General features: G+C 48.4%; 3 protein-coding genes across 6 annotated transcripts; 1 reads left to right on the top strand and 2 right to left on the bottom strand.

Moving 5' to 3' along the window:
- Window positions 1-14774: 14774 nt before the first annotated feature.
- Window positions 14775-24635, bottom strand: THNSL2 (threonine synthase like 2). Of its 4 annotated transcripts, none has more exons than XM_065661721.1 (9): window positions 24519-24635; window positions 23631-23860; window positions 22764-22958; window positions 22376-22528; window positions 21449-21679; window positions 20125-20273; window positions 17367-17492; window positions 15382-15521; window positions 14775-15266 (listed from the first exon to the last, which is right to left on the bottom strand). In XM_065661721.1, exons 2-9 carry the CDS (start codon window positions 23851-23853, stop codon window positions 14999-15001), a joined length of 1485 nt encoding a protein of 494 aa, XP_065517793.1. In that variant the 5' UTR covers window positions 23854-23860; window positions 24519-24635; the 3' UTR covers window positions 14775-14998. The 4 variants fall into 4 exon arrangements, with proteins under 4 accessions (XP_065517793.1, XP_065517784.1, XP_065517801.1 ...); XM_065661712.1 differs by lacking the exon at window positions 24519-24635 and adding an exon at window positions 24063-24223; XM_065661729.1 differs by lacking the exon at window positions 24519-24635 and adding an exon at window positions 24119-24133.
- A 10522-nt stretch (window positions 24636-35157) lies between these two features.
- FABP1 (fatty acid binding protein 1) lies at window positions 35158-39360 on the top strand. Its single transcript, XM_065665318.1, has 4 exons — window positions 35158-35226; window positions 36659-36831; window positions 38665-38757; window positions 39303-39360. The coding sequence occupies exons 1-4, from the start codon at window positions 35160-35162 to the stop codon at window positions 39351-39353; spliced, it is 384 nt and encodes a 127-aa protein (XP_065521390.1). The 5' UTR covers window positions 35158-35159; the 3' UTR covers window positions 39354-39360.
- Window positions 39361-41429: 2069 nt separating this feature from the next.
- On the bottom strand, window positions 41430-69601 carry SMYD1 (SET and MYND domain containing 1). The gene is made up of 10 exons (XM_065661699.1): window positions 69421-69601; window positions 58435-58613; window positions 57582-57795; window positions 55705-55835; window positions 53860-53898; window positions 50908-51100; window positions 46258-46350; window positions 45185-45348; window positions 43525-43693; window positions 41430-42079 (listed from the first exon to the last, which is right to left on the bottom strand). The coding sequence occupies exons 1-10, from the start codon at window positions 69538-69540 to the stop codon at window positions 41921-41923; spliced, it is 1461 nt and encodes a 486-aa protein (XP_065517771.1). The 5' UTR covers window positions 69541-69601; the 3' UTR covers window positions 41430-41920.
- Window positions 69602-70168: the final 567 nt, after the last annotated feature.

Here is a 70168-nt window from a genome sequence, read left to right as displayed (position 1 = left end):
TGCATTTAGTCATATAGTTCCCACCGCTAGTGACTGAAGCTGGGTGAGATAAGGATTTTCATTAATGGAGAAGAAACCAAAGTAGGTGAAGGCCCCGTGGCTGGAACAAGGAGAAAGATCAGCAAAATGGGCTTTGGGGTGAAAAAGTTGATCTGGTCCACAGGGATGTCCCTGCTTGGATGGGATCTGTGCTGATGACTGCTCGGGACAGAGAGGACTACCATGACACTTGCTGGAGAAGTATCTTTGTGAGTGGCTTGGTCATCCAACCTGGCATCGCTGTGTCACAGATACATGATGCTCAATGCAAAGCAGAGCAGCAAACCTTCCCTTCCAGTACTGAACAGGATGCTCTTGCTGTCAGCTGTGTGTTTAACGGTAATTGGGAGTTGTATTACCCCCTCCATTACCCTGTTCATACAATTTCCTTGTGATAAAATGACAGTTTAGACATTCTATCATTTATGTTTGGTTGTCAGTTAGGTGAGGTGACTGCAGAGGAGGTTGATCTTTATACTGCACCTCCTAAACAGACTGGGGCCTCCAAATCTCAGGAAGTGTTCAAGCCCAGGTTGGATAGAGATTGGAGCAAGCTGCTCTAGTGGAAGGTGTCCCTGCTGTGACCAGGGCTTGGAACTGAACGAGCTTTAAGCTCGCTTCTAACCCAAATCAGTTTGGGATTCTATAATAATCTGATACCAGTAGGAGCAGATCTACCTCCATCAGTCCCTTTTTCCCCCTCCCATGAGCTGGCTGACACTGAAAAGGAGCCCCTCAGAACTCCTGTTTCTATTGTAGCACTTCTAAACACACTACTTGGTCCCTTCAAAGGATATCACCTTAGCTTGGGCCTTGAGGAGGTTGTGTGCTCAACCCAAGTCCATCTGTCCCCTGCCTTATCCATGCTCCCTTGTCCCCTTCCTTGTGACCATGCAGAGGCTCCTCCAGCTGAGATCTTAACCTGGCAGGGCTTGGTCCCAGCTGAGCTGGAAAATGTTGTTTCTACAAGGCTGGGATCCTGGGGGGCTGCAAACATGACCCCTGAGCCCATACAATGAGCCACCAGTGCCAGATAATGGGAGAGAGCCGCACCACGTTGCCGTCCCCCCGTCACCTACCTCGTGCCAGCATGGACCTTCCGAGCTAGACCTAGCTCACACCAGCAGGAAGGGAAAGGAGTCCTGCAGGTGTAGCTTGTACCAGCTTGCCAGGCAGAAGATCAGTGCGAAAGAATGTACCTACAAGTCTAACTTCATGGGTTTACCTTGGGGCCTCTGTCATTGCAGAACGATCGCCCCGGCTCACACCCCAGTCAGATGTTGCCACACAGCAGAGGTTTCGGGTGAAGTCACCCTCAGAAGAGGAGAAGAAAACCTCTGGCCTGGCTGTGCACCATACACATGGCATACAAGGGACAGCCTGGGCTAACCACCCAGCAGAGACCATCCACCCTTCCCCGGAGCATCCACTGGTCACCATTCTGCTGCAGGAATCTACTGGGGACCTTTTCCTCTTTCCATGGTTTTCCTTTGAGGAGCAAAGCTATGGAGCTGGCCAGACAGAAGCCTGAGAAGGGCATAGCTTACACCCGCTGCTTGGTTTGGGTTCCTTCAAGGAGGATAAGTTGAAATTGATGTCCTATCAGCAGCAAGTCTTGCACAGACATCCCCTTTTCTTCAGCAAACAGAGGAATGGTCATCCCTAGCGGTCCCCATCTCTTGTGTGGCATCTAAGCAGTCTTATGGACATGCCCACAAGGCCCAGTGTGCACCAGGACATGGCAAAAAGGTGATGTAGGATCCTGACACAAGGGGCTCAATGTAAGAGAAGCAGCCCCAGGTTTGTCTCTGCCACCCACTGGTGCAGCATCACCAGGTACCCCACCACGAGTCTTCTCCTCACAGCGCCTTTGCTCCTCAATGAGATCAAAAGGCATCCAACCCACTGATCGCTCGGGTTTGTGTCGAAAGGCTCCCTGATTACCTCACCATTAGCTGCTCCCATTAAACAAAATCCTGAAGGTTTTAGACAAAGCTGAGGTTTCAGATGAGAGGGCGAAGGAATGACTCAGTGCCTTTAAACGCCAAAGCCTTCTCCTCCGTCCTGTTTGTACAGCACCTAGCACGAGGGGTCCAGGTGCATGCCTAGGGCTCTGAAACACCGCCACAATTAAATAATAGGTGTAATAGCAGCTGTACTCCCACCAGCAGGGTTTCGTTTTAGTATTCAGATATTCAGTTGTGCTCTGTAGCACCTCTTTGAGATACAGTTCACTTCAGTGAGGTGGAGAATGACCCCTGAATGGCCAATGGTTGCAACACGGATATGGGCAAGAGCCCTCTGGCACCCATGGGAGCCGCTCTGATGCTGATGGATGAGGCAGGAGTTAGCAGCCCTATGGTTCAGCTGATATTAGAAGCTTATAGGGACTATAAAGGTGGTGGCACCCTTTAGAGACTTGTTTGAATGAGACCCCTGGCTGAATGGGACAGCTCCAGGTGAGAGCATCCAGGGATGGTGATCACAATGGTGTCACCTGGAGCAGGGAGAGATGCAGAAGCTGTTGTCTCCTCTCTCTCCACCTGGCAAATCAGCAGCAAATACTGCATTTCAGTCCTAAAAACAGAGCCCATACAAAACAAGCAGCACCGTGGTTTGGCAGCACTGCCTGAGGTTTGGGCTGATGATCATCGACTGGCTGTTGGGTACCAAACCCAATGGGAAGGCGACCTCCAGGAGGGCAGATCTCTGCAGGGACCTCGGAGACTTTGCCCGCTTCCCAGCATCATCCAGCTATAGCCCCCTATGGAGCCCACCTCTGGCTCCTGGGGCTCTTAGGAAGCAGCTTGCCCTCAGCCTGGTACTTCTGCTGGCAGGTCCAGCTCCCGGCTCAGTGCAGCGGTGGGAACCACCTCCGTTCATCGCAGAAGAAATAGTGCCATCTACTGACATTAATAACTCTGTTCCTAGAAAGCCTGGGGCCAGTGCTTATCTCCCTGGTGCTCATGGGCGTTCAGGGTCATGCCAGCTCAGGAAGCACTCACAAAGGGTGAGTGGTGGGGCAACCCCATGAGTGACCACAGACAGGGCTGGGGCATGCAGTACCCTGAGACCCCTGCAGACATCCATGGTGGGTAATGCAGACCTTGAGCACCCCTGACGGAGGAGCTGGTGGGGAAGGTGGTGGTCACTGCCACCCAACAGGGCTGTCCCCTTCACTATAATTAACGAACAAAGATAAGCCCCTCCAACAGGCTGCTCTTTGAGAGTCATCTCCCATCCTATACAACTCTTTAGTGCAGCTTTTTCCTCCCTGATCTCTGGTCCTTCCTCTTCTGATCCTGTGGGGTGATGCTCCTGGAAGAGCTGTTGGAGCAAGTCCCTTGGATAGTATAGTAAGGGCTGAGATGTATTTTACTGGTCTTCCCCAGCCTCATGAAAGCCTCAGCTCCCATACAAGTCCTTGGGAGGTAACTACAGCCAGCATTATGTTTCCTATAGGAGTCGCAAACGTTTTATGATGGGCATGGTGAAACACTGGAACAGATTGTCCAGAGAGGTGGTGGATGCACCAGGTTGTATGAAGGTCAGGTTGGACGAGGCTCTAAGCAGCCTGGTCTAGTTGAAGATGTCCTTGCTCATTGTAAGGGGGATGGACTATGTGACCTGTAAAGGCCCTTTCCAACCTTAACTATTCCATGATTCTATTATATATGTATTTATATATATACTATGTAAATAGTGTATGTTATTCAGGAACTATGGCAGGACATGCTACCAGCATCAGACACTGGAAAAGCAGAAGTCCAAAACTGCAGGGAAAAACCCTTCCCTGAGAGTATCCTTTCCCATTCAGGGAAGCACCAAGACCCCAGTTGGGAAGACCCCAGTGACAGGAGCTGATCCCACCCTACCACCTCCTTAGGGACATGCAAGTCACAGGAGAACGGGTCAAACCGAGATGGCACCAGCTGCAATGAGTGGCCAAATCCTGGTGGAGCTGGACTTGGGAACTGCCCATGGAAAGCAAAGCTGCTGATTTTCTGACTCTCCGAGCTGACCTTCCAATGGCAAAACCATCAAAGCAGGAGGCGCATTCCTGAGGTCTGACCCAGCACGGCAAAGTCAAGGAAAGGTTCCCACTGAACTCAACACACACTGGACTGTGGCCACAACACTTACATAGAGCCAAGATTTATGTGTTATTTCCCCCCCCTCCCGGTTTTATCCAAGGCTTCATCCTGCCAGGGCTCTGTCTCATCCTGCAACAAGGAAGTCAAATTTATCCTACAGGGTCATTTTAACACAATAGATAACCAAATATATATAGCTAGGAACATTACTGTGTATGTATATATATAGAAAACACACATATATACATACAAATAACCTCTTAAGTGAGAGGCCAGCATAAAAAACAAAGTGAACACTGTAATAATTCCAATTATGCAACATATTCTGCCTTACATATTTATTTTTAATGATAGTTCATTTTAATAGCTCTAAGGCCCTGAATTAGCCCAATATGTTCTTAACTACCTTCACTTTACATACAAATGTTAATGACTTTTCCAGAGGGTCCAGCGCCCTGGATGAGCTTGCTGCACACCAGTATATTCCCCTTTACATGTTTACTTTTAATAACAGGTTTAATGATGCACTTGGGGCCTAATAACCACGTTTAGTCACAAAGAGAAAAACCAGCTACAAAATACTTTCTCTAAAAACTAGGCTACAGGGGATTGCCGCTCCGTTTCAAACCCTCACTGCCCATCCTTTAATGTGCCTCTATGCGTTTTGGCTCTGCCTGCATCTGAGATGGAGACCCTGGTCACGGATGAGCATCCCGGTTTTTTGGAGGCTGTTTTAGGGTGACTCAGTGCAGCAGCAGAGCCGTTTGGGGTGATGGATGGCCACCGAATGTGGCCTCGCCTCCTCCCACCAGCAATTCCCGGTGGTTGGATGTGGGTAGACACACAGGGCGGATTTCAAAGGAAGGTGTTCCTGGGTTTTGGCGGAGGCATCCCGGGGCTTTCACTGACGTCGCCGGTAGAGATGTGCCAAAGAGGAGCGCGTTTGAAAAATCACACCCACCATCAACCCGAAAACCCCAACAACAACAGCAGCAAAACCCCAACTCCTACCTGCAGCTTTCCAGCAGCTAGGAATACACCCAAACCAAGAGGCAGCAGGCAGCTGCTCTCTGCTTTTGCGCCCACAGCCCATCCAGCCACCCTTGTGTCTCTTGGGACTGGGGTTGGGAGCAGGCAGGACCCTTTGGGCACTTCCAATCTGGCAGAGAGCTGCTTTTGGCTCCCCAAAAGAGAGGTTCTCATTGTGGTGCATCTGGCAGGGCTTCATTCTCCCCAGCCATGTCCAGACCTGTCCAAACCCAGACCTGTGTCCAGACCTGTGAGATCTCACACGCCAGGGAAGATGCTCGGAGCCACCTCCGTGACCTGCAGGAGTAGGAGCAGCCCAACCCATCCCTTTCCATGCACAGTTTGAAGGGTCACCCCATAGGGTTTCACCAATGTCCCTAATGGATGGCAGCTTTGCAGCAGCATGTGCTGGTGGGGCTGAAGCTACCCCAGCAGCAACGCCTTTCCCCCTGCATTGGAGCATCCTTAGACACGTATCTTACACCAAAAAGCCTTATGGATGGTCCTAAATATAACTGCGGCAGACCTCGCCTAACTTCAGCTCTGCCTGCATGAAAAACAAGGCTTGAACCAGCTCTAATTTGTATACCTTCTGCCCCAGGGCCCGAGCGAAAGGGGAGGGTGGAATCCAGTAGCATGTTGTGCATAAAAAGATGATGCCAAAGATAACCTTATTGCTAATAATAACCCTGGAATCCGATCCTGTGAATAGGCCCTATTGAATGCTTGAACACAGGCATTCCTCGGTTAGGTTTTTTTTCTGCCTCCAAATATTTCGCTCGAGTCTTTAAATACTAATCACAGAATTCAGGCGAAGGCTTTTTATCTTCAAAGTGCTGCAGAAAAAAAAAATAAAAATACATTAATTCATTAATCAAAGATAATTAAAGGGCACAAAAAAATGCCTTTTTCAAGCGCAGGGAGCCAACCAACGCAGCATGAAGCCATCACGGGGACTCCGAGCATCATTCCCACCGCGAACGTGATTCCCCCGGAGCGGCGCCCAGGCAGTAGCTTTGCTTGTTCCCAGCAGCTCCGCTCAAGCTGTCTTCCTGACATGTGTTAGGCTGTATGTCTGCCACGCAGGAAATAGGGTTTGAAGCTCACAGCCAGGAGCAAAAGCTGAGATTGAGGCTTTAATGAAGCTGGGATTGAGTGGCTAGGGTGGTTCAGTGAAGCAGTAAATGCAAACACATTATCACCTGAGAACTTGCTCCAATTTCACACCAATTAACTAGGAATGAGAGAGGAGGGCTGGGGCTGGCTGCAGAGATGGTTGATAATCCTGTGAATGGGCAGAAATGGCTCGTAGCAGCCGTGCTTGTGCCAAAAGGAGTTTGTTAGATAACGCCGGTCCCGGCAATTTTGTCTTGGGAAGAGAGCATGTCATTACTGGAGCTGCTTTTATTAGCAAATATTAAAAACATTTGCAGAAATACAGATGCCCGTGAGGGAAGTAGGGGTGGAAAGTAATAATGCAATAGCTGATTGTTCTATTTCGCTGGCAATGCATCATATCACGGCGGGGGGAAGGGGCAAGGGAAGAGGGAGAAGAGGGTTGGAATGTGAGGAACTGCTGGTGCAAAGCCAGCAGCTCATGGAGGGGAATATCCCATCCTCGAAGAGCCCCTTGGGATGCTCATCTCTGGGTATGGGGTGGGTTTGACATATGAGCAGAATGGGGGCAGAATGCATCCCCATAACTCACCTTGGCAGAAGAAATGGGGACCCATCCATCCCCTCTGTCTGCACCCAGAAGCCAGCTCACACTCACTGCATTTTCATGTTTGAGCTATTTCCCTTCTTTCCTGCTGGGACCATTTCCAGGTTAGGAGTTAGGGTGGAAAAGGATCAGCAATTTAGAAGTGCTATTAAATGGGTTTCTATGGGTTAGATACTAAACTAAATCCTACCTTCAGTGTGTTGAGCCTCACATTACCCCTTCATTAACTGCTGGTTTCAATGTATGTGAGTGACCAGCCTGATCCTGCAAACCACACCGGCCATGAGACATCCTGCAGGTTGAACTAGAGCAACTTCTTGTGTTTAGATGAAATCTTGTCTTCATTTTAAAATGCATCAGTGACAAAGAGATTACTACAAATGCAAGGACAAGGACACCTTGCTGGGTTTCATGATGAGGCATTGGGCTGTGCTTGAGAAAAAATGGGATTTGGGCTGTTTTCCCACTTGTATTTGAGAGGTGGGAAGTTTCCCATGTCCTGCTGGAGAACGTGCCAGGACAAGGCAGAGAGTGCTCCTCATCCTCTTCAACACAAAGCCAGACGGATGCACATCATGCACCACCATTGCTGCTCAACTACCAGGCTCATCCCATTCATCAAAGGGATGTGAATGAACCATTAATGAGCAGTAGCACCTTAAACCATGGCAAAGCAACAGCCTGGCTAGCAAAACACAGTGATGCCCTTGGGCATGCGAGTCTATATGGATTGGTTTGGATGCTCTGAGGGGTGTCAGTGTCCTGGCAGCACCCGGGAAGTCGCGTTATCCCTGAGAACCGGCCTATCCTGCTCCCTGGTGGGGAGCTCCAACAAAACAATTGCAAGGAAGTTGCATACAGGGGAAAAGCAGTCACCATGCTCCTCTCATTCAGTACTGAATTACTCCAGGCTACAGGAGAGACTGAGACATCTCCCTTTAAAATCAACAGGATGTTGTCTCTGGCAATGGATAATGGCCAGTGATGGACAAGGACAAACCACAGCATCCTAAAGAAACCCCAGCTATGGTCCACCTCACTAACAGCCAAGGAGAGTGCTGGGGCTGGGTGAAGTTGATGCCTCATTTCTGGACAAGGGGTGCTCCTTGCCTCTCTGTGAGTCTGGTTTTGGCATCCTGCTTGCTTCAGGTGTACATTCCCTTCTGAATGGGCTTGGGAAGGAGGAAAGAGCTGTGGATTAAATGAGCAAGAGTCAGTATCTACTGAGCCGGGTGCTAGGGGATGCTCTCCCAGTGGGATGCAGGAGGATTGCTTGCTCCAGTTGTTCCAACCATGGGGAGTGGAGTGCTGTGGTCCTTCCTCCTTGTGGTCTGAAAACTGCCCTCACAAGGAGGAAAGCCACTGCTAAGAGGCATATCTCCCATGTGTACCATACACAACAGTGCGCCCAAGCCCCGGTGCAAATCCACAGGGCTCTTCCTGGCCGCTCTCTCCAGCCTGTAATTATCTTAAAGGCAACAATTAAAACTATTGAAACGCATGCGATGGGTTTAGGGAGCATAGCCTGGTTAATCCCCACAAGCATCCCGCAGGAGCGGAAGCGAGGAGATCCCAGGGGCTGGATGCTGGTGCTTTGCTCGGCAGGTAAGGACCAGCTGGATCTGCAGACGTCCAAGCTTGGGGTTAGGAGGTGGCAGCAGCCTGGTCCACAGACAGTGCTGGACCAGAGGAGATGCCCATTGGCAGCACACAGGCTGATGCCAAGGGCTGGGTGGGCTGCGGGAGGGTTCCCCTGGTGTTCACCCCACCTTGTTGCTCTCCAGGGTCATGCAGAGTCAGCAACAGAGAAGACCCATCCTCAAAAGCTACTCTTTTGCTTAAAGCTCTGATTGCAAACTTCAGTGGCAAAAGCATCATCCTTCTGTTTCCATGTTGGTCCAGCACTGCGAGTCCTGCTCTATTCCATATGTCAGATACCAAAAGAATGCTGTCTGCATACACTGCCCCTTCTGCCTTCCCCACCCTTTCCTGCAGCATCCCACTGTTATATCACAGTCATGTGCAAAAGATGCAAACATCCACCCTGCTTTCTGCTCAAGAAGTCCCAAAGCAAGAGCAAGGAGAAAAATAGCAAAGAACTGCATCAAAATCACTGTCCTCCTGTGCTCATCACTTATTAATTACCTCTTTTTTCCCCAGAAATAGTTATTTTTGCTGTTTATCTGATAACATCACACTGTATGTGATTTTCCACGCAGCTTTCTTTAGGAAGCAGTTTCTAACCTGCCCTAAAAATGCTGAAAAGCTTTGGGAGCCCCCAAAGTGTGAAATTAAAGAGCAAAAAAGAGAACAGAAACTCTTTGTTCTCAGTATCTCATGATCTTAAAGTGCTCGGGGTGATCGCAGGGGTGTCAGGACAAGGACAGAGCCATGCAGGGCAGCCACTGGCTCTCTTCTTGCTTAGCAAGGCAGCACTTCTCCTTTCCCCTATATCACTGGTTTTGAGCTATGGCGTTTTAAAGATTTCAAAAATTTCCAAAATTTCTAAATGTCTTTCCCAAAGCTCAAACACAATTTTAAGTATTTGGGCAAAAAATGATTCAATTTGGCTTCAAAATATCCTCCTTTTTTTTAGCTTAAAATAGTTTTTTTTAAGTTTCTGCTCGAAATCAGCTCATTTTTGGTGGAATAAAGTTTTTTCTTATAATCCAAAGAAATTCAAATTCCTTTTCAACTCAATATTTAATTTTTGAATACAAGCTTTGTTTTATCCTTTTATTTCCCCCTTTTCCCTTCTCATTTGTCTCCCCCATTTCTAAACCACAAATAATCAGGAAAAATCCTCTTCTGAGCTAATTCTGCTGCTGCTAACATCAACAGCCCCAAGGATGCTCCCAGCCCTGTGCTACCTTCAGCAGGGAGGGAGTCTGCAGAGGATCCAGGACACCCTTCCCTGTTCCCCATTCCCTGTGGGTACCCATTGGTCTGCACCAAAACCACAGGACAGACCCAGACGTGGGCCTGGGAGGACAGGAAAAGCCAATGGCACATCCAGCCTTGAGCTGATCGGAGCCTCAGGGATCTCCAAGGCAGAAAAGCATCACTCAGGGTGCCTTAAGGGCTGCACTGCCCCAGATTGAGGACCCCTTGCAGGCAGGCAATGCATGTCTTATATTCTCCATATATATACTCCATGTACTCCACAGATCTCAGGTTATAAAATGCACAAATGCATCCTTAAATCTTTCCATTCAAAATAACGCGTATGTGTAGCTACTCAACACGGTCCCTGCTGCCTTTGCCATGGTGAAGCTCTTCATTGTCACCATCTATTTGACAGGCTGATGTGTGGACTTGGGGTGACCAGCAGGAGCTGGCTCTGCTTCCCCTACACCTCCTCTTATGCTCTCCAGGCTCCCTGCAGTGATTGTGCGACAGAAACATGTCTCTCATGGTCCAGCTCTGAAATGGGCATCCTTAGAACGAACTGCCTCTTCACCTACCACTCTTATAAGTTGTACAGCAGCTAGCCAGTGTCTCTTCATGTACTTATTGATTAGAAGGAGCACTGTAGATAAGTGAAACCCTGTTGCCTTTGAGAACAGGAATAATAGTGCGTATAGGTGTCATTCAGCATTGCAGGCATGTAATAAATTTCATTTGGGGGTGTTTTCCATCACATGAGCATCTGACTTCTTTATTTGCATAGGGGGCTTTAGTGCTGAGGTTTTATTTGAAATCAGAGAGAAGAGAGGGCAGCAAGGGTGGTGGGAGCTCAGGTCTACCCTGTAGGAAGCGCATCCTACACTGGGATATTGCTATTGACCACAGGAGCAGCATGGGGATGGGGATTTACAGCAATGTATGTTTTTTCACAGCAAGGGTGAGAAAAACTGAGGATGCCAGGAAGCAAGTGAGAGGGATGGACTCCTATCTCCAGATCTTCAGACTGACGTGTTCATAAGCCAACAAGTTACTGGGCTCGATGAACACGGCAAAGTGATGTTCAACAGCCTGTGTCGCACGGGAGATCAAACAAAATGATCTCCTCTGCCTTTCAAATGTATGAAGCTGGAAGGACTTAAGGGCATATAAACTTACTTTGATTGCAGGGCTGGGATCTTGGGAGTCGCATTCCTTTAATTTCCTTGAGCTGGTTGCTTTCCCCGGGAAGGACATGCACAGAGAGGTGAGTTTCCAATGGAAACTGGTTTTGCTTCATTTTCCACTTCTCTCCTGTTACAAGGAAAGGAGTGCAGAGCTCCGGAGGCCTGCCTGCCTGCCTCTTTCTATGCAGACAGAAAGGGCTGGGTGTCTGTGTTTAATTACAGCCTGAAAGAACTGCATTTAAAAGACAACAGCAAGCTATTTAATTAATACTTATCATTAGCACACATAGGAGTGCCCAGCAGCAAATTGCAACAACAAAGCAAGTCCTGGGCTTTTTTCCTTGCACTTGGGATAAATTAATTTAAAGAAAAAAGAGTAAACAGATGATTTACACCAGATTTAAGATGACTTTATACGGAGCAAGAGCATTGGGGTAGCAGGTATTACCCTAGGAGAGCAGAGGTCTATAAGAGCAGGCTTTTCAATCTCCAGTTTTCCTGGCCAAGAAGCTTATCTTCATCTATCCATCTATCTTTCTATCTCGGCATTTACACTGGGCTCATCCCCACGTCTGAGCGCCTACTTGTCTTCATACCTGTCCATAAATTACACAGTGCCCCCAGGGCATTATAAATAATAATTCAACTCCCAAAGCTCCTGTTTAAAACACTGTTTTAAAGCATTGGCTTATAATTCACCATGTTACGGGCTTCTCCTCCTTCCTATAAAGGCAAGGCTGGAGCAGGACATGACACCTTGGTCAGTGGAGTAAATGCTTCCAAATCAGCTCTTTAGGTTGGAGGTCTGGGGTGGGTGGAAGCTGGAAGCTGGGGATGGACGTCATGGCAAAGCATGGGGGAAGGCTGGACTGTTCTGCTCATGGGAAATAGCATCCTCATCCATAGGACTGGGGATTTCTATATCCCTCTGGATTTTAGCTCAGCCAGTGCTGCAGCCAGCCAGCCATGTCCCCCTTTAATTAATAGCACTCTTAATGGCACTATTAATTGTTGGGGTGATGAACCACATCAAGGTTCTGCTGCTGATGTCTCCAAGGGCTGCAATGCTGGAAAGTGGTCACTGGCTCATGGGCATCACTGTCTCCTGGACCATGTGGGTTGGATCTGCCTGGGGTGAATGCCCTGAAATCGGACTTTTTGCTGGAGAAAAGCCTAAGCAGGGGTGTATGAGATGAATTATTCCACAAGTCTGTCCCAGGTTTGTGATCAGCTCTGGAAGGTGCAGGGCTAACACATCATTAGCAGCACATTAGGAGCACATCAAGCTGACAGGGCCCGCAGCCACCCATCAAAGTGCCAGGTGAGGAGGTACCGCCTTTCTGCACGACTTTCCCTTCCGTGTTTTCCATCTTTCCATCAGACAAAGCAGTTTCAGTCTCAGCTGGAGACCTGAGGAGCAGCAAGAAGAGCCCTGAGCACCTCAGGCCTGCAACATAAGACAGATGTGGAGCTGCTGAAGTGAGACTGGAGGAGGCTGAGACAATGCTCAAAGGGCTGGGGCAGCTCTGCTCTGGAGACAGACTGGGAGGGCTGGAGTTGTTCAGCCTGGAGAAGTCTCTGGGGAGACCTTAGAGCAGCTTCAGTGCCTAAAGGGGCTGCAGGAAACCTGGAGAGGGGCTTTGGACAAGGGATGCAGGGACAGGCCAAGGGGAATGGCTTTAACCTGCCCGAGGGGAGACTGAGATGAGCTCTTAGGCAGAAGCTCTTCCCTGGGAGGGTGCTGAGGCGCTGGCACAGGGTGCCCAGAGAAGCTGTGGCTGCCCCATCCCTGGCAGTGCTCAAGGCCAGGTTGGACACAGGGGCTTGGAGCAAGCTGCTCCAGTGGAAGGGGTCCCTGCCCATGGCAGGGGTTGGAGCTGGGTGAACCATTCCCATGCTCATCCCGGAGCACCCAGGCTGCCACGTGTGGCCGTGCATTGCCCTCTGCGGGAGCACGGCCGCCCTGCAAGCCGAGCCTGTCTGTGCTCCCTCTGCCTCCGCTCCAGGCAGGGAACAGGCTTTTCCTGCTGTTCTTCTGCCCCAGTAATCACAGAGAGAGCTTTTGTAGCGTCCTGCCCAGAGAACATCTGGTTTGGAGAAGCAGCACGTTCACTCCTTAAGGATAGCTGAGAGTTAAACCCCTTTTCACTTCATATGGGCATCATCTGCAGTAAGTCTGGACCCTTTACCCATCCTACTGCTTCAGGGCACTGGGATGGGAGAGTGGGAGGCATTCACTATGCTTTCTGCTTGCAAAACACACCAGGGCTCTGGTGGGCTGCAGGTCCAGCACCCTTACCCCATCCTTCCCAGTGCTTCCCAGCCAGGGGGTCTGGGTCTGGCTCCTCACCACCCCTTTCTACTCTGGTCCCAGCCAACAAGCTGGATTTGCAACCTCTCACTTGGATGCCGAGCTGGGTGCAATTTCAGGCCTCTCCGCCTTCACAGGGTGTCTAAAGCTATGATTAAGAGCTAAATTACAACTGGGCAGCCATCCCTGACCAAGAACCGCAAGGTCTGGGGAGGCAGCTATTAAAGGTAATTGAGTCCAACGAGTATAACGTGTGTATCAACCAAAGGGGCGGCCCATGGTGGGGGTTATATGGGATCAGGGGGATTTCTTACGGGCATCACCACTGACTTCCTGCACTGCTCCCAGTGCAAAGCTATCCTTTGGGACGAGGTTTTTCCTGAGGATGAGGCTGTGTTGCTGCTTAAAGGTATTTTGCTTCATGGTCTGGCTCTTAAAAAGAGGTGAACAATGGCCTTGTGAAGCATCAGACCACGGACATCATCAGCATTTTCTTCCCAACTGCTCAACCTATGCTGATAGCATTAAAAACATCCAGCATCCAAGTGCTGTGGGTTTTCGCATCACTTTCAACTAAGCTGTTTCCATCATCCCTGTTAATCCTGATGGAGCCACCTTGGAGGAGGCACAGGACCCTCCTCTCCTGCAGGGTTTTGGTGGGATGGAAGGAGGTGGAGCGGGGACACTGCACTGGGGGGAACTGAGGAAAAGGCTGCCAAGGTGCCAGCAAGGTGGCTGGAAGCCCAGGCAAAGCTTCCCACTCTTCCCACGCATTCTGCAGCATCCCATGCTGATTCACCTCACATTTACCCTGCTGAATGCCACTAAACCTTCAAATTAATCCTCCCATTACAGGACTTCCTTTGATGTCAAAGGGGGAATTTTATTTGATGGCAAAGGGGGATTTTTTTCCCGCTATGTAATTATTCCTTTTTTTAATTCCCCCCTTTTCAGGCACAAGAGATCCCTGCCAGATGCATGACTTGTGGAGGCAGCTCCCACACAAGGTATTTATATACTTGCATGTATATGATGCAAACGTGGTACTGAAAGACCTGCAGTTTCAGGCAGAAGATAAGGGGAATTTCCCATTTCCTATTTGTTTCAGTGGAAACTGCCCAGGAAGAGTCTGCAGCAGGATTAGGACCAAAAGCTGCGAGGTATGGCACTCAGAAGTAGCTCTTTAATATATAATATACGTATATATATAATATACATATAATATATAATATATAATATAATAACAATGTAATAACATTCAGGGAAAACATCTTGTATTTAAGACTGAGCAAGTATTGATGCCTGGGAATGATTCCTGCCACTACTTAAATTACAGGGATGGATAAACCAGATCCACTCCAATTCTGCATGCATTTCCCATTGAGCATCCCTGCTGTTGCTGGGATTGGTGGGCTTGAATATCCCAGCACGGATGGGATCACTGGATAATGTTCAAGAAGCTGTCAATTGCAGGCAGCGCTGAAGAAGCTTTCTGTAGTAGCTAGTAATGATGGAATAGGTGAGTTTATTCAGTTTCGATCAGTTTTTATGAATTACTAGGAAAAAGGGGATACAACTGCAGAGCTCTACTGAAAATGTTATGAAATAGTCTATATAAGCCAATAATTGTGTCCTTGCTAATAATTCCTTGCATAGAGAGTGGGCTCCACTCAGTATAAAACATGGCTCTCCTGGGAATGGAAAATGAGCCCATTGGCCTTGCCCTGGTATCTCAGGCCTGTGTGACCCCCTGCCTGGTGATCTCCTGCTGTCCTGGGGATCCCAACCGACTGCTCTGTGCCTCCCACCGCTTTGCTGCAGCTTCAATCTGCTCCCTGAGAGCCTGTGTCCAGTCCTGTCCCCGCTGCAGGGAGGTAGACCTGGTCTCCATCGTTGTTAAGGCAGTGATTTCAGGGGGGATCTGGGGAACCAGGCCGGCTCGGAGCAGGGCATCCTGGAATTTGACTGTGGAGGCTGGAGCTAAGCAACACCGGGGTGTGCTGAAAGGGAAAAGAAAGCAAGAAAATGATTGATGTGAATGAGTCCTGAGCTGGAGAAGCTGCAGGAGCAAGCGGTGCTTCTGCTCCCAGTGCTCCCAATCACTGCTGTTCTTACCTGTCTGGGTGTGAGTAGTGATAGTGAGCAGCCACAGCAGAGTGAGGACACAGCAGGTACTGATTCTCCTCCCAGCAGCGCCGCATGGCTCGCACGATGTCCTCATCTGAGGCTGAGCATGAGCGCAAGGTCTCAGAGAGCTGTGGACCCAAGGGAAATGGGGAGGTTGGCACAGGGCAGCAGCATCCCAAGTGTTCCCAGTGGGGCTGGAGGTGGGGTTCCCCAGGGACTGAAGGAAAAGGGGTTGCTGCTGGAGCTGGGGGATGAGGCACTGTTGGAAATGACTGCATGGATGGGGTGCAAGCAGGGGCTTTCCACCCGCAGCTGTTGAGAGCATGGACTAAGCTCCTCAGCTCTGCTTTCTGTTTACATGCTCAGAGAGAGCCTCTGAGGGTTTGTAAAACCCACCTCAGTTGATAGGCTCTTATTTCTTTTAACAGTGCAGGTTTTTAGCATCTATTTTGCTGCTGCACAAGCAGGAGTGGGCACCGGGCAAAGGATGCTCAGGGTGAACAATGTGTGTTGGATGGGAAGAGGCAGAGCTCTGCATCTGGCCCAAAAGCCTCCCAATTTAAATGCTTGGTTTTCACCTCTAAGTCTGCTTTCTGTTTGTGCTCCCTTGTGCTATAACACCGAGGCTGAATTGCAGCACCAAACCCATCACTTAAACCATTACACAGGCCCACTCCCAAACACCGCACTCAGTTTGTGCTGGCTCCTGATGCATGATGCCTTAGTGCTGGCACTGCAGTGGCCAAGGACAGGGAGGTTTCATATCTTTCTTACTTACATAATTGTAGGTCTTTCTAATTAGTTTTTCAAAGAGGAAAGATGTTTTTCTTTTGAAAAATACAAATAAATGGGTTTTTAACACCTCCATGCACGTACATAGATAGAAAACTTCTGCTCTGGTCTCACACTTAAATTTTGGGTTGGAAACTCTCTGCTATTTTTTAATCCAAAAATGAGTTGAGAACAAGTGGTGGCAGTGAGTCTCATACACACACATAGAGTGCTGCGTGCATCTAGAGTTTTTAGTCTAGAGAAGAGCAGACTGAGAGGAGATCCCATCAATGCAGATCAATAGCTCAAAGGTGGGTGTCAAGAGGATGGTGCCAGACTCTTTCCAGTGGTGCCCAATGACAGGATGAGGAGCAATGGCCATAAACCAAAACACAAGTTCGACTTCAACATGAGGTGGACCAGCAGGTCGAAGGAGGTGATCCTGCCCCTCTACTCTGCTCTTGGGAGACCTCACCTGGAGCATTGTGTGCAGTTCTGGTGTCCTCAACATAAAAAGGACATGGAACTGTTGGAACAAGTCCAGAGGAGGCCACGAGGATGATCAGGGGACTGGAGCACCTCCTGTATGAAGACAGGCTGAGGAAGTTGGGGCTGTTCAGCCTGGAGAAGAGAAGGCTGCGTGGAGACCTCATAGCAGCCTTCCAGTATCTGAAGGGGGCCTATAGGGATGCTGGGGAGGGACTCTTCGTCAGGGACTGTAGTGACAGGACAAGGGGTAACGGGTTAAAACTTAAACAGGGGAAGTTTAGATTGGATATAAGGAGGAAGTTCTTTCCTGTTAGGGTGGTGAGGCACTGGAATGGGTTGCCCAGGGAAGTTGTGAATGCTCCATCCCTGGCAGTGTTCAAGGCCAGGTTGGACAGAGCCTTGGGTGAGATGGTTTAGTGTGAGGTGTCCCTGCCCATGGCAGGGGGGTCGGAACTGGCTGATCTTAAGGTCCTTTCCAACCCAAACTGTTCTATGATTCTATGAGGAAGAGCTTCTTTGTGTTGAGGGTATCAGAGCACTGGAACAGGCTGCCTGCGGGGGTGTGCAGTCTCCCTCTCTGAAGCCATCCCAAACCCTCCTGGACAGGTTCCTGTGTGACCCTCTCCGCCTTGGCAGAGAGGTTGGACTGGATGATCTCCAGGGTCATTTCCAACCCCAATGCTTCTGTGTGATTCTGTGTGTGAGGAACTGACCTTCCTGTGCAAATCCTCCGGCAGCTTAAGGCTTTTCGATGCGATGAATTGCTCCATCAGCGTTTTTATCAGGCGGCTGTCGGAGCCTGAGAGCAGCCAGAGGACCCTCTCCATGTTGTAAGGCTCCTGGGGCAACAAGGCAAGAGGTGAGCAGTGGAAATCCAAGCGTTTGTCTCAATGGGAGAGCGCTCGTGTGGATTCTCTGATGTCTAATGAGGGTTGAGGTCCTGCTGATGCATTTGTCTTGGTGGAAGCTGGGGTGGGCTTTGTGTCTTTCCCCCTGCACTCTTATATCCCAAGACAAGTCTTTGGGAACACAATGTCTTTCAGACCTCTGACCTGTCAGAGTAGTCTGGCAGTGACCATCAGATTAAGAATAAAACTAATAAAGGGACTACTGATAAATCAAAGGAGTGACCACATCAGTGCAATCACCTTGAGGAACGCAGTCTAATAACACGCTCTGTATTTGGGAACCCGAAATATCCAGCTGTTTACTCAATGCTGCAGCTCCCGTGTGACTTAATGAGGCACCCAACTCCCTGCAGGGCTGACCCATGATCTTTATGAACACAAGAGGCACATATAGGGCCTGACTGGCCTGTATGGAGCAATGGGTGTTGCAACACTGCAACAAAACTCGGTGCAAGACCATACAAGAGGGTCCCAATTCACTGCTCACTGTCTCATTCTTACATGCTCACACGCATGTAAGAACGCATTCACCCAGGTGAATGTTCACCTTGGACAGGATACCTTGTAAGGATAGACAGGACAAGGGGTACCAATACCAAGTCCTCATCACATCTCCTGGGTCCAAGCATTGGTCTTGGTTCAGTTCTTCACACCTCTTAGCATCTGGCAATGCCTATGACCTTTTGTCTCTTCATCCTGACCTACCCTAGTGAGTCATCAGGACTTACTCAGCCTTTCGTGTCCTTATCTGAATGGCTTATGGCCCCAGTCCTGTTCTTCATCTTCCCATCATCATCTCCCAGAGCCTCCAGCCTGTAATCTTCAGTCTAGTCTGGCTGAGCCCTCTGCTTTAGGCTGTCCCCTGGTTTAGGCTGTCCTGAGAAGCTACGTGTCAGAGTGCTTGGACTCCAATGAACTGCTACTGGAGGTGCCTCCAGCACCCTCCTGACACCCTTCCTCCCATCCTTCCTTCTGCTGCTCCCACATCCAGACGTGTCCCTTTCACCTCCATTCATACCAGCCTTATGGTTTCCACTGCAGAGCATCACATAGACATAGACACCAGTAACTTGAACTGGTACAAGCATTGGCCTTGCCATTTAAGTTATTAACCAGCTCTCTGGCTGACTTTGTCCTATGCCTCTGGAGTTGCCTAGGGGCCCAGTCTGGAGGGCAGGTCATGGTGGGGACTGTTCCCAAGGAATGTTTTGGCATGTACATGTAAGCTGTGTGGTGCTTCCTGACCTCGAGGCCAGAGAATAGCCCTTGGTTAGCTTTAAGTAACGCAAAGAAACAGCATCCGCTCTGATTCTCCCGGGATAGCTCCTTACAAGGCTCATTCACACTGGACTTTCTGCTTCACCTTCAACTCTTCAGCTAGGGTCTAATTGGAAAGTTTTCTCTGCTTTAGCTTAGTCTGCAGAAGAGACAACCTAAAGAGGTTGTGCACTCTCCATCCTTGAAGGTTTCCAACACCCAACTGGCCAAAGCCCTGAGCAATCCAGTCTGACCTCAGGCCTGACCCTGCTTTGAACAGGTCCCAGCTAGAAATGTCCTGAATTCCAGCATGAATGAACTGTTGAACTGTGGAAATATTTGCATGGATGCTTCAGGTGGGAGCTGAACCATAATGGGTGGAGAGCGATGTGCAGACTGGTCCACCCATCCAGCTCCTCAGGAATCTCTGGGCATCACCCCACTCAGCTGCCTTCCCTCATGATCCCAAAGTCTGGCATATGGTTAGTGCCTCAGGGACATGGTCGAGAGGAGCCCAGCTACCCTTTGAGCTTTGAAGAGCTCCATAAATCCTTGCCTCAGGAGGAAAGTCAAGCTGCAGACTACAGCAGCCTGGTGATAGGGGCGTAACGACTTATTGACTGCAAAGCATGGCAGTTCCTCCCGGCTCCCAGGTCCTCCCAGGTTGTTTGAGCAGCTCTTGGAAAATCCAGGTAGCTTAAGGCCACAGTGATATACCACCAAGTCTTCCACACTTTGATCACTTGTTTGGAAGCAGATCCAATCCCTGTGGATCACAGGGTAGGTATGAAAAGGGAGGTATTCGCTTCCAGGTGTTTGGTTTCTGTACCTCCATGACTTTTCATTTCTGAGGCCTTTGCCTGCCTGCTCAGACTTGTTTTGCTCTGAGCAAGCTGCACATGGCCATAGAGGAGGCACTTCTGGGCTTCCTTACCTTCTTCCTGGTCTCTTCCTTTCAAAAGCATCAACAAAGCCCTTGAGACATAATGGGATTTACAGCTTTCCAAGTGCTACATTTTGAGGAACATCCCTCTCTTGCTAACCTTGCACCAATGAAACCCCAGAACCAGCATTCCAGAATGAAGACTACAAAGGCAAGCATCAAGAAGTGAGGAAGAAGGCGTTTGATCAATCTCAGCTCAGCAGTCCGCAGCATAAATGCTCATACGAGTCACACCTCTTCATGCATCACTGAGAGGCACTGCCAGTGGCAGAATTCTGCTCTCATAAACCAGGTAGAACAGAGTACAAGGGGAAACACATATCATCTTGGGTATCTTTCCATTTTGGCCAGTTCATTCCATACCTGAATATCCATGGCTGATGCTAAGGTAGGCTTCACGCTCTCTGACAGTGAGAAATCTCCATGTTGGACAGTCCTGTGAATGATGTCATTGCTGTTCACCACAGCAACAAGGCGAACTGGGAGACCCATTTTCTGGGCAATACATCCAGCTTGGGGAAAAAGAAGTGAAAACAAACACTTGATGAAGAAACATTCAAAGGAGATTTAGCAAAGAAATTATTGTACAGGTTCATTGAGCATATAGCTCACAAGCAAATGCAAATGGCATTCCCTAGTGCAGGGGGTTGGAACTGGATGATCTTAAGGTCCTTTCCAACCCAAACCATTCTATGATTCTATGACTCTGAAATCGGTTGCCCAGGGAGGTTGTGAGTGCTCCATCCCTGGCAGTGTTCAAGGCCAGGCTGGATGAAGCCTTGGGTGGGATGGTTTAGTGTGAGGTGTCCCTGTCCATGGCAGGGGGGTTGGAACTGGATGATCTTAAGGTCCTTTCCAACCCAAACCATTCTATGATTCTATGACTCTGAGATATCTGTTTTTAATGTTTTGGTAGAGCACCAGATTATAAAGCCCAGGGGTGCAATGCTTCACCTGCCATTGAACACTGACCCTTGGGCATCTCCACCTTTGAAAGTGGATGGAAAGAGGACTGAGAGGTCAGGGAGTTGCTGTTCAAACAAGAGAGATGAAGCTTTTGGGCTCTTGCAGCTTATTAATGGTGCCTCTGATGGGCAGCCTGGAAGCGCAGTGAATGCACTTGGGTGCATCAAATACTTTATTGCTCTCATAAGACACTTGTAGGTCTATTTTCTAGCGTGAGGTGTCCCTGCCCATGGCAGGAGGGTTGGAACTGACTGATCTTAAGGTCCTTTCCAACCCAAACCATTCTGTGATTCTATGATTTTGGGATTGAGGTAATCAAGGACTCACATTTAGAAGGTCAGATTATGCAATAAAGAGTGGTCCTCTTGACTGTACTCTATGCAAACCAGAGCAGGACTAGGCAGGACCCTACACAGAGCAGAGCTACAGTATTTTCCCTCTTTTCTGGATCAGACACATTCTGTCCTTTTCCAATGTGCCCATCTTCAAGATGGCTACAGTCATCAAAGGGTGGTGTGGCTTTTTCTGCACCTTCCAAATCCTCAGTGACCCCTGCATGACTAATAACCATCCATGAGTAATAAAACAGAAGTGGTGCTGAAGAAACCCTACCAGAGAGTGGGTGTTTCAATAAACAGCAACACACAGCATCTGCAATGTGCTTTTAGTCCATAGGTCAAGCACTCTCTTCCTTATCTACCCTATCTTTTTCCCCCTTTACCTGTGATATTTCCTCCTCCTCCTGTTGGCACAACAATTTCCACCACTGGCAGCGGGGTGGTATCCAGGGATGGGGCGCATTGGAAGTAAGCATAGAAGTGGTGAGCAATCTGCACCATGATCCTGGACCAATTGACTGAATTCAAGCTCATCAGATTGTATTTTCTGGCAAAATCAACATCGGCGAACAGTTCCTTGATGGGCACATCAATTTCATCGCTGTTCCCATGAGCTGGCAAAGGGAGAAAGGGAAGATTAGATCTGCCAACATCAGTGCATCAGGCACAAGGTGTTTCTGCTCAGAAATGGGGTCAGCCTCAAGCCCTGGAGTGTGCTGCAGCTAAGGATGTCCTGAGATGCCCACCCGCCTTGGGAGCCAGCGGCTGAGCCATCCACTGTGTGGATGCTGCATGGTTTCTGCAGACATTGAACTCTAGGCTCTTGCTTATCCCAAGTATGTCCTAGCCAAGAAGGCAAATACCTGCATCCCCTATGAGATGATAAGGTGAGACCTGGCTGAGCAGAGGCATCCATGGGACAGCAAAGAGCCCAGAGGTAATTCCTAACCATGGGGACAGCACAGTGGTAAGGGATGAGCCACCATGAAGATGAGCGGATGGGAGAAGGGGTGACCTTCAATCCTTTTAGTACCAAGAAATGGTCCTAATTCAGTGCAGCTAAACACCAATCACCTGCACGGAAGCAGCTCGGATCTATGGCCAGGAGAAAAGGAAGCCTTGAACCACTTGGTGATCGAACTGAGGATATGTGCTATAGGCTCCTGTTAGCCAGATGTCTGGGCATAGTGACCACGGTGGCAATGACTTGGATGGCTGCAGCTACTAAAGCTGCAACTCCCTGAGACTTCTAGAGTCATGGTTTTGACACAGAAGAGCCATAAACCGGGCAGTCCAACAGCAACACCAACCAGCAAAGATGTGGATGTTGTCTTCAATGACGGTGGTCATCTGCAGCTCTTGTATCTGTGTGCACAACCCCTTGGGCAGCAGAACAAAGATGTCCATGTTCTTCTGTCCTCTCACGCTCTCAACGGCTGAGCTCCCGGTGTCCCCTGAAGTCCCTGTTTCGAGTGAGGGAGAACCGAGAAGAACAAAAAGAATTGATATGTCAGTCAAACCTGCACCACTGCACTTGAAGAATAAGATGCAGAGATGTTCCATCAGATGCTTTTGGCTGGAGCAGCCACCCTGCCATTGCCACCTATGAGGCAACACTACAAAGGGCTTCTATGGGAAGGGTCATGGGGTAATGGCAATGAAGGTAAAGACCTCCCCTACACAAAGAGACATACTCACCCACCACAACAGTGATGTGCTTCTGCCTTTTCTCCAAGAAGTACTGTAAAAGCTGCCCTGTACAGGACAAGGACAGGTCCTTAAATGCGTAAGTAACCCCGTGCCAGAGCTCCAAAACGTTCAGCCCATCCTTCAGCCTGGACACATGGACGACATCCTTGTGTCTGAACCTGCTGAAGGCCCTGTCGACCAGGTCTATAGGGAAGATGGTTAAAGGAGCTGTTAGATTGGGTAGAGGAGCGTTTTTCTGACCCATGCCTTCCTGCACCATTCACACACAACTAAAGACTCTCAGTTGCTGGAGAGGTGATAGATACCCAGCAACTTATTCCCAGCTATTGGGAGTAAACCAGTCCAGGTTCACTGTGTTGGACAGCGCTACACAAGTAACCCCAGCCGATACCTGACACAATCAGAGCAAGCTGTGTTACAATATAAAACACAGGAAACCAGGGTCTGCCATAAGGTGCTGTTGCAGCAGAGGTTGTAGCTGCCCTCTGGTGCAGTGATGGCTGTTAAATGCTAAAACCACCAAAAATCAGTCTCAATAAGAGTGTGGAACAGCAGAAAGCCTTGGTGGAGGGCAGGTCTGGAGCACCCAGCAGCAAGCAGGGCCACCGCACCAGCTATCACTGTTGTAGTCACCAGAATCCCTATTTGCACAGAGAGGACACCTTTTCCAAAGGTAGCAATTCCCAGCAAGGGGAAATTCTCTTCCCAGAGAATAGGGTACAGAAAGCAGCAGGGAGTGATGCAGCAGGCTCCATCCTCTAGTGGCTGTGAAGAGGATGGAGCGAAGGTGGGCAATGCACTGAACACCCCAAAACTCCTGCTGCACATCCCTGCGAGCAGCAGGTTGAGGCTCACCACTGAGTGTGCTCCGTGGGACCAGGTCAGCAGTGATGAAGAGGGAGCACAGCTCCTTCACCAGCTCCGGGTAGGAGAGGCTGCTCCACCTCCGCAGGGTGTCCCGGTCCAGCAAGGGGATGTGCTTGGGCATGAAGAGGCCCCCATCGGATGCGAAGCCGGAGAAGAGGGTCCTCTCGAAGTCGACTGTCCCTGCGCCTCCCCGTGTGCTGATGTACTCCATGGTGATGCTGCGGAGACACCGCAATCACTGCCAGGGCCCTGAGCACCCCTAACTGGGAACAGTCCCGCACCCCAAGCTATGGGATGCTGTGAGGTGTCCCTGCCCATGGCAGGGGGGTGGAACTGGGTGGTCCTTTCCATCCCAACCCATCCTATGATTCTATAGAACTTCCCATGTGGACAGACAGATATCCTCAGGGAGGAAACCACCTCCTCCCCCAAAAGCCACAGGCTGCTGGGGTAGCCGGGGCCGGCAGAGGACACACATCGTTCTGCAGGCAGTGGAGACGCTGCCTGAGATTTGCACGGAGCCTCCGCATCCCGCTTTCCCTGCCCCATTCCCAAAATGCCCCCCGGACACACTTCCCGGTTTAAGCAAAGCCCTGATGGCGCAGCAGTCGCTGTGCAAGCACGTCATGTCCCCTGCAGGCTACTTGCAAAACCCGGAGCTTAAAAAGTAGATAAATAAAGGGAAGGGAATAACTTGGGGGTTTGGGGCTGATTTTTGCCAAAGGGGTTGAACTAAAGATGGGATTTAACTCGGTGTAGGAAGGGCCGAGCTAAACCCTCTGGATTCATGCAAATCCCACCGCGCAGCCTGCGGCGCTGCTGCTAGAAGCCCCCTTTAACCCCATGGATCCCATGAATCTCCATCGCTATTCCCACCTCGGACACTCCAGCAGCCCCTCGGCACGGCCGCAGGCTGACCCCAACGCAGAGGCAGGAATGCAGCCGAGAAACTCAGCCCCAGCGCCTGTAACCGGGCACCCTTCGCACTTGTGCTCACGGGAATCCTCTCCCCGTTGCAACAGGTCAATGTTCCCCTCGGCGCCCTCGGGCCTCCTGCACCGCGCCTGGGAATGGGAATATGTGGGAAAGATGGGGCTGAGCTGCTCCTGGTGCGGCCGGGCAGGAGGCACAGGCTGCAGCAGGGGAGAAAGCTGGTTCAGTGTTAGGAGATAGGTTTTAGCCGTGGTCAAAGAGGGCACGGAGAGCTTGTGGTCAGTGTAACCCCGTTAGAGCTCAAAGCTCAGCTGGAGAAGCGCTGAGACACCTGATTTAACCGTGAGGTTGGGCTTGAAGCTGAGATTGAGCCTGCCTAAAGCAGGGTTTGGGTGGGAAACCTCCAGAGGTCCCTTCCAACCAAAACCAGTCTGTATTTAGCTGAGATGGTGAGGCTGGGATGTGATAACAGCTCTATCCCACCACTGGGGAAACTGAGGCACGGGACAAAGAGAGGGCATACGCAGGGCTGTGTAAAAAACTCACTTCTCCTTTGCAGGGAAGGGCTGTGTATCCCTTTTCTTACATTTTAGCTTAATAAAGAAGTGCTGTTTGAAGGAGAAGGACCACAGGACTGGTGACTGCATGGACCCAGGGTGCAGGAAGGCAAGATGCTGAGGTACAAAGCATGGCTGATAACAGCCAAATGTGGGTCAGGAAGCCCACATCTGCAGTGAAGGATACATGGCTACCAAAGCATCAAAGTCCAACCCAACACACAATCCTTCTCTTACTCCCATGAGTAACTGGAGCCTTGAGATAAGTCTCTGGTAGAGAGTGGTCCAGTCATTTCCCTGGGCACCAATATGGAAACTGGTTTTTCTAAGCACAACATATAAAAAGCTTGCTCATTTTCTGATCACCTCCAAGAAATAAACTAGAAATGGAGCTACTTACCCATACTTCTATGTATTCTATCTCCCAGCCAGCCTGTATCTCCCCATTGCAGGGAGATCTCTGTGCTCAGTGTTTCTCATCACATTGCAAAGATGAAGCCTGAGCCACCCAAACCTGCTGTAACCCCAGGGTCCTCTCTGCACCCACAGCCACCAGGTCCTCATGGCACATTGGCATGTAGTGGGATGCTGCCCCTGTAACGGGGGTCCCTTCCCATTCCAGATGTGCATCCAAGTCCTTTCACAGGGCACTAGAAAGCACAGGCAGCAGAGCTGGACCTTGTTCTTCACAGATGATGTTTAGGTCAATGGTGAAACCTCCCCAGATCCATCTTTGGAGTCATGAAAAGCCTCCAGGGTCACTGAGCAGTGTCCCCAGGGTGGAGCCTTAGCTCCACATCGTGCTCCAGCAGCAGCTGACACAATACTCTTCAAGTAGCATCTCTAGAAAAGAAACAGTGAAATACAAGAAAATACTACATAGAAATGAATAGACTCGACTAGAAATATACTAGAAGCTGCAGGATACAGCACTTCGCCTCCTCTAACCTCTCCCATGACAGCGTGCCAAGGTGAAGTCAGGATCTTCTTCCCTTGCAGCAGTCTCTGCCCATGCAGAGGCAAAGCAGGCTTTGAACCCAGCTCAAATTTAGGCTCAAACAAGGCAAGGATCAAATCCATGGGGAAAGCTGCACAAGCTGATAGCTTTTGTTATTAATGTAATGATTTAGTATCACCAATGAGCATCTGATTGTCTCCACAAGGGTTACACGGTGCATCCCACCTACTCCCACCACCATGAGACTTTATGCCTCTGGGTATTCATTTACCATACATCTAACAGTTTCAATGTGTACATTACCTGTGTGAGACGGCTTCACTGAATCATCTAATGTATGTATTTATTTCATGTGAAGAGCTTATAATGAAACTTAGGAACCCTTTAATATTAGAACCCTACGGGGTAGCATATGGGAGCCCTGCAATAAGAAAGGGGGTTAAATCAGGTCACTTGTTGCTTGGCATTGGCAGAAGGAAATGGTAGCAGGGCTGTTGCCCCAGCTTTATCTATGTCCTGGGCCTATCAGCAGTGATAGCCCTTGCTAATGAGGTCATTGACTGGTGCTTTGATGCTAGGGATTGCTTATGTGGCAGCTGTGGGTGAGTGTAGAACACCGGGGGAGCACGTAGGACATGTACTGGGATGACAGCGCTATTCACTGGGAGGGCTTTTCCCATGTTTAGCCCTGCAGTTTCCATGCATTCGAGTTTAAAGGGCTGTTGCTTTAATATTATCTGGATCTGTAAAAGGAAGGAGGGGAATAGAGGCCCTGTGCTGCTGCTGCACACCAGCCTGTCAGGGCTCATCCACTGCAGCAACAGATCCAGAGCTGGAAAATGTAATAGCCTTTAATTAACCTGGTCTTACTCAATGCCTCCATATTCCTGCTGGGATTTGCACTTCCACTTTGGACCTTGCCTCTTCCTGAGCAGTTCTGACTCTTTGGACTCGCATGTCAGGAATCGGCTGTATTTGCAAACCGCAGCTAAGGCTGCTCTCAGACTTTGCCGACTCTTTTTGTTGTACTGCATCGGTTTTCATCCCTCCAGGTGGAATTTCCTCAGCCTCTCCCCATACAAAAGGCATGGTAAGGACCAAGGAAGCAGAAGGGCACATACAGCAGTGAGAAGCCTTTATTCCTGCACAACTTACTTACTCCCATATTTCAAGTCTCCCCCAGAGCATCGCAGCACTCACAGGAGGGCACTGAAACACTCAGCTCCGTGTTTGCTGAGCAGCCTTCTCTCCTCTCTAGCAATGGCCCCCTCTGGCACAAGCAGTGCATTGGGTTTGGGTTCCCTCTGCACGCACCCAACACAGCATCCCCAGGGATGGGTCCAGAGAAGGGCACGGAGCTGGTGCAGGGCCTGGAGCCCAAGTGTAATGGGGAACGGCTGAGGGACCTGGGGGGGTTCAGATGGAGAAGAGAAGGCTCAGGGGGGACCTGATGGCTCCCTACAAGTGCCTGACAGGAGGATGGAGCCAGGAGGGGCTGGGCTCTGTTCCCAAGGAACAAGGGATGGGACAAGAGGAACCGGCCTCAAGCTGCCCCAGGGCAGGTTTAGATTGGATATTGGGAACAATTCCTGCCCCAGAGGGTGCTCCGGCATTGGAACAGGCTGCCCAGGGCAGGGCTGCAGGCACCGGCCCTGCAAGTGTTCACACACCGTGGAGATGAGGCCTCAGTGCCATGGGTCAGTGGTGGCCTTGGCAGTGCTGGGCAGTGGTTGGACTGGATGAGCTTAAAGGGCTTTTCCAACCTATTTGATTCTGATTCCACGGGGACCGCAGGCTCTGGCAGCTCCACCAGTGCATCCCTATGTCAGTAGATGGCGGCAGCGCCTCGCATCCACGGAGGAATCTTGTCCTTCCATCAGCCCTCCCTCCCCTCCCTCCCTCCAGCTTTCCGGCCATGGATGCGCAGCATCCCACCGGGATTTCAGCCAACAGCCAGGAAACCCCTTTCCGAAGAGCCCCATTTGGGAGCCAAGGAAGAGGAGGACCAGGCAATGTCCTGCAGCAGGCAGCCAGCCTGCGGAGCGGGGTGAGCCAATGCTTGTCGGAGTGGGAAAGAGATTGCTTATGTTATCTTCTCACTGGGGTCTATCACCCCCCTTCCAGCAGGGTCTCTCATCCCCTGGGTGTCTCTAGAGCCTGACTCTATGGAGAAACTCAGAAAGGGGCACATGGAAAGACCCCAGGACAAGAATGCACCCAGTTTAGTACAAAAGCATCACGTAAGCTTGATCAGCGCAAATACCTCCTCATATCTCCCTGTTCTGTCTCTGCCCACGAGTTGTCTGAAAACCATGCACAAACAGAAGCTTTCAGACCTATAAGGGAGCCAAGCAGTGCCAGGCAGGTCCAGTAAGCAACAGGGATGTTTGGGGCTTTGCAATGCCATTTACCACCCCGTACAGACTGCTTCCAGTGGGAAGTGTGTTGTATTGTCTGGGAGAAAATACCTAAGCTTGTCACAAGGGGTTGCTGAAGAAAATCTGCGTCTCCTGCCCTCTCATGTACAGAAGTATGGACTTTTACAGTGAAAACAGAGATTTCAGGGACAAACTGTAGGGGTTTGGCCAGAAATCAAAGTATTTCAGTTCTGCCTTTCTCAGAGGCAGACCCACACGTAAGTGAGGTTCAGAGATCTATAGCAGGAAGGGGGCTAAGGATGCCTGCATCTGCACAGGCAAACATACACCCAGAATCATTTGTCTGAGCCTCATGTCAAGGAGCTATAAGGCAGAAATGTACAGCTGTAAACGAATTAGCACACACACAACTGCCCTTTGGTTACAGCGAATGTGGCTCTTTCCCCCTCTTTCTAGATTGGATTAAGTTATCGGTGTCTCAGCTGACCTGAGGTAGTTCTACGTGGGACAGCGCCTTTTCTCACCTGCAGATGTACACACACGCTCCTCCGCCTCCGCTTGTGGTGATTTTGCAGGGCAAGGAGCTGCCAGCACATCAGCTGGGTTCAGTGCTCTTTCCTCACGCCAAGGTGTTTCACAACAACCTCAAGGACGTCCCTGTTGTGGTTTGGGTCTTGGAGACCAAAGTGCAGGACACACTGGTAAAGGCAGAGCAGAAAGGGAGCGTGAGGATGGGACAGTGCAGTGCTGGCTCCTCTGTTGGGACATTGAGGACTATTGCCTGGAGCAGGTTGTGCAATCTGCTCCTGCTGCCTCGAAGTTTGCATTAAACGTCAGGGATAAACTTTATCTCAATGTGTGCAGTCCCATAGGATATGGGCTCTGTGACCACCCATTAGGGACTCAGTAAGGAAGAGGCTGTGGAAGCTGAGCAGTTACAGCTCATTCGCTTGATCACCTTCTCCAGGTGACTTTGGGAAAGTCAGTCAGTGTCTATGTGCTCCATTATATGGAAAGCAAGGATACCCGTGCTCAGGGAGGTGCTTGAACTAAAGCAAACCCAGCAGCAGCATCAAGTGGGACATGCACAGTGGCAATCTAGACTTTGTCCACAGCTCTGGCCTTGCTGGCGCTGTGCTTGTTTCCCATGGAGCATACCCCTGGCCATGAACCTGCTGAAATCTCAGACCTCATTCAACCTCAAAGCAGTGTCCTGCCTCTGCTTTGCTCCTGTGCTTCCGCAGCCAAGGAGCACCATCTGGTAGGGAAACTCTTGGGGGTTTTGTTTGGACATTCCCTTATGTTTGCATGTAAACTGTGGTTGTGTATTTGGCTCAAAGAGAGAGGAACAGTGGTCTATGGCACAGAGCATCCTCACATTCAGTCTGGAGTGGTGAACATAGAAGAGTGATGATCACCCCTGAGGCTCCACTGGGTATCATGGGTCTGGCACACCAAGTCAACTGCTTTGACAGTGATATTACGTTTATGAAGAGCCATTTCAGGGAACAAGACATCGGTACAGTGCTTGTGTGTGGTGAGATGGGTTGTGCATCAGGACTCACGTACAAACAGCAGGGCACGCAGACGCACAGGCTCCTCCTCATGTCTGCATGGGTTTAAGAAGCTCTCCTTGACTAATTAGCTACAATCTACTGTTAGCAGTTATTAAGTGAGCTGCTGTGATTGATAAATGAAGACTGGGGAGAGCACGGGCCAGCTGGAGAGGTGACAGCCAGGACTTGAGTTCATCTGGCCTCTTGGAGGCTGCTGCTCTTTGCATCCCATCATGCAAGTGTACACTTGGTCACTTGAAGGTTTATGTATCCCCACTGCATATCCATGCACCTGGATCAGGTGGAGACATCTGCACTGCAGCCATGTGTTGGGGTGGGATGAAACCCTTTCGCATTGGTTAAATGTTCAATGCTGTGCTTTGTGGGGCTCTTCCAAACCTCCCTTTATTCAAGAACATTAACTGAAAATGGCTCCATTTGTTTCCCTGCCTTGGCTCAACCTCATTCCATGAGCAATAAGCACCGTTTCCAGCTCCAGAAGCTGGACAGTAGCATGGAAGACATCATCCCACCAAAGATGCAAGGAGAGCACAGCACCTCTTAGGATATGGGCAAGGCTCCATGTGCCCAGAAAGAAGTAACAGAGGTAATGTGTTTGAGGCAAGAACATGGCACAACCAGCAGCTTTATTCCTGCAATAGGACAAGACCCCATCAGTAAAGGGTGGCTCTTCTGCAGGCTCTGCTCCCCACATGATCATCGGTAAGCAAAGCTAAGGCAGTGATAGGTCTCATGCTATCAGTAAAACCATTGCCTTGCTGTTGGAGAAGCAGTACTAAGCCTTTGCTCCTTTTCAGACCTTTGTAGTCAGATGACAAGGGCTGATTCCTTTGCTGGATTTCGGCATTCATGGACAGCTTTATCAAGCAGCAGCTCTCTGTACAAGCGGCTGCTTTTGGCACTCTTATCAAGGCTTTGATAATGGAATATCTAATCTAAGCCAACATGAACTGGCGCTTCCATGTCTGCGGCTTGGAAGTTACAGCTTGGAGGCAGCCAGGAGACTGTGATGGCCATTTGAAACAGAGAAATAAAATGGGAAAGGTGCTGAATTTCATCTCAGTGCTGTCTTGGTGATGCAGCACAGTGAAAACATGGTTAAACCAAGAGGATTAGGGGAATCGCAGCATCAGCATCATCTTTCCCCATCCCATCCAACCTTTCCAAGCAATGCCATCATTTGGCCTGCTGAAGAAACCTTTGTTCCTCAAGGCTAAAAATTATCTGACCAAAGATGTAAACCCTGGGCAGGAGACCAAGTTCCCAGATACAAGTACAGCAGAAATAGGAATGAACCAGGCTGTAATACGGATTTAGACAGAAGGAAGTGCACCTAAGGATCTGTGATTTGCAAGCATGCGACCAAGCTCTTAGAATAACTGGATAGGGGTTCTGGGGTGTTCAGCTGGATCTGTATTAGGGAAATCCATGACTGAGTCAGCAAGAGCCCTGGCTTGTAGCCTGTCACATTTGGGCTAAGAATATCCTAGTGTAGAGCCCTGCCTCAGCTTCCCAAAGCACTAACATGAAATCAAAGGCTTCACAAAGTCTGGGAAGTCACTGGTGGAACACCTTCCACTAGACCAGGTTGTTCAAGCCCCGTCCAACCTGGCTTTGAACACTGCCAGGGATGGGCCAAGTCCTTTTCATAGTTCAGAACATAAGAGTTCTACTTCAACCTGGAGGATGCAGAGGAGGATTTTTGCTGCAGGAGCCCTGAGACTCAAAATCCTGTTCCCCAGCACAACACCCAAGTCGTCAGGAAGCAGTGCTTGCAGGAGGGTGGTTTCCCAGTGCGCTGGCAAACACTGAGTGAAAGTGGGAGCCAGGACCAGGTAGGGTTGAGGGAAGGTGATAACAGCCTCCAGCTGCTCCATGAGTGGCTGCACAGGTGATGGGGCCAAACACTTCTTGATAATGGCAGATGTAATAACACGAGTGCACTTTGGGAGGTTTGGATTGAGCATCTCCTTCAAGAGGTGGGGTACAGCCCCAGGATGGGTACCCAGAGAGGTAGAGGAGGTGGGGTTTGAGATATGGACAAAGCCATGGCTGAGCTGACTTGGTGTTGGTGATGCTCTTGCTTTGAGCCAGAGGTTGAACCAAAGGCATTCAGAGGGCCCTCCCAACCAGCATTTCCCTGATTGATCACCTTGGGATGTAAAGCATTCAAAGCAGAATGATCTACACTTTATTTCCCAAGCAACTTAAGCACAAAAGTACCTGCTGGCTTCCCGCAGGACCTTCCTCTTTTCTCTTTCTACAAACCAGGTCCATGTTTTGGGGTAGGTATTTGGTTTTAACCTAATGGTCAATTAACATGGCCTCGTGTTAATGCAAATCAGGCACATGTTCTTCTTCCTAGAAAGATAAACTGATGTCATGTTTGAAGAGATCCTGGTCGGGAGATGTACAAGTATTCTGAACTTTGATGTTGAGATTAAGGTTGTCTCACCTGCTGTTTGCTCATCAGGCCTGCCTAGATAATCATTACCTTGGCCAAATTTCATTCTGCCAGGGCTTCTTCTAAGAACTTCTGCAATTCTTTACTGGGGGATATAAAAGAACATGAGTCCGACAGAACAGACAAACCAAAGAGGATTTATCTTCGATCATTGATCAAAAATCAGTTGATTGTATTTCTAAATTCACCAGCAGTAATCCATAGTCCACATTTATCCAACACACCAAAGCTGGGAACATAGGTATGTCATATCTGTAAGTAGAAGAGGATACCTGCAGAAAGCAGATTTGATCTCAGATGTGAGGGGGGCTGTTCAGCCTGGAGAAGAGAAGCTGCATGGAGACCTCAGAGCAGCCTTCCAGTATCTGAAGGTGGCCTATAGGGATGCTGGGGATGGACTCTTCATTAGGGACTGTAGTGATAGGACAAGGGGTAATGGGTTCAAACTTCAACAGGGGAAGTTTAGATTGGATATAAGGAAGAAATTCTTTGAGGGTGGTGAAGCACTGGAATGGGTTTCCCAGGGAAGTTGTGAGTGCTCCATCCCTGGCAGTGTTCAAGGTTAGGTTGAACAGAGCCTTGGGTGAGATGGTTTAGTGTGAGGTGTCCCTGCCCATGGCAGGGGGCTGGAACTGGATGAGCTTAAGGTGATGGATCAATATTCAGGTGTTGTTTCAAGTCTGAACCTCGTTGTCCATCATGTGAAGAGAGGGGACCTGAACTGCCTGGAGAAGCAGCGAGAGGTCCAGGGCAGGAATGCTTGGGAGGCACACGTGTGCTTCCAAAAGGCTCATGGCCGGAGGACACGGTGAGGAGCAGGGAGCTGCCAGCTCCATAAGGTGCCGGGACCCAGCCTTAGAGGTCAGTCACCTCTAGCCCTATGAAGAAGACGCTGAAAAGGGGTGTGTGGCCCCACATGACCCCAGGCCATTCACCCAGCACAGGGAAAACATGTCATGCAGTTCCCAAGGTGATGTCATTCCTGTTGGAACATGAGGGATAAAAGGGATGTTTGGGAAACTGCTGAAACAACCCACCCTCCATGTGTGCCTCCGAGCCTGCCTGGCCCCCTCCATGGTGCGGAGGGGTGATGTTCCCTATGGATACCCTCCAGCAGAGGTTTTCCCTCTCCTGCCTCATCAGGCTGACACTGCCTGTACTAATTAACCAGAAAGTGAGGCTGAGTGAAGCCCAGGAAGCATCACTGTGCAGCACAGAGAGATGAGGTGGCAGCAGCCCTGGGCTGAGCCTGCAGCAGCAGGATGTGTGGCTGCAGAGGGCTCTGACAGCACCTCCGAACTGGAAGGAAACAGAGGGGGTTTTGCCTTTATCCATGATTTCAAAAGACCAAAGGTGCTGTGAGAAGGTAGAATGGAAGAGTTGCCAAGAGAAGGAATGTGAGTGAAAAGGGGGGAAATCCCTGAGCTGGTGACTTCGGGAGGGAGGAAGAATTCATTGGAGCAGAGGATGAGATGGGAGCAAGAAACACAGCCTGGGGGTCCAGACCCAGAGAATGGATGCTCAGAAGTTGTGCAGCAACCCAGGATGCTCAGCCAAGGGGACCACACTGGAGAGGAGCCCAGCTCTGAGCCCTGCGTTGGAGAAAGGAGTGATGATGCTCACCTTGGAGGCTGCTGCTGGCCCTGCTTTGATGCCTTTGGCAGAAACATGGCTCTGAGGGCCAGAATGCTCCTTCTGTACATGACCAACTGTGGGTCCTGTGGGGAAAGGAGAGGGAAGAGGGGTTATAGTGGTGGTTCCTGGCAATAGCCTCAGTAGGTCACTAACGGCACCAGTCCATCTAATCCACACGAAACCCCTTTCTTTGAGGCAAGGCCGTTAGTGATGGAGTCTGAATCAAACTGCAGTCTTCAGGATGGACCAGGTGAAGCCCAGGATTTGGTTTTGTGTTGTGTTTGTCCCTTAAGAGACGATGATGAGTGGTAAATGCTCCATCCCTGGCAGTGTTCAAGGCCAGGTTGGATGGAGTCTTGGCCAACATGATCTAGTGTGAGGTGTCCCTGCCCATGGCAGGGGGTTGGAACTGGATGATCTTAAGGTCCTTTCCAACCCAAACCATTCTATGATTCTCTGATTGTAATGGTGACTTTGTGGCTACTGCTACATATGGGTTACACCAAACCCCACTGCTACAGGGGACCACGAGGCACGTGAAGGAGTGAGCAAGCCAGTGTACAGCCACTACTCCTCATGCCAGTGCTGAAGACCCAGCCTATCAGTGAATAGGAACCCCCTGGAGCCATAACCCTAATCTTCCATCACTTTCTCCCCTTCCAGAGGTGTGCTTCCAGGCTGCCAGCTGATGGATGATCTGCCTTGTTCCTCTGATAATCAATCTCTTTGAACACTTTATTCCCCATATGTTTATGGATGCCACGTTGCTGCCTCCATAAAATGGGCTCATGGGTTTTTCCCTGCCCCCCACGTTGTAAATCGAGGTCCGTCAAATGTACAACAATTTATCACTGACCATTGCCCAGTTTTATGTTAATGTTTGAACATGGCCATAAAACAATTACATCATCTTACCTCTGACCAGCCTTTAAGGCAAAAGGACCTTATAAAACCAAGCTCTGCTCACCAGCAAGGCACCTTCTCTTGTGCTGGGAGCACAGAGAGCCTTTCCATCATGAGCTTCACTGGGAAGTATGAGCTCCAGTCCCAGGAAAACTTTGAGCCCTTTATGAAAGCCATAGGTAAGCACCTGCATGTGCTATGTCCTGCTTTGTCTCTGCAGGTCCCACTGGTGTTTGGGAGTCCAACTGATGCACTGATGATGCAGATTGAAACCATCTCTCAGATTTCCTATTTCTGACTGTCTTCTTGCAGTTGTTGGGGTGTTTTTTAATGGGTGTGCGTGGAGATGTGATCTCAAGATAGAAGAGAAAGCATCTCCCTGGCTGGTGGCTGGAGGCCAAAGATGCTGGGTGAAATACACGGCTTGCAGGAAAGTGGTCCTAGCAAGGTCTGCAGCCACAGCAGAATGCTGCATGCATGGGATGACCCAGCAGGAGCTGGGTGGGTCAGGGGGACTGCAGATCTGCTCCATCAAGCTGTGATGTTTCCCTTCCAACCCTAACTCTTCTATGATTCTATATTTGAAGGCCAGCAGGACATCGCTCAGCCCATCATGCTGCTGCTCGGCGATGCCGCAAAGCACCAGATTCCACCATTCATCAGAAAAAGCATAGCATCGCCATCGAATGGTTTGGGTTGGAAGGGACCTTAAAGCTCATCCAGTTCTAACCCCCTGCCACTAGAGCAGGTTTCTCCAAGCCCCATCCAACCTGGCCTTGAACACTGCCAGGGAAGGAGCATTTGCCACTTCTCTGGGCACCCTGTGCCAGCGCCTCAGCACCCTCACAGGGAAGAGCTTCTGCCCAAGGTCCAACCTGAACTTCCCCCGTTTCAGTTTGAATCCATCACCCCTTGTCCTATTGCTACTGACCCTGATAAAGAGATTGGCGAAGAGGCAAAAATAGTTGGGGTTTTTAAATGCTTATTGCTGAATGTGGCTGACTACATTTCCACCCGTGTCCATGCCAGGGAATGTGTTCCCACAGGGATTCAGGAGACTGCACTATTTCTGCAGTCATGTGCTGCAGGGGCTCTACCTGTCAGACCAGATGCAGGCTTTTGGAGAAGATTTTAGTGAACTGGTTCTGAGGGCCACTGAATAAAAATCCACTTGGTTCTCTTATCCTGCCTCTATTTATTCCATTTTCCCTGTTTGCCAGAGGAATTAAGAGAATCAGGATTCTTTCTATCTAATGCTTAGGTAGGGAGGTATCTGTTCTGCTCCCAGCTAGGTCAGTGAGACAAGGGAGATGTCTTAGTTTCCGCACATCAGGATGACACCATTTGTTATTCTTCTTGCCCAGCAGACTGAGGGCTATGTGACCTTTGGGATTCATCATCATTGCAAGGTTTTTCCACACCGGAATAGAAATCCTCCCAGCTGTGCATCCCCAAATCCTGCCACATTCATTCATTCACTCAGGGGGGTTGGAACTGGATGAACTTAAGGTCCTTTCTAACCTAAACCATTCTGTGATTCTATGATTCAGCAGCAGCAATGTGCTTACCGATGGCTCCGAGGTTGACCTAATGTCTCTTGTTCTTGGGCAGGGCTTCCCGATGAGCAGATCCAGAAAGGGAAGGACGTCAAGAGCATCTCAGAAATCGTGCAGGATGGGAAGAAGTTCAAAGTCACAGTGACCACCGGCTCCAAAGTGATACACCAAGAGTTCACCATTGGGGAGGAGTGTGAGCTGGACATGCTGTCAGGGGAGAAGGTCAAGGTGGGTGATGAGCTCCTCCTCTGCCAGGGCTCAGGGACATTAAATTCCCTTTCCAGCCATTCCCTCTGCACTTGGGCAAAGGGAATGACCAGATTATGGGTGTTAAAGCTGACACAGGGAGAAGACCTGGGTAGTTCCGCAGCCTGGTTCTGTTACTCAGTTTGCATGCATGGTTTCATGTAACGGGAAGGGGATAATAGCTGAAACCAGGTCTGCAGATGTGACACCACTGCCCTGCTCCCTGCAGGTCCTCAGCAAGCCTCTTAGGGACTCATTCCTGAAAGTGACAGCACATTTCTGAGCCACCTTCCCGAGAATCTCAGAGCCTGAGACTCCGAAGCTGCCACCCCTTTGTTTTCACATCGCAAGCTCCCTAAGCAGCGCTTCTGCAGATGAATCCTTGCCTTTCTAAATTCAGTTTCTTGCATTTTTACTGCAATTGCCAGTTTGGCAGTCAGTGTTTTAACAACCCATTTGTACCGGGGGGTGCGGGTCAGGGAGGGTGCTTTCGGTTTTTTTCTGACAGCAAAAGGTCTGCGCGATTCAAGGTGGCTGACTTTCTGTCAGGTTGCAACACGAAATAGACCCCTGCCTTTTTGTTGACTTAAAGGTAGCGCAGGAAAGTCAGCCAAGAAATCGTAAACCAATAAACCTCTCCCTTGACGGCCCAGTGGCTGGTCTCTGCTAGCTTTTTCCATTGCTGACACTGGGTGAGAGGATTTGGCAAGGTGAGGAGTTATCACCCTTGAAATCGGGCCAGCTCCCATTCATTAGTTTGCAATGGTTCCTAAAACGTCAAGACAGCGCCTCCAGCATTATTGCCTCTCACCTCTACCTCAGGAGGAGATGATATTGCAGGGATAGATGAAATCAGGAGGGATGATCACCAAGGAAATGCCCCAGTGGTCTCTGAGAGCCATACCTGCTTTGTGTACCGTATCACAACTTCCAGCATCATTGAAGTCGCTTGTGCATAAACTAGGGGGAAACAGCGATTAGAAGAGTTTCACCCTCCATCAATCAGCAGCTCAAGGGCAGATGAACAACCCTTATAGCTGGACAGGCAGAGGAACAGAAATGGGTTTGCTGGGTTATTTATCTGAGTCGTATCAATGATTGCTGCTCTGGAGGTGCTGGTGCTTTTACATGTGCAGCTCCTGAGGGCTATAGACCCAACAGATGTGCTTGTCCCTCTAAGAGCTTTCCAGCCACGAGTGAGTCTCTTAAAGCTCCTTAAATAGTTTCCCACCCTGATCAAGACTCCCCTCATTGCCATGCTGTCACCCCGGTCCCTGTCACCCCATCCCAAAGGAGGCTGCTGCAATAGGTGGGTGATGGACAGGAGATGGCATGTCCCAGTGTCCCAGTTCTCTCCTTGGAGGCGTGCAGCTCCTCTTAGTCTGGGTGCTGCATAAGGAGCAGCATCAGCATCAGGGCAGCATTGGCAGGGTGAATATCCTTCCTTATTCTGCCCCAGAGCTCATGTGTTTGTGTGATGCTAAGGGATGCCAAGGATCTCTGCTCTGGCATATAACAGTACATGAGTGAGTCGCAATTAGAAGGGGAGAGAAGCAGGTACGGTGCCAAAACCCCATCCCAAAGTAAAGATCCACACCCTTGTTGCATTGCAGTCACCACCAGCACAACCCTCTCCTCCTCCTCCTCTCAGGAAAGGCAGAATCGCCTGGAAGCAGCTTTCTCCAGATGGTTTGCAGTAGGGATGGTGGCAGCTCAGTGCAGAAGGAGCAGGACAGAATCATAGAATCATAGTTTTGGGTTGGAACTGAAACGGTCTCCAGCAATAACATGAACGCCTCTGTCTCCTCCTACCAGGGTATTGTTCAGATGGAAGGTAACAACAGACTGATTACAAACATGAAAGGGATCAAATCCGTCACTGAACTCAACGGAGACACCATCACCCTTGTAAGTGTAGAAGAGGACAATGGCTGATGTAATGGTGCATACAGATGCCTTTAGTGTATGGCCCTGGAAAGCCTATAGAGACACTGGGGACCTTAGGGAGGTGTGGAGATGAGCACACAGGCTCTGCAGCCGAAGTTGTCAGTTGGCCAGGCACTGAAGGCAGTTTTTCATTATAGTCTGATCCAAAAAGTCCTCTTCAAGATGCCAGTATCCATTGCTTAACAAAGTTACATGCAATGAGGGCACATTTTCACCCACCCAAAGGCAGAGGTATGTGTGTGGACCTGGCACTTTTAAAGGAGAGGTGCAGCAAACTGATCCCAGTTGAAGGGTGCCAGATTATCCTTACCTGCTTTGGGGTACTCACTAAGAAATCCAAAGCTTTAATAATTCAGTTTATAGGATGTAGGCTGGGAACCGGTCCTGATTTGATTTGTAAGACCAGACCCTTTCCAAGTAGAGTTTGGAGGCAAGCACCGTGATGATCCTCATGGGTTGTTTCCAGTGATTCTATGAAAAGCTGACACTCTCCGTCTGTTTTTCAGACTATGAGCGTGGGAGACATCACCTACAAGAGGATCAGCAAGAGAATCTAGAACCCCCCCCCCCCCCACCAATCATTTTACTGTGTAAAATGTGTCCATTAAAGTAAAATTTGTATAAAGGCCTTTTCATTATCATCAACCTCTTCACTGTCACTATAAAGAGATGCAACACTCTGAAACTCACATAAGCCCTGGTAGAAATCAGACAACGTGCTGAGCCAAGGCTGTGCTGATGTTGGTGAATGGAGCTTGACAAGGGCATAGGCTCAGAGCCATCAAGTGTCCCGCTGAGATGTGCTCCGTGATGATGGGCACTCTTCCTACTGCTCCATCCTGCTGGGAATGTCCCGGTGGGTCACCACTGTCTGGGTGGATGGAGGAGCACTGGGCAAGGAAAGGGCTCTGTTCCCTTTCCTTACAAACATGGATAAAGTGACAACAAGATGAATGGGAGGGCCAAAGGATGGGACAGGTTAAGTGGGTTCAAGGAAATGGTGGTCCTGCCTGGAAAGATGCCTTGGAAAAACAACCAGCATGGAGGCTGTTCAGGTGTCCAAACAGCCATCTCCATCCTAACACCTCTGCAACAGGATCTGGACACTCCATCACCTCCCCACCCCTTCTTACCAGACAGTGTACAGGTATCCAAGGTGTGTCTCACCCCAAACCACACCCGATAAGTTGGGTAGAACTGGAATTGAACACTTCTTCCAAGGGGAAATACAGTTTTTTTCTCCAGGCAGGAGATGGACACTGGTTGTTCACAGGGTAGACACAGAAGTCACCCCCACAACTCTAGCTTGGTGCTGCAGGTTGGATGGAGATGTGGTTTTCCGATGGACATAGGAGAAGAAACTCTCTTCTCAGATGTGCTTGGATGACTACTGGGAAATGGGTGTATGGCTTGTGTGATATACTTAACTGGGAATATGTTCTTACAATAGCTCAAAGCTAATCAGGGTGTTAGGAAAACACAAGTGCTTCCGCACCTCCTCCTGCAACCCCAATATGTGCCATTAAAGGACCAATTTGTCCTCAGCTGCATCTCTACCATGACTCCTCTCTCCTCAATCTTTGTGTTCCAGGTTGACATAAGGCAAGGGGGAATGGCTTTAACCTGCCCGAGGGGAGACTGAGATGAGCTCTTAGGCAGAAGCTCTTCCCTGTGAGGGTGCTGAGGCGCTGGCACAGGGTGCCCAGAGAAGCTGTGGCTGCCCCATCCCTGGCAGTGCTCAAGGCCAGGCTGGACACAGGGGCTTGGAGCAAGCTGCTCCAGTGGAAGGTGTCCCTGCCCATGGCAGGGGTTGGAGCTGGATGAGCTTTAAGGTTCCTTCCAACACAAACCATGTTGTGATTCTATGACTGATTCTCAAACTGAGAACTGAACCAATACGGATTGTCACACTGGACATCGGATGGGCACCTCATGGACAAATGGAAGGGCTTTGCTCAACCACACCTAAAAAGCAGATGTTGTCTCCAGCAAATTTATCTTAGATCTGGAGAAACATCGGTAAAACCACTGAGACATTTCACAAAGGAAAAAGCCCTGGGTCTGTTTTCTTGCTGTTCTACTGAGGAGCAGGTAGGGGATTCTTGAACAAACCCATCCCTTTCCATCTCTTGGCTGCCACTGAAGGTGTGGAGCAAACCAGTTGGATTTTGAGAGAGAGGCAGGCAACAAAGACCTTTTTATCTAGAAATCTAAGCATTGCCCTTAGACAATTCCTTCTCTCCACTGGCTGCCCACTGGCAGCTGATCCATGGACTATCTGTATTTTGCCTAGTGCAAAATGGATTAAACACCTGTCTAAGCTGAAAGGCAGCACCGGAAGGCATTGGAGTCCCCAGCTCACTGCTTCTTCAGTTAGAGCAATGAACACAGTGAACCACACCAGTGCAACCAGCTTCTGGCACGGAGTCATCCCCTGTCCATCCCCTGCCATCACTGCAGTCGTTTCCTGGTTTTTAACTAAGGAGACTCATATACCCTTATTAGTTTATCCTGATGTAGGAATTCCACCAAGTCTCACTTACAAAGTGACCACAGTTTGATGTGGCGCCAGTATCAGCTATAGATGGATTTGTCAGCAGTTTTTCAACAGAAAAGCACCGCTTTACACCAAGCACCATCTGTGGGTCTTATTCAGTTTGCACTCACTGCCCACAGGCATACAAGACACATTTCAGAATCACCTTCCCACTTATACCATCCCTCAGGCAACCCCACACAGACATCATGGAATGTTATCACAAGGAAGTGGTGGGGAAAAAAACCCCAAAACACTTAGGAAAGAATCCATTAAAATTTAACCAAGGATTTCAGGATCAGGACTTGTGCGGAGAGAAACAGGCCTCCAATGAGAACGTAAATCATTTTATAACAGGGGGTTTTGCTTTGATTTTTAATGCTAATGGTAGAAAAAGGATGTTGTTTCTGCCAAGATCTCTTCTGCTTTGAGCCCTCAGAAGATATTTCGGGACTCTCTCCCAGCAGCCCATGCTGTCAGACTGGTGCCACTGGAAACGATCCTTATATCACATATCACATTGCCAATGACTGGAGGTGCCCCAGGTGATGTTGTGCCACAGGCATGAATCTGTGTCAAGCTCGGGGTTTATTCCTTCTTGTGGAAGAGGCCTGGTGAGGTCTCATTGCTGGGTTCAGGCATGACTTGAATCTTTTGGTTTTTGAGGGCAGCTTCCCTCATCTTGTAGTACATGAACTCATTCTGCTGGAACATGCGCAGCTCCATCTCCGTCTGGACACGCATGACCTGAGGGACACAGAAGGCAACAATCTGTGATCAGGGGATCTCGAAGCACCTGAATAACACACTGTCTAAAACTGGGGACCATCCAGGGGGGTTGGAACTGGACGATCTTCAGGTCCTTTCCAACCCAAACCATTCTGTGATTCTATGTCGTAGGCCATATAATGACTGATGCCCTTTACTCTAAGTGTCCCACCAACAGGACCAAAGCTAAATGGACACAGATACCCAGTTCTGTTCTCCAACCTGGTTGCCTGTGTAATGTGAAGGTATCTGCACCCAGCTATTCCACAGGCTGCTGGGAAGCCTTACGGTCCCAAACATGATGTAGGACCTAGAGGTGATGCTGTGCAGAGCCAAAGAGTGAATGTAGTTCCCATTCATTTCATGGGGCTGACCCTTGGTGTGACTCAGCACCGGAGTGGGAGGCACCTCATGTGGTGGAGGAGGATGCTCAGCCCCTCTTCAAACACATTTGCACCCTCTGGATTCACCACAAGCAGACTCATTCCTGGGGCTGCATCAGAGCAGAGGCTCAGAAGGGATTTTAGGAAATCTTACATCTGTTTGAGTTTGTTCAACCCTCGGTTTAGGAGCATAGAGATAAGTGCCATACATCCACTATCTTCCAGTGGGAAGAGAAATACGTAAATGGAGGTGCTGGGGTTTCACCCTCTGCTATGCATAGGGAAACAGTCAACAGACAGGTTGGCTTTAGGTACTAGATGCTCATTTTTCTGGTGATATAAAATTGCTCTAATAAAGGTTATAACTCTACTATAATGGTAAGACACCAATAAAAGATTTCATTTGGTACTGTGTAAGTTTTTGGCTAATAAAAGAGAATGTTGTAGAGCAAACAGGTCACATTGGGTGAGTTAAAGGCTGAGGAAATGATAGATCCCCAGCTGCAATTACAAACAGTTCCTCATATCTGAGCAGATGCAATTCCCTGGGATCTGCAGCTCTTGACCTAAGCTAGGAAATACACCTACCAGTCATTTGATGGAAAATACATTGCAGCTTAGAAGGACTGGGGAGTGGTAAATAGAGAAGAATGAACACTGATAAAGAAAATCAGTTGTTAAACTGGGAACCTCTACTGTATGTACTTTGATATAGTCAGATTGCAATGCCATTCATCTGAGAGCAGTGAAATCAGGTTGTTTGAAGAATGGGAGGCTCTGTCCTTGGGCACAGTGGTTTCAAAGGAGGCTCAGTAGTCATTTTTAATGTATGTCCTGGTGCAGGATTAAAGCTATTTTTCAGGGGTGAAAACAGGCACGCATTTCTCATCCAACTGCGACACAATCTAGAGAGAACCACAGCGTTAGTGAGAGGTGGCCATTATTGATACATCTCTCAGCTCTTATGGATGGGATGTTCCTATAGCTTGAATGTAATTTTGCCCAGGTAGACAGCAGAGACAACACAGAGATGACACCTACCTCCAGATCTTTGGTAATTGGGTGGGAAGGTCCATGGGTTATCAGGAGAATGGCATAGGCTTTACAGATCAAGCCATGCCCGGCCTCAATGAGGCCGGCATGCCAGTGGGTGACTCCTGCCCGCATCACGGCCATCCCCAGCTGCGCGTTGTTGGGATGGTATATTTTCCTGGAAAAACATTGAGTAATTTGAGTTCACGAAAGATCCGGGTTCCCAAATGTTTGTCAGGGACGTGTTTGCCAAAAAGAGCTCACTGTTTACTCAGGTGAAGAGCCTGTTGCGTTTGGTGCCGCTGAAATGTGCTGCCCTGCTTAGAAAGGGGCAGGCACAAGTTACATGAGGACACAAGTTATATGAGGACATGAGCTGTTGTGGAAGAGGGTGAACAACCTGCAAACAGGGAGGTGGGAACCTGGGCTGGAGAATGCCAAGCTCTGTCATTCCACACTATTTTGGCAGAAATGAAACCTAGATCTACAGCCCAAATGGTACCAGCTTCACTTCAGTCACTCAATGCAGTCCCTAAACTGACAATGCAAGAACCACCAGTTTCTCATTCAAAGTGGGGAGAGAAATAGGTGGTTCCAAACCTACAGAAATACTCATTTCATGCCATTTCATCTTTGCCTTTGGGGACTGTCAGATCACTCCCCTGTAGTCAGTACCTGAGGTGGGAAAAATGGAACCTGCCCTCTACATCCGACTTTAGAAGCTGAGGCCGAGTTAGAAGCTGCTTGGACTTACCTGCAAACCTGCCTCCAAGGGCTTATTTGGCATACTGAACTGGCAGGTCTTAAAGCAAGGAAGGGAACTGAGAGGGAAGCAATTTCCTCTGGCATTCAATTAGTTCAGTGCCAGGGCTGGGACGTGAAGTGTCTTGTAAGGCCTGCAAGCCAGGGAGGTGACTCTGTCACCCCTCTGAAACAGAGCAAAATATCACAGACCTTTGGGGGTACAACTGACCAAAATGACAAGCAATGGGTATGAGACGCTTTCAGCAAGAGGGTGAATGAGATGGTGAAATGGACTTTTGTCTTTTCCCTACGGTTTCCATTATTTTTTAATTTGCATTTTTTTCTGTGTAATACTCATCAGTCCTGTAGTAAAACCTTGGTAATAATGGAGCACATCACTTTTATTGTGAGGTTTGCTCTGGATCTACTTGAATTTAGCCTGAATTTCTTTATTCTCAGTGAGCTTGTACCTCAGGACCTGTGTATACTAATGAGCCAAGCCAAAAATCAATGTATTGTTCAAGAGTGAAGAGATATCTTGAGGGACAGCCATGTGAAACAGCTTCGCTTTTCTCTGCAACTTCTCCTTCCTGCAGGGTGCAGGGGAGCAGACCATCCCCAGCAGTGGCAACCTCTGTCCTGCACCCGCTCATATCTTGCTACCAGGGCAACCCTGAGATGCTTCCAAGACAAAACAGAAGATGTACAAAAACCATTTGTCAATTACAGTTTAGTAAATGAAGGTGGTTGGGAGCTCTTGTGCATTTAAGAAGGGGTCTTCTCTGATCTAGTGATATAATCAGGTCCCAATGCAAATGTCAGAACTGCTGCCCTAATTGGAGGAGACTAAGAAATTCATTCCTATAACACACTGCCTAACATTGTATAACCACAGAGAGCTGCCACAACCAAGGCACAGACATACATGTAGCCATCCACCATCTTCTTGGCATAGTCAGCTGCTTCCTCAAACATCTGGAGGTAGGAGAGCACCTCGGAGGCAATGCTGAGGATCCTCAGCAGGTAGATGTTCGTGTCCCCCAGCACAGGCTCCTGTTTCTTCAGGCACTCACGGCACATCTTCACAACCTGCACCCAGAGGAAGCAGGGAGAGGAAGGGCAACTTTAGTCTCAAAGCTGTCACACCAAAGCCCTGTGGGTTGCATGGTCCATACCACTCCTAGAGGCCAAGTCAGCCTCTGTGAAGGCTGGGGAAGATAGCATGTGCTTTGATTTGTTGAAACATCAATCTGTCAAAGTGATTCGTGCTCAAAGCTTTGTCTCTTGGGGTTGCATTCATAAAACTGGTGAGGAAAAAGCCTTTTCCCAAAGTAAGTTCAAACCCAGAGGCTGTTGCTCAGCCTGAAGCTGTTACACTCTGAAGAGAGCAATTAAATATTTCCTGGGTAAGCAAAAGAGGGAGAAAGGACAAAGGCCCTTGTGGCTTGTGCTCTGGGCAGGATGTGGGTCTCTCACACCACACACCTGTCCTCATCACCCAACAGATGAGCAAGATGCAGGAGCCAGGAGCTGGAAAGGACATCAACACAGGCAAACATGGCCCACAGCTCAATGCGGTAAGCCTCATGAGTGTCCTGTCTCTCTCCCAGACCCACTGTCCTCCTTTTTATGAGGCCACCTAACAGAGCTGACTCATCACACTCACCATTTAACTCCTGTTTTTTGCCTGGAAGGCACTTGGTTTAACACCTGTGTCAAATGGAGGTGCTGGAAGTCACTTGAATCAACTTGCATCATCACTACAATATAAATCAATCAGCCTGGGATGCTGTCTCAGGCACAGTTGTGCGTTACATAGGACAGAAACTAGCGTCAGCTTTTGCAATTTGAGCTGGCAAGAGGGCAGGAAGCACATGGGGATGTTCAGGTTACAGCAGTGGGGGTTTGTTTCATCCTTAAATCATTGACATAGAGGAGCAAGACCTGCCTTCCCTGGAAGTGCATGTAAAGCAAGAGAACAAAAGCACCGGGACTCACCTCATGGTAAAGTCCCTCTATGCGGGCCTTGTTGATCTTCTCCAGCATGTCCTTGGAGAACTGGACCACTTCCTTCACTGTCTCTGCAGAGGGCTGGGGACAACGTTAGAAAAGCCAGTGAGGAAAATGCACTGCCTGCCACATGCTGAAACATCCTGGTTGAAGGGATGCCTGGTCCACAGTCTGGGAACCCAATGAAGCTCAGCAGAATGCTTCCCACATCACCTTCCTATCACTGATTGTTCATACCAGTGTGCCTCTCAAATCCCTCCTAAACAAAGCTGAAATGGTCCTGTAAGAGGATATTCTCATGCTGCTTGTCATAATAATGTCCATGCACATCTGGCATGCATAGCTGGGTTCCTCAACTCTCCCCCACTTCTCTCCCCTGGAAAAGGGACATAATTCACCTTGGACCTTGGACGTCTCTCAAGATGCCAAACAGGGTGTGAAAGCCATCAGTTGGTGTGTATCAGGCACTTGTAGTGCTGCTGTCTTGGAGAAATGAGGGTCTTGAATGGGTGGAATAAGGATAGGAAAGATAACCACATTTTACCCACTCTGAGAAATACTGCCATTAGGTCCAAACATCATAAAAGGGTTGACCTCAGATTTCAGTTGCACCCTGAGAGTGAAATGTGTCTTCCCACACACCCCACCATGTATTTGAAGACATGATGCACATCTAGGCATGCCTGGCAAAACACTAACTAGCTCCTCATTAGCTGCCTCCTCCTCCTTCATTCAATGCTGAAATGTAGCGTTACGATAACCAGCTCCATCATTCATCTTCCTCTTTTCTAAGCCTTTCAGATTTGCATTTTCAGACTATTCTTGCTACCGTGACCTTCCTTTTTGTAACTAGGAAATCTGAAATCAGCCCAGGACTGACTCCAGGGGCTTGCAGGAAGAGCCTGGTCTGGAGACCTGCAATAGAGCCAGAGCACAGGAAGGACACAGCAGCTCAGGAAGGGCCTTCGGGTGTGCATCAAAAGCAGAGATCCAGCGATGCAGCAAAAGATGCAGAGATTTGGTGGCAGGACCATAGGACTCTCCTGTTGGCTTTTTAACACATCTGGTCAATCAGGTTTTTGATGAATCTGTGAAATTCAGCTATATGTGATAACCTCTTGGAAGCTGGGCATGAAAGGAAAAACAGTAGCTTTTCAGAGCCATATAGCTCCCCTCTATTGATGGGTACATACGTCTGTGTTATGATGCATTATTCTATATTATGAGACTGAAGCTGTCATAGCTAACCAGATTTTGGCAGCTGTTTGAGCAGCACACAGGGTGTCCTAGAGCACAGAGCATACTCAAAGGCAACGTTAACACCAGTGCAAATCACATCGCTGTGCTGTGTGAGTAAAGCCTCCCAGAACAGGTACTTTGAACAGCACTTCCATTGTGGCTTTGTCTAATAAAGATCCCTAAGTCTGTTGCCATTATAAACAATGGGAAAGTTCTCCTAAGTTACAGGTGATAGCACAAGAGGAAGCAGGCTCAAGCTGCACCATGGAGGGTTTAGATTGAAGATTAGGAACAGTTTTCTCACTGAGAGGGTGGTCAGGCATTGGAACAGGCTGCTCAGGGCAGTGATGGAATCCCCATCCCTGGAAGTGTTCACACAGTGTAGATGAGGCCCTCAGGGACATGGGTTAGTGATGGTCTTGGCAGTGCTGGTGTAAAGGTTGGACGTGATCTCATAGGTCTTTTTTAGCCTATTTGATTCTGCGATTCTATGATTCCATTTGGAAGGGGTGAAGGTCCAGAGGTCAGTGCAGCTGTTGAGGATGTAAGCTGTCAATCCTGCTTGTATTCATAGCATTGCTTCCATGCAGCTGTGAGTGTTGCTGCTCTCAGGCACGTGAGCCCGGATTCAGACAATGTGATACAGCCATGCTCTGCAGATGAGGTCAGCCTGGATACTCACTGTCTGTGCAGGGAGTGTATTTTTAATAGCTGGAATCATGCACCTTGCATAAATACAGGCTTTTCCTGCATGAGCTTTTCAGATGGTGGAGGACATTTGCCCACTGCGTGCTGCAGAGCAGCTCTAATGCTCACAAAAAGGGGATGGTGCATCGCACAGCTCAGTCAGGGCTTGATAGCAAGTGTTCTGTGAGAGCTGGGATTTCTTTATGCCATCCATTGGAGGAGGTGTTAGAAAATACTTGTACAGAAAGTCAGATAAAAATGCTTCTGCATCATAAGACTGAGCTCTGGGACAGCTTCACACTGCAAGTGAGGCGTTTCAGTAGTCAGGGTTAGCTGTAAAATGAATGCTTGGTCATTTAGTATTGGGATTATAAAGCAGGGTCTTCTGCACTAAAAGAGAACCTGACCAGAAAATAGTCTCCTCTAGTCCCGTGTTCCGTTCTCCTATAGGATCTTCCTGATACCCATTTGATCCTGCTTCTCCAAACCTTTACCAAGTAAAGACTTACACTCTGCAATATATATTGAGAAACTGAACATGAGCCAGCTTCAGTGTGTGCTCGCAGCCCAGAAAGCCAACCGTATCCTGGGCTGCATCAAAAGGAGCGTGACCAGCAGGTGGAAGGAGGTGATCCTGCCCCTCTGCTCTGCTCTTGTGAGACCTCACCTGGAGCATTGTGTGTGGTTCTGGTGTCCTCAACATAAAAAGGACATGGAACTGTTGGAACAAGTCCAGAGGAGGCCACAAGGATGATCAGGGACTGGAGCACCTCCCGTATGAAGACAGGCTGAGGAAGTTGGGGCTGTTCAGCCTGGAGAAGAGAAGGCTGCGTGGGGACCTCAGAGCAGCCTTCCAGTACCTGAAGGGGGCCTATAGGGATGCTGGGGAGGGACTCTTCATCAGGGACTGTAGTGACAGGACAAGGGGTAACGGGTTAAAACTTAAAAAGGGGAAGTTTAGATTGGATATAAGGAGGAAATTCTTTCCTGTTAGGGTGGTGAGGCACTGGAATGGGTTGCCCAAGGAAGCTGTGAATGCTCCACCCCTGGCAGTGTTCAAGGCCAGGTTGGAGAAAGCCTTGGGTGCCATGGTTTAGTGTGAGGTGTCCCTGCCCATTGCAGAGGGATTGGAACTGGTTGATCTTAAGGTGGTTTCCAACTCAAACCATTCTGTGATTCTATAATCCCTGTTATCAACATAAGTGCAGGTTTTACATTAAAAAAGCCCACAAAAGTTGCCTTTGGCTCTAACCTAAAAGTCCATCACTGGGCAGAATGCTAAAATATTAGAAATCAGGTGTAAAGCTGAGAAAAATGCTGAGTTAGATTTTGGGCTGGTTTTTTAGGATCTAAAGAGGAATCAAAGCTTTGAACAGCAGGAGGGAAAATGTGTTGCAGGTGATTCATGGTGTCAGCGCTAATCAGCACTTCTGAAGCTGTATGGTTCGTAACGCATGTACCATCACAGGAAGGTGGGAACCCTCAGCTTCCAGTCCCTCCTTGCAAAAGCCTATCACAGGTACAGGCACCATCACTTGACATTTGTGCATGGTTGCTGTGGGCAGACTGTGAAGAATTGACATGTTTGACTGTTCATTTTTAAGTAAGTTGTGTTTTCCTTGAAGGTCTCACAAGCCATGGAGTAGGAGGCTGTATGGCTGTGCCTTGCTGGTGGCAGTGGGATGTGTTGCTTGGCCACCAGCTCCAGTTTATGAGCATCCTGGTAGCTCTAAGAGTTTCTTTCTGGCTCCTCTTGGAACCATCCTTGGCCCAAGGATGTAATTGCTGGTATTTTTTTGTCCACTGTGGCAGTGTTACCGTAGGGGCTTTCTATTCCTGGAAGCTTTATGAGGTGTATAAGGGCAGGCAAAGCAAGGCAGGGTAATTTAGTTTATTATCAAGTCTTTGATCTGCATGACTGAGGAGTCACAGAATGAATCAGAGAGTACTGCTTAGGGGCTGCTGTGGGGCAGGATCAAACAGCAAAGGTGGGATGAGGAGCCATCACCTCACGCCAACACTGCCAGCAGGAGAGGAGTGCAAAAGCCTTAGCCTCCAGCTCAACAGTTACCAGAAAGCCAAGCTCAGTCCCATGTGCTTTCTTTCATGTAGAAGTCAGTCAGGATGGATATAGAATCATAGACTAGAATCATAGAATGGTTTGGGTTGGAAAGGGCCTTAAGATCATCCAGTTCCAACCCTCCTGCCATGCGCAGGGACACCTCACACTAAACCATCTCACCCAAGGCTCTGTCCAACCTGGCCTTGAACACTGCCAGGGATGGAGCATTTACAGCTTCCTTGGGCAACCCATTCCAGTGCCTCACCACCCTCACAGTAAAGAACTTCTCCCTTATGTGTAACCTGAACTTCCCCTGTTGAAGTTTTAATTCGTTACCCCTTGTCCTATCACTACAGTCCCTAATGAAGAGTCCCTCCCCAGAGGGCCCCTTCAGATACTGGAAGGCTGCTCTGAGGTCTCCATGCAGACTTCTCTTTTCCAGGCTTGGCCATGCATGGTGGGTTTGAACTGGTGTTGTGCTCAATGGAGGTTCATTTCCATTCTCACTTTTTACATTGGCACTAGTCAGGCTTCTACCACAATCTGATTCTGTTCCTATTGAGTGTGTCCCTGGGCTGCAGGACCACTGCCACAGAGACACGCAGAGATACAGCCACCTCTGGGTTTGGACACAGCAAGACAACACATACCTTGCTTTCTCCCTGCTTCACCGCCAGCATCAGGTCATCCTTGATCTGCTTCTTGCAGTGCTCGCAGGTGCAGTCAAAGTAATACTGCTTCTTGAGCTGCTTCCGCCGCTCCTCACTCACGTTGAGGAAATCCACATAGGAAACAGACAGCTCATCCCCTGGAGAAATCTTGCTCAGTGCCCGCAGCTCGATCCTGAGTGCAAAGGAGATGAGATGTGCACTGGGAGAAGCAACAGAAGCAAAGGTGCAGCCATAGAGCTGACAGGGACAAATCCTGCCCCAGCCTTGCAAAGCTCTTGCCCTTAGGTGTGCTTTAGCTCTTCAAGGAGGCAATGCAGAGATGGACAGCAGTTTGGTTAACTGAATTCAGAGGAAAAACATGGTCGCACCAGTTTCTCCTGCCCCTCTGCAAGTCCCTGGCAGGGATATGTAAGGATCTGAGCTATAAAGAGATTATGGTTCATTACTAGGCTGAACATAGACATAAACTGCAGCAGATGAGCAGAAGAAATCCTTAGGATCAGGAATACCCAACAAGCCTTGTAAAATGCTGAGTTTGGACTCGAGGTCTTTTTTTAAGTACAGCTTTACACATTCCTGGCCAGTCTCCCAGATCCCAGGCTGTGCTGCCCTCGGGATCGTTTTCACTCCCAAAAGTTAAGACAAATTCCCTCTAGGTGCTGCGTAAGAGACGCCCTCACCCTGTTCATGCTTCTCTACACGAAAGCTTATAAGCGATTCCCTGGAAATTGTCTATTTTTTAATAGCTCATTTGATCTGATGCTACTATAAACCACAACTCAATTGCCAGTCTGTGTTACTAAGCCAAAACCCATGCCAAGCCCTTGACAAGCTTTTGGAAGGACAGACCTTTACACCTAAGTTTCTCTCATGTCATTCCCTGCAAAGGTCTTAAAAAATGTGGATACTTGCTGTTCCACTCCCAGTTACTCTGAGCCATCTCTCAGCAATTTGGCCATAATGGAAAAAAACTCCATCAAATACAACTGTGAGGTGTTACTTCTGTATCCATCTACTCCCCCATCTACTAGTGACTCTACCCATGGTTAGAAATAATTCACTGCACTTGAGACCGGTGATTTCGGACTCTCTGTTCAGACCCATTAGTTGGTTACACAGAGTTTTGCAGGTAGGAATACTTACAGGTTATCAAAATGAAGGCAGTCCCATGGTCTGATCTCCCACCCTACCTCGTGGTCCATCAGTCCTGGGACTCCCTCACCGTGGGCAGCATGACTTGAGCTCAGCAGCGTGTTTGGTGTACATGCCTGCTATGAGATGTACCTGGGGGGGACCTGCTGTCTTCCACTCGAACATGAGGTGCTTTAGATGGGACCCAGTGAAGGTCTCACCAAAGGCATAAGTGGCATAGGACTCAAAGGTCTCACCACGTGCATTAAACATAAGTCTCTTTTAGAAGGACACGACTTTTTCTGTGTGATCATATTTCTGCATAGGAATTGGTAATTCTCTTGTTGTTCCCTTTTCATTCCCTTGCGATTCCTATTACAAACTCTTAGCTCCAAGGGCTTAACTCTGAGCATTTCAGCTGTGCTAAAGCTGCTGTGAAAACTACTCTCTGAGGCTGGTCTTACCCTTCTGTGGGTGTTAGGTCATACCAACAGCATATTTCATACAAAACTTATCACTAAACATGTCATCGTCGTGAAGGAGAGCTCTTAGTTATGTCACAACCACAGGAAAACGACAGCTGGAGAAAGAAGCAACCTGCTACTCAAGGATAAAGTGCATGGAAAAGAGCAATTCCCATCAGAAAGGTTGATACATACACACATTCCTGTTCACACTCGACGGGATCCTCGTTAAAGTGAGTCATGCAACCAGAGAAGCAGAATCAAGCCTCTGACTTTTATGATGCCCCTGATAGCCTAAGCACTGTAGGTATATTTTAAGCAGCCACCTCTTGTGTGGAGGAGATTGACAGCGTTTGGGATAAGCCTGGAAACACATGGCATATTTTAAATGCTATAGTTAAAGAGACACTGTCAGCCAAGGGCACCCCACCACGCTCATGCTGTGCTTTCCCCAGTGCCTGCCCCAAGCACTAAGGACCTTTGGAGACACACACAGACGCAGTGTACCTGATTGATAGCTCAAAACTCAAATTGCCCCAAAATAGCAGCTCTAAACTGAAACTCATCTGTCCCTTTTTATCCTACCTAGAGTGCACCAAGAAAGTGTCAGTGGTGAAAAAGAGCACTTCAAAAGTATTTCATGTCTTATTTGAGGAAAGACACATTTGCTTGAAATGAATGTTTAAAGGCAACAGTGTCCCTTTAACAGGGCTAACTAAAATATACCATGTGCAGTGAGCTAAGCAGAGAACTTTTCTTTCTTTGCACATAGTTTTGTGATTTCTTTAGTTTGGATCAGGCAATAGTGGCATCATTAAAAGGTGAAACATTAATCAGGTATTACGATAAAAGAGGATTGAGACCTACATCTCACAGTACTGCTACTGTAGGCAACGGATTGAACAGGCACTGCTTGTCGCAGAAGAAACGTGGACTATTTAGTATGTCAGTAATGCAACCATTTCTCATCTCCTAACACGCAAAGGGTTTATTTTGGGCTGTACAAGATTAGCGAGACCTTGTTCTGACTTTCACGCACTTGCCGTAGTCAGGGGAGGAGAAATGACAAGTGGAGAGGGGAAATACTGACAGGGAGGAAGCCAAGGGAGAAGGGTGGGAAGGCAGAGGGGGAATTCACCATAGGGGAGACAGTCACAGGATTACCACTATGGTTTTAAGGTATACAAAATGCAGAGTTAAGTGAGGTTTGGGTTTAGTGGGGCTTTACACAGGGGAGAAGTGAACCCCCTCAGGCTTTTTGCAGCTTTTCCATTAAACACAGGACATGAGGGGTACAGGGCAAGGGGGGAGGATGATGCTTTCGAGACCGACCCACCTCATCTGTGTGTGGAACATTGATCTTACAGCCTCATGACTGAAAGACAAAACAGACATCTGCAATTTACACAGGTGCAAGTACATAGAAAATATGGGTACACGGTGTAGGGCATCAGGACAGCATCCTGACAGGAGACAAGGGGTTCCCTGTGCCTGGCTCATGCTTCATTGAATGAGATCTTCACTTCTGCTATGCAGCAGCCATCACTGAATTGCCCATCATTGGGCCATGGAGAATTGTCCGACACTCTGATTTTAGGAGGGGTCTTGACCAGGGGTTGTGCAAACCCCGCTTCTGAGGTTTACAGGCACAAGGGGAGTAGTTCTGCACAGAAATATCTCCACTGACATCAGTACTGCTCTCTAAAACACAGCTTGAAATGGAAATCAGACTGGGATAGCAAGGACTATGCTCTACGTGATGAGTTTAGTGGGTCCTCAAGTCTGGTGTTTTGCCTTGATAGACACAACAGGGGCTTATCATCAGGCTTGCACAGGAAGGCAAGAAACCTTCATAATTCACTTTGCCAATAACCAGATGGTCAAGTTTAAAGTCAGTAACAAGATACATGTGGGAGCTTCGACAAGCTGCCAGGCGAACAAAATGCCATTCCTCTACTTACCACCCAGAAATTCAGACTTATCACTGCTAGTTCCTCCTCCACTTCCCAGGCTGGCTGGAGAGGCTCTTCATCATCCCGCTAAGGATCTGATCCAGAGCAATTGGCTATCAGAGCACAGACTCCAAGCTGACTTTGGATCAGACCCTGTTTCCCAACATATGTCATCCTAATGCAGCTTTGTTTTCGCTTTGCTCGTTTATCAGCCGCTTGATAAACGCTTGTGTAGTTTTATCAGGTAAAACCAGCAGCAATACCTCGAGTGCACAAGCAACGTGTTAGTTCAAGAAGGGGAGACTGAGGGGTGAACTTATAGCACTAAAGGTTGGTGAGCATGGGTATTTGTACAACCTTAGTGGAAAAACTGGGTGAAATACTGCATCTGTGCAGCTTTTGGCAAGCAGATCCCTAACAGTTAACATCTTGCATGTGATGCAACTTGATGGATCAGCAGCAGTTTGTACCTGGAGGCTGGGAAGGGCCAGAGCATCCATCCTATGGGCTGCCCCAAACTCTGAGAGCAACGGCCTCCACTCCCAGCTTTGTTGAAGCATTCCTGCATTTCCCACTTAATCTCTTTCCATCTCATATATCCCACAGAAGTTTTCTTACAGCACTTGGGTGGGAATGGAGAATGCCTTGCAGCTTCAGGCATCCTGCACTCTTAAGTGACTTGGTTTGAGGATAACAGTCACAATTGTCATTAAGATCCCATTGCTAAAGAGTTAATCAGTGATTAATAAAGATGGAACACTCACAAAGATGAGGGTTGTGCTAGGAATGGTTATAAACATATCAGCAGATAGTGATACAAAGCTGATTGCAAGCTTTGGTTATGAAAAACTCTTGGACTGTGGACCTGATACAATCTTGAAGAATTTATTAACCATAACTGTTCCTTAAATAAAGCCATAACATAAGGGATGATATAGGCAGCTTCTTGGGACTTTATCTGCCTATCTTAAGTCTGGTTTCAAACCTCACAGAAATCAGGGAAAAATCCAGTTCACTGGATTTGGGGTCAAATCTTGTGTATTTGTTTAGTGCATTGGACAATAGTGAGAGAGAAAACAGTTCTTCTTTAAAAAGAAAATCCTGATATGTCTCTTTCTGAGCTACAGAAGGGAACAAGAATGGGATCTGACACTGCGGAGTTAGCCAAGTCTGCTGTGTTGCTTGTTAGGATGCATCCCCACTGTGCCTGAGGAAAGAAATCCACTCACTTGCCGTTGTTGAAGATGACAGTGCAGTTGGGCCAGCAGTCATGGTTCACCTGGCAGAGGTTGGGGAAGATTCCCACACCAACAGCCTGCAGTCCTCTTTGGTCACTGAGGGTGAAGCCGTTGCAGCTGATCTAGTCCCAGAACATAGGAAGGAAGAAGCGTTAAAGGAGGAAAAGCTGAACTCAGCTACATTAAGGATTTCTCAATTTCCACTGATGTTTTAGAAGAAGTATATCTCCAGCATCCTATCTCCAAACTTTAAGGAGGAGGGAGTGCCTACAAGATCATTGCAGAAAGTAGTTGTGGGAACAACATCTTTAGTTGGGATAAAGCATCAGAATAGAAGCAATTCTATTCTTCTTCTATAGACTCATTCAGATGGACCAACCCAGAGCAGAGCTGAGTAAATGTTACAGAGTATTTGTTGTTAATGTTCATTTGGGATGGCTAATATAACTTTGTGCTGACCATGCGTTGGTTGCCTTAGATTCACTTCCTACAAATAATGCAGAGAAAGGTCACAGGAAAAGGAATTAAAGGCCATTCAAGCAGAGGCCTGGCAGAAAGCAAAGTTCATGCTTATTGAAACAGGTATCAGTCAGAAATTAACCTTAAGAGCTACGTTCAACCTGGTCATGTTTGCTGGGTGGCCCACAGAGCTTATAAAAAACAACCACTACTGTTTGAGTCCCAAATCATTTTCAGAATGACTACTTTTGCTTGACATTTATGCCACAGATGAATTATTATGCTTTTCTATAGGGTTCATTATCACCAGATATGAATGGAACAGTTTTTAGTCATGGACACTACAAATGAACTGTTTGCAAAGGCAAAATGTGATAGGATTTAATAGGGTATAATTTAAGCAAATAATTAACTTGGCTGCTAATTATTTTACTCTGTTAATAGTTTTATTTCCTTGCTTAACTGATTCTGTACTTCATCTGTACTTCCTTAGTTATGCACAGGCAAGCTGTGCTGGTCACTAGCAGATAGATCTCCCTGCGCCCAATGGACTACAGGGAGGTCTTTTCTTTGCAGGGTGGGTACCAAACGATGCTGTGTCCCCTCCCCATGTGAAGACAACTTCTCCACCACACCAGCCACCAGCAGAGGTGCCAACAAAGCATGTGTCTTGTCTCAGTTCGCCCTGGTCCTTTTGGCAACATGCTAGCTGAGGGGTTAGTGCAGCCCAGTGTACACTGACTTATATCAGGGCTGGGACAGAGCAGCTCAGCCTGAACTGGCTTTTGGTAATTTCCCTCTTGGCTACACTGAGGATAGAAGTTTGCAGTTAAGAAGTTAGTAATGGGTATTATTAAATATATTTAGTACATTTTACCTATTTCTATTATATATCTAAAACATGCATTTACAATATGCATGTAAAAAACAAATGCACACAATGTACAATAGACATCAATGTTTATACTAAAACAGATCTGCTATATTAAAATATATTGCAAGTATATTTAATAAAATATATTTAAATATACATTTATATGTATTTGATGCAGGTGCACAGATATATATAAATATGTAACTGCCAGGTACACAGGGATGCCCAGTGCGACCTGTGATGACAGTGTAGCACCTACAGTTGAGCAAGCCACATGCCAGCATGTTTAGACAGATCAAGTGTTTCAGACCTTGCCCCTGCTGTGCTTCATTTGCCCAGTGTCAGTGCAGAAGTGATGCAGATGGGGAATGGGCAGTATTCAAACCACGTGCGGCAAATGCTGGTCTCAGTTACCTCAATAGCTATGGCCTCTTAAGGGCAACAGAGGGATGAGCTCAGACATCCTCAACTCAGGCTTTCTCTGCATCAAAAGCAGCCCCCCATTTGCTCTCCTCCTCCCTCCCCTCCAACATACCACTCCAAATACATGGGAGATGTACTGCATGCCGAACTGCTGGCTCTGGGGTGGCCAAAACTCGAGGAAGCTCTGCACATCAGCATGGAGCTCCTTCTTCTCCTCCTCTCCAAAGTTGTCCACGTGGTTCTGCAGGTCATCAATGGAGACCAGGCAGCCCTCTGACAGCCCGCTGCCTTCCCTCTCTATCTTCCACATGATGCGGGCAGCCAGCCTGGCCAGAAGAGAGACCCACGTGTTAGCACCACCACCACCCACTGCAAGGAGATGGTCCAAAGGGCCACTGAAACCCACTTCATGGGTGGGAAATTGCATGCAGGAAGACCAAGACAGGCTCAGCATCAGATGCCTGATGGCTGGGAACCATCCACAGGCTTTTGAAGGAAAGGGAGGTGCAGGGGTTTGCCCCAGCATCTATGTTCTCAACTGCAGAACGTAGGTTCCAGCCCTCCACAACGGCTCTCATTTCCTTGGGGATTCCTCTCATTTTCTTATGACAGAGCTAAATTGATCTATCCTATAGACAAACGAGTGGGGAAGATCCCGTCTCCTCTTCCACTTTCCCACATACTCCCCACTTTTCCGCACCTCCTAAACCACCCCAGGCAGGTTTGCCTCCCCACATTCAACTGCAGTAGTTTTTGGGGTCCATCACCAAAACCAAGAAAGCAGAAGCACAACCCTCTCACACCCCAGATGCTCCTCCAGGTCTGCATCCCCTCAGCTCAGGGATGCTCCTGTCCTTTCCCAAGCCGTCTCCCACTCATCCTCTAACCCTGGCCACCCAGCTCTTCCTTGCCATCCTGTCCTGTCCCACTGTCCCCAGGTTCAGTCGCTGGGGTCCAGCTCTCACCTGATGTTCTCAGTAGGTGCCTTGCCATGCTTCTTGATGGCAGAGCACTCATTTTTGTGGTTGAGCCAAGCCGCTCTCTGGCAGGTCCGGTCGCAGTAGTGGGCAAACTTGCACTGCCCACAGCGATGGAGCCTCTCCTGCCTCTTGAAGCAGGTATGGCAGACGACATGTGTCAGGCTGGAAGGACAAAAGGACCCATTAACTCGTAGCTCATTGAAGGCCCAGCTCCACACAGCAGGTGCCCTGCCAGCTTTTCATCCCTGCTCTGCCCACAGCCACTAAGGAGGAAGAAACATCCCACCAGGTTATAGAATCATAGAATCATGGAATGGTTTGGGTTGGAAACCACCTTAAGATCATCCAGTTGCAGTGCCCTGCCATGGGCAGGGACACCTCACACTAGACCATGTCACCCAAGGCTCTGTCCAGCCTGGCCTTGAACACTGCCAGGGATGGAGCATTTACCACTTCTCTGGGCAACCTGTGCCAGTGCCTCACCACCCTCACAGTAAAGAACTTCTTCCTTGTGTTTAACCTGAACTTCCCCTGTTTAAGTTTGAACCCATCACCCCTTATCCTACCACTACAGTCCCTAATGAAAGGTCCTGCCCCAGCATCCTTTTAGGCCCCCTTCAGATACTGGAAGGCTGCTATGAGGTTAATCCTTACGCACTTGCCCAGTGCTGTTGCTCTTCTGTCTGGCTCTGTCAAAGAGACAAGTATATTGTTTAAAGGAGGACAGCAATAAAGCATTCTCCAGCTCTCAGCCCTCATCTGCAGCGCATCTGCTCCTCCCCAGCACTGTTAATAGGATTCTTAGTCTGTTCTCATTTGTTCCATGCTGAAGCACCAACCAGCCCTTTGCAGAGCAGAAAGCAGATGCCTTGTGAGTCTGTGGCTTAGGCGAGCACAAGGAGGAATGTGAAGGCAAAGAGCCAGCCTGAGAGCTTCACCTGCCTGCAAAGCCTCTGGATTTGGCTCAAGTGAGCACCCCACAAGTATTAAGGCTTTCCTGAGCCCCACAGGGACCAGGTCACAAAACGGAGCTATGGACACCACCGTGCCCAAGAGACTTGGGAAAACACTGGGTGAGAAGAACCAAGCAAGAACATGGCTCTGAGCCATCCTAACTGCCCTCCTGAGCTTTCCTTAGGCACAAGCACGTAAAGATAAAAATATACATCAGAAATGCCCTGCTAATGAGCAGACCAGAGGTCTATCACAGTGAAGAAGACTGATGGACCAAAGTGACTGCATAGGGAAACCCTGGTTTTGTGCTGCTTGAAATCAAGACGTTTCCATGGATTAAAAAGCAGCTTTGCTTTTTGCTTGTCACTTCTTTGTGCCATTGGGCCAGAGGTATAGCTGTTCTGGAGATATTCACTTGGCAGTTGTGGCTTTGTGTTGGAAGTTACAAAAGGAAGGCAAAAGAACACCCTCCTTCAAGGTAGATCTTCTCACCATAGAGTGTTCTGTGCCTTCTCCTCCTTCCTTCAACTGTGGCACATCTCCTGCTGTCCACCATCAGGAGACGTCAGCACAGAGCCCCAGGCTGGGTGGGTTTGGGGCTCTCCTGGTCCCAGTGACTCCAGACATGCTCAATGTGGTTCAGTGAAGTTCTGAAGGACCAGGGCAGGATTCCACCTGCTCAGCAGATCGCTAGAGATGAGTGCCAAGGGACAAGTGGTTTTCAGCTGCTCAGGGGTGGACAAGAAACACCAACAGCTGAAGACAGAGGAAAGATGAACTCTAAAGAGCTGGCAGGAGCACTGGCTGGGATAGGACATGGAGTGGGCTGGCTGTAATGTCCAGTTTAGGCAGCAGCACTTGCATTTATGACCACCAAAAGATTGTATAACCAAATCCAGGGGATCTTTCATTCACAAGGCTGATATGTTGCTGAGCTGAGAACATCAATGACATAGGGCTGATCAGTGATGCAGAATATGCCACCAATGGGGATGTTAAACACTAAATGTAATGAGCACAGCGCCTGATGTGAGGATCCGCTCTGCTCTCAGGGCATGAAGTCCTCCCTAAAGCTGGCATCATCTTTAGCCATGTGCTCTTTAATTTACCTAAAGCCTTCCTGCAGATGGGCTGGTGATGCAGATTTCTGCTCCAAATCCAGAAGCCTGACGTGTGTTTCCCTGGTGCCAGCAGTAAGTGCTGCTCATTGGCTATTCCTGCTCCTGGCTCTGTGGTTCAGCTGTGAGTTAGGTCATGGGATAACTTGGAAACACCTTTCAAAAGGAGAAGGCCTCTTCTTTGCAGGATTCCAAACCGGGTTTCCAAGCAGCATCCCAGAGTTGTATGCATGTAACTATAAGACCAAGGCCAGGGTAGGAATGCAGCAGAGGATGCTGATGAAGAAGTCCAACCTCATGTCCTCCCTCTGAGAGTACCCAGGGTCCCAGACCAAAGGGAAACCTCCCCCGTGTGCCCCTGCTCTTTGCTTCTAGGACTTAATTCACTGGGAAGGAGGGGGAGACACTCTGGGCTCCTGCCCAAACAACTTTGAGACTTTCCCCTTGCTGCTGGAAGAGGCTTTTCACTGCCTGATTTGGTGTCCTAAGCTATCTGCTTCTCCAGGCAACTGCCCACTTTATCTCTGCCTCCAGCCAGGACCAAGAGTACAGGAAAGCTAGAATTGCCATCACTTAGATGCTTCTGGTCCCAGGAGAAAGGCTGTCCTCATTGCAAACATCTCGCTGACCACAGAGGCTTCATTACCAAACGAATTGCCCTATAATGTGGACATTATTATTGCTCACGGCCCCTAGTAGGGAAACTGAGGCACAAGGATCACAGGAGGAGGATGTGCCACAGGTGGGAATCAGCCCCACAGCCCCAAGACTGCCTCTCCACTATACAGATATATACATACAAACATATGCATGCATATTTATATCTATTTATCACAGTACAATGAAAATGCAATGTCATTCCCCTGGCAGTACTGTGTGAGCTCCTGACACAACCCACCCTGCACCTTGGCTCCTGCAGGATGAAGAGGACCATTGATTTAAAGCAGGACAACCTGCAGCAGACAAAACCATGTGCAAACATGAGGTTTGGAAAATGACAGTGAGCAATGCCAAAGGGAGCCCAACACGAGGCAAGCACATGGGATGGGGCAGGGGGGAGTATGTCTCTGGGAAGGGGGATGCATCCAGCTCCATTGTGTCGAATGCAAGACCTGGGAGCTGGTGAGAAATGTGTGGCTGTGCTCTGTCAGCTGTCAAGTCAGGGGGGCAGAGAGATGCAAGAGAAATTGCACTCCTTGTAAGGCAAAGGAGAGGCAGAGAGCTGATAAAACCTGTGTGGTTCTGTCGTGCCGGGAAGCACAAGGATACATCCCACACAGGGAATGAGGTTCCTTCCTGCTGCCTGCATGTTTCGAGGCAGTCAGAAAGCAAAGAGGCAGCTAAAGAAGTTTCCTTATAGAAAGGAATGGCAGCTTGGAGGGGAACACAGTGCAGCAAACCCAGGTTCTCAAATGGGGGCTTGTCTCCCCCCTGCTCGCTCTCTAAGAACAGAAAGATACTGGAATGCTGGCTTTGCATTTTGCTGTCTATCACATAGGGTGTCCAGAGCTTCCAAAGCAAACCCACCCGGTGGAACTCACTGCCTGGAAAGGCCTCATTTCTGAAGAGATGCAGAAATGCACAGAAAAAGTTAGCCAAGAATTTGCAGGAAAGGAAAGGAACAGCCCATTTGGCACTGAAACTGCAGCCACAATTACTCATAGGTAATCTGCCTGGCAGGTATAAGAAATAGAGCATCTCTCACTAAACCCTCTTGGGATCCTCATTGCTTAGGAATGGTTTAAAAGACGACTGGATGTATTGATAATGTGCATTACCAGGATTCCAGAGGCCTGTACTCAACTCTTGGCACAGTAAAACATCAGGAGTCAGAGGTATTTGAGATCTATAGCACTGCCTGACCCTGCAAGCACCTAAACCCCCCACAGTGCCCTTAGGCAAACTGCTTCTGTCTCAGAGGAGCTCAGAGATGGACACCCCAATAGGGGATGTCAAAGTGGGGCTCTCCCTTGACCCCAGGTCTGGACTTTACACCAGGCTCTGATACCACCTGTCCTAGAGGTTGACAACACCAAAGACACCAAAGGCTTGCAGTGGTCCACAGCCTCCCCTCTCACCTCTCTGCAATGGTTAAGGTGCCCCAAGGACAGGAGGAGCAGCCTAAGGTTAAACCTAAGTCTATAAAACCTTCTCTGCTTGGCCTAGAAAGTGTTTTACACAACCTGAAATGGCTCCAGGTAGTGCAGACTTCCTCTCCCTGTAGACAGAGCAGCCCATGCCCATATGGTCAGGGTGCTGCATGGCCAGGCAGCACTGAAAGTTTCTGGAGAGAAACTTGGGTAGGTACCTTGTGGTGTGGCACCTACCCAGGAGCTTTGGAGGTTTGAACCCTCATGGATTCAGCACTCAGCCTCACTTGCTTTAACACAGGGACAAAACAACAGCTTTCTGCTGTGTCTGTGTACACCATGGCCTCCAGGGTGATCTCTGCTGTCTTCCACACGTAGTGAGAACTACTTTTTTCCACCCTGCCCAAAAGCAGCATCTTCATTAGCACTGGGATGTCTCCAGCCCATCAAAGCCCTGCTTTGATCAGGGATTTAAGGTTGACCTGGAGGGTAGGAACCACTGACTGACTCACTACATGACTTTCTGGGGAGCCTCAGGTTTCCTTAGTCTCTCATCCAAGCACCAACCAAGTTGAACTCCCAGGGGCTCATGAGCTCAGACATTACATAGATGAGACGCACAACTACTGCTAATCCTGGATGTAGCTACAGTCACAAAAGCAACAATTCAATGTGCCAGCCAATAAATACAAGACGTGACAGAGCGCTTTCAACTAAACCATGGCTCTCAGGGAAAGCAGAAGAAACAAATAGCTCTTGTGGCTGCTTGGATTGGATTCAGATGGATTAAGATCTGTTGGACCTGCCAGGACAGAGGGCTGAGCACTGCCACAGGAAATATATTACCCTCATCTCTGAGACATGCACAACCCAAAGATCTGCCAATCATTTGACATCCAGCACATCTCATTCACTGGTCTGGAAAAGCCAGGTGAGATGGCTCATAGGGGAAAGAAACAGAGGATTTCACTGAATAGCTAATGGACATGGTGAGAAGCTCACAAACTATTTAATGTGAGTTTATTCTATTCTGTACATCATAGATAATACATACAGGTGACCTAACTTACACCTAAGTCCACCCACTTCATATTTACTGTTGGCTGGCATCTCTCTCCTCAATGTCCTACAAAGGACAGCATAAGAGTAGCATAAGTTGTAGGCAAAGTCCACCTGGCTTTCAAAGCAGAGACTGCAACACATCCTAAAACACAACAGCCCAAGGAAAGTCACCATCTATTTCAGCACTGAAAGGAAAACGGAGGTATTCAGTAGCTGAGGATACCCACACTGTTGAATTATCAACACAAGAACAGTTTTCCTCCTTTAAAAAGGCAGCTGGATCTTAGTGCTTTCATCGTTAAATGTCGGGGATGACACATCCTGGTTTGTCTGATTGGAGTGGAGGATTTATTTTAGACTCTCTTATCTTTAGTCTTCCATTAAAAGACTTCTCAGCCTCCTTTTAGAGGTGGGGGGGGTGCTTTTCCTAAAAAAGCCGGGTTTCCTCCCAGGTTTTATTTAAGCTTTTATGAACAAATGGGATTAGAATTTAAAAGGTCAAACACTAGAAATATACAAACAATGTAAATATGAGCCTTGGGTGACATGGTCTAGAGTGAGGCACCCCTGTCCATGGCAGCGGGTTGGAACTGGATGATCTTAAGGTCCTTTCCAACCCAAACTATTCTGTGATTCTATGAACACATCAGTTCTCAGTTTTTACTGGTATCAACTCACAGAATGTTTCCATAATCTACTCAGAGTCATCCTGTAATGGAAAATTCTGCATTTCTTTACTTCTAGGTCATCCCAGCTCCACATTTCCCTTGGAAGATGTTTTGGGCCTGATTCGTGCATCAGAAAGGAGCACAATTATTGCATGATCTCGTGTTGTTAGCAATGTGCAGATCACTCATCAAGCAGATCTTCAGGTGATCTTGGCTTTCGACCACATGACACTGTTTGCCTTGACTACTGTCTCTCAGACCGCACTGGTTAAAGAGCAGACCTGCTCTTGATGAAGGCTCTCAGAGATCTATCAGGCATCCCCATGCCCACAGGAAATGTAAACTCTTACAGCTTGAGAGCCAACTGACATGCCAGAGGAGAAGGTCACATACTGTACATTGAACCCAGGCAGTAGAAATGCCATCGTCCCAAAGGTGAAGAAAGGAAACCTTCAGAGAGAAAGTGAGGAGGGAAGGAAGGATTAAACCCCCACATGTAAGCAGGGCACTAGAGAAAGCTTCAGTGAGAGATAACGTCAATGGGGAATGCACAAGGGCTTTGCAAACTGAAAAATGACCCCACCAAAGGCAAAGAATCCCTTGGGAAGATATATTTACAACCTTCTGCATCTATTTTAGGGCAAAGCGGGCCTGACACTGGTGTTTTCTCATTGCTATTTCAGCTTGATAACAGCAAGGCTGATTCAAACCCAGATCAGAGTGTGTGTCTGCACTTTATCCAAACAGCAAAATATCACACTGAATTCTACACCCTCTTTTAATCAGTATTCACAGTCTCTCTAAGCAGCCTGCTTTAGTTCAGGCAGAACAGGATTGATGTAGGAGTCAGGATCGGGTAACCATAGCGTTAAAGCAAAAGGTTGTAGAATCATAGAATAGTTTGGGTTGGAAGGGACCTTTAAAGGTCACCTAGTCCAACCCTCCTGCAATGAGCAGGGTTAGTTTGTGAGTCATACCCTGGCCTTAAAATCTAAGAAACTATGAGCTGGCAGATGCCTGTAGGAACTTTCTTTAGCTTAGCTTTGAGTTTTACGTACTTCTGGACTAAAGGTCTCTGGCACTGGGTGAGAGATCGCTGCTCAGATGACCATCACTGTGCTAAAGAGTACAAGCCCTCTCTTGCAGATTTAGACACCTTAATGTGTTCATCTGTACCCTCAGTGGTCTAAGCAGAGATACCATCATAGCACTCAGTGGGGTCTGGAAAGTCACTCAGCTCAAAGGTAGATGTCTGTCAGTGCACATTATAGAGCTCCGTCGATTCTAACAGGCTCTTAGGGCTGGATTCACTTGCCAGGACAGAGGAGCTTAGCGTTATTTTAGGCTCTGCACAGGGACATCTGGCCTGAGAGGAGGTCTGATTCTCATAAATCCTGGTTTGTACCTGTTAGCCCTAAGAGGATATCTCAGACACCCTGGGGCATCTCAAATGACATGAAACCCTACAGCAACTGAATCCTGCCTTAGCTCTACGCGAACACAGAAGATCTTAGTTTGGGTGTCTTCATTTGCAAGCTGAGTCTCAAAGCGTATTGCTGGACATCGCCCTGCAGGTTGGTGCAGTTAAATTGATGGATTGCTCAGAGTCTGATGGCATTTTATAGAGTTTTGTCAAACAAAACATTTACCCTTTTCCTAGCAAAAACCCCCTCTCAACAGCTCCTCAAACTCAGCCTCCTACTGAAAGCAGACTTTCATACAGTGCACTTGGGTGACAGCCTCAGGTCCAAATTACTGCAGCAGCTCCTCACATCATTATATACAGAAGGGTCATTGCATCATGTAAGCCCAAAGTGTAGTGTATCACTGCTCTCTGTTATGAGTAACATTGCATCAAGATGCATCGTTCAGGTTCCCTAGATCCCTGCACAGTCAGGGCAAAGAGGTTTGTTCTTCTGATAGTTTCTCAGAGCATGACAGGTAGGTTTCTGCTGCACAACAGCCACATGAAGGGGGTTCTCATTCACACACCTGCACTTAAACATCTATAGCAGATAATGCAAATATTTCATTTCATAATGATGAAATTATTCAATAGATATTCAATGTATATATATTTCATAATGATGAAATTACCAGCTCAAACAATGATCAGCTTTTATGGAGCTCCCTGTTTCTGAACAGTAACACTCCATCTCTTGACAGCCTTGTGCCTTGGCACAAATGCAAGCTGCTTTCCACTCTGCGGTAGGGCCAAACAAGAAGTAGTTAGTAGGAGTAGAGCTGCTCCTACTAACCTGAACTAGAGACCTTCACTTCACCTGCTGTGTTGCCACATCCCATGCAGTCATGCAGGAAGCACAGTGTGGACACCGCAGTATGACTGACATCCATATACATCACACAGCTTGATTTCAACAGCAAAATCAGGGGCAGAATTTGAGGGGCTCAGCATCCAGAACCACACTTCTAAATGACTGAGCTCTTCATAGGTCTGCAAAGCACAGACCAACTCTGCACTCTAATGATTCTGTGGTAGCCTTTATAGATAAAAGAAAGCTGAGCTCTGGAAAACCTGGTCATGTATTTGGTGGGGACCTGGGCCAAAAAGGTAAACCCACCAATCACTCATATATGAGCCCCCTTTCCATAATGAAGATCCTGAGTTCAATTAGAATGAGACACTCTGGATTTGAGTTTCAATGCAGGGTAAGACCCTTTTAATAGTGTAGACTCGACACTAATTTTAGGACCTATATATGTATGTTAGTGGGCAAGGAGAAACACATGCCCCTTCAATGGAATCTTCATCCATGCAGAGGCAACAGCATTTCTTTCAGGGCAAAACCAGGCACCATGGAGGCACCAGGCACCAGGAGGGATTCATTCTTGCAGGTCCTGCAAGGATCCAGGCTACTCTGACAGCAATCAAGTCAATGCGGTTTTATGCAACTGAATACCCTGGGACAACAGTAGAAGATACTTTCAAAACCAAAGCCCTGTGTGTGTATAAAAAGCATCAGGGCAGTTCTCACAAGAAAAATGTGTGTTTCCACTATATCCCTTGCTAAGCCCTAACCAACAAGCGTTTAGTTGGCACTGCCTGCTTCAGGCATTTTGGGAATTCATTTGCCCACTGATATATATGAAGTGCTTTGGTATGAAACGTGTCATGGGAGGGTAAGAGTCCGTTGTTGCTGCACAGCAGCACAAAGAAGAAGCAGTGAGATGAGAATGAATGAAGCCATTCCCACCCCCTCAAGTCACAGAGAAGGGATGTGCTACTTTGCCTCCTCACTGCTCAATGTCTGGACCTGCCCTCTGGGAGTTAAATGAGGCCAGCTGGGGGAGGGAGGGAAGCCCATTTCTCCCCATCCCAGGTTTTCTGTTGGAAACCTAAGCCTAAAACACAGTCTGCAGTGTAAGAGCTCTGAAATTGTAGCTCTTCACTATGGGCAGCTCTACTCTATGCGTGATGCTCACATTTCACACAGAAGAAAAAACAATTCCCAACCAGCAATCAAAAGTCAGAATGTTTTCAGTGGTTTAAAAGATAATGAGTACTTTTAATAAGGCATGTGGGAGAAATAATTGCCCTTATGCACTTGCAAAGTGAACGGCATCACAGTAAGATTCTAGCTAGTGACACAAGGACCTAAAAGGACACATCAAGGAGACACGGTTTTGTCACTAACTCCTGTAATTAAACTCAGGGTTAAGAGCTCAAGAATTTAACATTTTAAATTAAAATTACATTTTTAATGTGAACTTTTGCAGTGATGAATTAAAATCAACACTAAAAAGTGTCATTGCTGCTATTGTAAAGATTCATACACGCGTTCACCCACTGACAGTGAAAAAGTTAATGAAAGACACAAAGAAACTTATTTCCTGCTCTGCCCATTTAATCCTCAATTCTCTGCTATTGCCAGCTCACCCAGTAGCACAGAATCAGCTTCTGCTACAGGATGACCAGGATTAAAACAGCAGCACAAGCATTACTTGCGCTCTATATGTTGTTAGAGAAGCTGATTCCATCAGGGAAAGCTCAGCCAGGCAGAATCACTCCCTGCCTATTTAAAGTGCAGAATATTCACTAGTAACTGACAGTTTGGGGCAAAAATTCAGCCTCAGGACACACCATGACACCTTTGAAGAATGCTCATAAATATCCTAAGGCCAGAACGAAACATCCAGCTCCTCAGTTTAACAGTTTGGGGCAAATTGTTTCTCAGTGCATAATAAGGCTGAACAAATTCCATTCATTTCTGAGCTTTATTCTAGATTTATACCATGGGAGATTAAGAAAGAAATCAGTTTTCTGCGTCTTTTAGCTTTCAAGATATTTAAGTGAATCTTCCACTGCTTTTGAAAGGCAGAAGCATGGTACCTACCAGCTACACCAGCAGCACAGTTTGACCAGATGTTGTTCATCCTTGAAACAAGCAGTAAGAAATAATGCATTTGCACCAGAATTCAGTTTCTGGCTACACCAGTGTGAACACAAAACTTAAACCCAGTCTCGTGCAAGAGTGAAAGCAGAACCTGTCTGCAGTTAACTCAGCTAGCTATAAATATAACATCACTTCAACACACACAGTATCACTCTCAGATCCCCACTAGCTTCTAGTTTGAAGGGCAGTGGGCAATGAAGCTGTGTTGTACAGCTGGGAGGTGCTACAAGTGAGCAGAGCACAGTGTAACTTGATTTTGTCACGCATTATGCACTGGGGGCTTCAGCAAAGCCAGTTTGGGATTGCTGTAACTGAATTTCACTGCCTCCTGGCAGTTCACCAGAGCGGAACATGGGTCTGGTTTGGTGTGCCACTGAATACAAACCATTTTCAAACACATTTGGTAAAAGCTGAGGGCATTAAGCACCTTGAAGATCACATCCTGGAAACCAGACTGCACCATATTGAAAGTGAAAAAGCTGATCTGAGCCTTAGGAAGCACACTCACTGTGAGCTCTGAGTATGTGTTTACAGAAGTGCTTCTGATTCCCTTTGCACCTCCTCTGATGTTGTCCAGACCCTTCAAACTTTTACATGCCCGGCCAGATGAAATTCTGCATCAAGATTCCTTCTGGTCGTTGTTTTAAATGCTTTTTCTCTTACTATCAAACACCACGGCTGCATAGGCTGGTTCCGCAAAGATGACATCCCCGGGCAGGAATTCCTTCTGGGCTTTCAAACCCCTGCCTTTGCCTTCAGATGTGAACACTTCAACCGACTCCATTTCCCTTTGGTCATCCCAGGGACCCCAAGGCTTGGAAGTGGTATCTCGGAGCAAGCCAAATCTCCTGCTACTCCTGTCAACTTCAACGTGCTTCTAGACCATGCTTATAAAGGGCTGGGCTCCCCCACTCCTGGCCACACCGTTTCCCATAGGAGGACAACGGGGTGGGAGCAGGAGGGGCAGGAGGCGAAGATCCTCACGCAATATCACCAAACTACGTAGGGAATGCACAGGGCTGGGACTTGTGCTTCATTAGGAAACCCCCTCTGGAAAATGACGTTTGGAATTGTTTCTCCCAGCCACAAGCAGTTGTATATGTTACGACTCCGATTAATTTATACTCTCCCATTGGAGAGAGAATGTATTCTCTTTGCAGGGTATTTTTAGCAGCCACATGCTTCTGTCTCTCAGGAAGCAACAGCTGAGACAGTGGGACGGGGAGGGCTGGTATGCATATTTCCGACCCCTTTCCACTGTCATCTGGCTTTTTCCAGAAATTAAACAATGCTGCTTTATTTTTACCCTCTAGGAGATGGAAAGCGTGTTTAGAGGCAGGGATAAGAGTGAAACACATGCCTTGAAATCCTCAGCATCAGCTGTCGCCAGTGGAACCTGGAAAAGGGGAGTC

This window comes from Lathamus discolor, chromosome 1 (genome assembly GCF_037157495.1).
Source record: "Lathamus discolor isolate bLatDis1 chromosome 1, bLatDis1.hap1, whole genome shotgun sequence".
NCBI classification, from domain to species: domain Eukaryota; kingdom Metazoa; phylum Chordata; class Aves; order Psittaciformes; family Psittacidae; genus Lathamus; species Lathamus discolor.
Note: the sequence above shows the minus strand (reverse complement) of the source record. Positions and strands in the feature narration are given on the sequence as shown.

Coding starts and splice junctions, on each gene's coding strand:
- THNSL2 (XM_065661712.1), bottom strand. CDS start 24,172: ATGCGGAGGCTCCGTGCAAATCTCAGGCAGCGTCTCCACTGCCTGCAG. Junction 23,861..24,062: donor TGTGGCTTTTGGGGGAGGAG/GTGGTTTCCTCC, acceptor GTGTCTCCGCAG/CATCACCATGGAGTACATCA. Junction 15,522..17,366: donor CGGAGGATTTGCACAGGAAG/GTCAGTTCCTCA, acceptor TTGGGTCCACAG/CTCTCTGAGACCTTGCGCTC.
- FABP1 (XM_065665318.1), top strand. CDS start 35,160: ATGAGCTTCACTGGGAAGTATGAGCTCCAGTCCCAGGAAAACTTTGAG. Junction 36,832..38,664: donor TGTCAGGGGAGAAGGTCAAG/GTGGGTGATGAG, acceptor TCCTCCTACCAG/GGTATTGTTCAGATGGAAGG. Junction 38,758..39,302: donor ACGGAGACACCATCACCCTT/GTAAGTGTAGAA, acceptor TCTGTTTTTCAG/ACTATGAGCGTGGGAGACAT.
- SMYD1 (XM_065661699.1), bottom strand. CDS start 69,540: ATGGAGTCGGTTGAAGTGTTCACATCTGAAGGCAAAGGCAGGGGTTTG. Junction 46,351..50,907: donor TGAAGCAGGGAGAAAGCAAG/GTATGTGTTGTC, acceptor CGTTGTCCCCAG/CCCTCTGCAGAGACAGTGAA. Junction 45,349..46,257: donor TAGAGGGACTTTACCATGAG/GTGAGTCCCGGT, acceptor CTCTGGGTGCAG/GTTGTGAAGATGTGCCGTGA.